This window comes from Trifolium pratense, linkage group LG2 (genome assembly GCF_020283565.1).
Source record: "Trifolium pratense cultivar HEN17-A07 linkage group LG2, ARS_RC_1.1, whole genome shotgun sequence".
In the NCBI taxonomy this organism is placed as follows: Eukaryota; Viridiplantae; Streptophyta; class Magnoliopsida; order Fabales; family Fabaceae; genus Trifolium; species Trifolium pratense.
Genome location: NC_060060.1, coordinates 10,282,567 through 10,349,773, shown reverse-complemented (window position 1 = coordinate 10,349,773; position 67,207 = coordinate 10,282,567). Strand labels below are relative to the sequence as shown.

At 31.1% G+C, this 67,207-nt stretch overlaps 7 protein-coding genes and 1 pseudogene across 8 annotated transcripts; 5 read left to right on the top strand and 3 right to left on the bottom strand.

Moving 5' to 3' along the window:
- Positions 1-12,843: 12,843 nt before the first annotated feature.
- Positions 12,844-13,969, bottom strand: LOC123905866 (transcription factor HEC2-like). The gene has a single exon (XM_045955634.1). It carries the CDS (start codon positions 13,710-13,712, stop codon positions 12,993-12,995), a length of 720 nt encoding a protein of 239 aa, XP_045811590.1. The 5' UTR covers positions 13,713-13,969; the 3' UTR covers positions 12,844-12,992.
- An 8,160-nt stretch (positions 13,970-22,129) lies between these two features.
- On the bottom strand, positions 22,130-27,738 carry LOC123904140 (annotated as a pseudogene).
- Positions 27,739-36,040: 8,302 nt separating this feature from the next.
- Positions 36,041-36,849, top strand: LOC123905865 (protein RALF-like 34). The gene has a single exon (XM_045955633.1). The coding sequence runs from the start codon at positions 36,170-36,172 to the stop codon at positions 36,548-36,550; it is 381 nt and encodes a 126-aa protein (XP_045811589.1). The 5' UTR covers positions 36,041-36,169; the 3' UTR covers positions 36,551-36,849.
- A 1,923-nt stretch (positions 36,850-38,772) lies between these two features.
- On the top strand, positions 38,773-39,723 carry LOC123904139 (mitogen-activated protein kinase kinase kinase 20-like). The gene has a single exon (XM_045953835.1). The coding sequence runs from the start codon at positions 38,773-38,775 to the stop codon at positions 39,721-39,723; it is 951 nt and encodes a 316-aa protein (XP_045809791.1).
- Positions 39,724-47,923: 8,200 nt separating this feature from the next.
- On the top strand, positions 47,924-48,760 carry LOC123904138 (probable CCR4-associated factor 1 homolog 11). The gene has a single exon (XM_045953833.1). The coding sequence runs from the start codon at positions 47,924-47,926 to the stop codon at positions 48,758-48,760; it is 837 nt and encodes a 278-aa protein (XP_045809789.1).
- Positions 48,761-52,654: 3,894 nt separating this feature from the next.
- Positions 52,655-57,352, top strand: LOC123905863 (PI-PLC X domain-containing protein At5g67130-like). Of its 2 annotated transcripts, XM_045955632.1 has the most exons (9): positions 52,655-52,981; positions 53,129-53,212; positions 53,299-53,412; positions 53,560-53,697; positions 55,666-55,764; positions 55,885-56,188; positions 56,392-56,615; positions 56,723-56,809; positions 56,959-57,352. In XM_045955632.1, exons 1-9 carry the CDS (start codon positions 52,976-52,978, stop codon positions 57,154-57,156), a joined length of 1,254 nt encoding a protein of 417 aa, XP_045811588.1. In that variant the 5' UTR covers positions 52,655-52,975; the 3' UTR covers positions 57,157-57,352. The 2 variants fall into 2 exon arrangements, with proteins under 2 accessions (XP_045811588.1, XP_045811587.1); XM_045955631.1 differs by lacking the exon at positions 52,655-52,981 and having other exon boundaries at positions 53,028-53,212.
- Positions 57,353-58,326: 974 nt separating this feature from the next.
- On the bottom strand, positions 58,327-61,761 carry LOC123905862 (probable serine/threonine-protein kinase At1g01540). Its single transcript, XM_045955630.1, has 7 exons — positions 60,671-61,761; positions 60,464-60,568; positions 60,231-60,353; positions 59,954-60,124; positions 59,718-59,847; positions 59,414-59,623; positions 58,327-58,812 (listed from the first exon to the last, which is right to left on the bottom strand). The coding sequence occupies exons 1-7, from the start codon at positions 61,330-61,332 to the stop codon at positions 58,645-58,647; spliced, it is 1,569 nt and encodes a 522-aa protein (XP_045811586.1). The 5' UTR covers positions 61,333-61,761; the 3' UTR covers positions 58,327-58,644.
- A 45-nt stretch (positions 61,762-61,806) lies between these two features.
- On the top strand, positions 61,807-65,430 carry LOC123905861 (protein FAR1-RELATED SEQUENCE 5-like). The gene is made up of 4 exons (XM_045955629.1): positions 61,807-62,285; positions 62,409-64,660; positions 64,747-64,824; positions 64,907-65,430. Exons 2-4 carry the CDS (start codon positions 62,411-62,413, stop codon positions 65,291-65,293), a joined length of 2,715 nt encoding a protein of 904 aa, XP_045811585.1. The 5' UTR covers positions 61,807-62,285; positions 62,409-62,410; the 3' UTR covers positions 65,294-65,430.
- Positions 65,431-67,207: the final 1,777 nt, after the last annotated feature.

The following is a 67,207-nucleotide window of genomic DNA, read 5'->3' as shown; positions in this document are numbered from 1 at the left end:
TAGAGATATCCTGTTTAGTAAGGTTTTGAAGGTGGATTCCACACAACTTGAGAAATCAAGCCCTATGGTCTTTCAATCCTTCTCATCTTCACTCTTTTGTAAGTTTATCATGGCTATTCATAGCTAAATCTCTTTTGTTGGGGTTGGATGTAATTAAATTATGATCATGAATCTAGTTTAACTTTGCTATATGTGTTTTATTTATCAATCAATATTAGTGATAACCTTGTTTTCATGCTTATCTTAAAGGATTTAAATGATATAGACATATGTTATTTGAATCAAAGATTTAGGATAATCACTTGTTAGATTTCAAAGTTTAGACATAGATTTTGGGATTTAATTGTCACCTAAAGTATTAAAGCTTAATGCTATTTTATCGATTAATGATTCGAGATATCGGAAAATTAATAGATTCAATAGATTTCAAGACATATTCCGGACACAGATATGATCGACGAGTAATACGTGACGATAATGATTGGTAAATGAAATATATATATCGATAGTTAACGGATACATGTGAATGATTTGATAAAATCCGATCCCAACAAGTTTTTATATCCAAAGTTTATTACGCACTTTTATATCACGATTTTATGTTACAAAACCAAATCAAAACAAACCCGCACTTAAAATCATGGAATTTGTATATTTACAATTGATATTGCACTAGTCCCTGTGGATATGATATAACGAAAATACTTGCTTTTGTATTTCATCATGGATCGATTACGTGTTGACGGTCGATTCATTCGCCTTGATCATCTTTTAGAGCTTCTATTGGGATTTCAATATCCGTCATTCATGATTTTGGAGTGTTTTGCTTGAAAAAGCATTATTGCTTGCTGCTTGTGGCAGGGAGTTGTGAGTACGTGAGTCGTATCCGTGTTGACGGTCGGTTCATTCACTCGATTTATATTGCACTTTTATTTCTTTCTTTGGGGTAAGGCTTAGTCCCCCTCATGTAATTATTTCTTTTTTCTTTTTTATTTAATAATATAAGATATAGATAGAGGATGGGGAAAGATGGGGATGCCGACATCGTCGGTATGTCTATCTCTACCTTAATATCTAGAGGCTCTTAATTTATCAAAAATAAAAATAACGATATTCATTGATTCAAATAATCGATAGAGTACATCAGATACAAATAAAAACTCAATATCGCTAAAAACAAAAACGATGAATCTGCGAACAAACTCGCAGCATCCAAGTTATCCAAGTTAAAAGCATATAACGACAAAAATGCCTACAAATAATATGATAAAATTAAAATCAATGAAATGTCTATACTTCCGGATCTGCAACGTGATGCCCAAATCATTAATTAATTGAATCTGCAATTGACCGAAAATGATCTTTCAGTATAAACTAAACGAACACCGCAATAAGACGGAAAATTAAACAACGCTGTACCAAGATGACGATCAACACAAACTCCGCACTCGGACAACGAAATCACAAATACAAAAAAAAAAAAAAAGACTCAATTCACGCAAACCAAACAACTAAATAATCATCTCATTTTTCCTTCACTTTCTACTCATATTCATTCCTTCAATATTCTTTCCTCTCACTTTCTTTTCTTATCCAAACAAAGAATTAATTTTTAAAAGTTACTTTCTCTAATCTTTTTATAAGAAATAATTAATTTTTTAATTAATTGATTAATTGATATATCAAATTTAGTTATATTATAAACCAATTACTTTAGTTACTCAATAATCCTAAAAAATGGATTATTTCTTATAAAATATTGTTTTTTTTTAATGTAAAATTACTAGTAGTATTTTTTATGTACTGTACGTTAGTTAGGACGCATGTTTGCAATACTTTTTTTTTATAACAAACCTGCTTTCCTTTTTTGTTTGGGAAACAACATCATTATTAATAGACCGAAAAGAGTAAAATATTATTTTTTAATATAAAATTCCTAGTAGTATTTTTTATGTACTGTACGTTACTTAGACGACGCATGCATGTTTGCAATATTTTTTTTTTAACAAACCTACTTTTCCGTTTTTGTATGGGAAACAAAATCATTATTTATTGTGAAATGAGGTCCAGTTGTCAGAATGCTATGGGACAAAAGATTTCAGCCACGAAAATATTTGATTTCTTCTCCACCATTGATCTATGATTGTTTTTTTATAAGCACCATTGATCTATGTTGTGCATGATGTGATAGTGAAATTATTAATTAATTAATAGCATATTCAGTATCATGTTTGAACTTATCGACACTCTTTCATCTCTAAATTTATATTGATGTTTTGTTGTAATGATTTATTGAGCAAAATAAAATGTGAAATTGTGAAAATAATACATGTGAATGTGAGTCGGTAAAAGACAAATACTTGAACTAAAAAGATAAGTCCGTTATAGGTTATTCATTATAAAAAATGCTCGATATTAAATGACTAAGTAAATAGTAAATAAATAAAAAGTCAATGACTTGAATTAAGAGAAATTTCAAACGATGGTTGAATCTTATGTGTGCTACATGATATTTTTTCACTAAAGTGTGTCTATTAAAGTTAAATACCAGTGGCCAATTATAAATTTATGGGGGCTTAGCTATTTTATTATTTTTTTTGTAATATTTACAAATACCTACATTACTACGTTTTCGTTTAAATTTTGCATATAAAATTATTAAGTTTCACTTCACAGTTCGAAATTAACAACTAATTTAAAATGGCAACACAAGATCCTGTGCGTCACGCACACGCACGGGTTGCCCGACTAATTTGATTTAGAAAATTTAATTGGAAAAATTGATGTTTAATTCTTTCGTCAAATATGTTGTGTGTTTCATTTATTTTTTTGATAAAATATGTTGTGTGTCAAATATGTTGTATGTTAAAAAAAAAAAGTAAAGAATTGAATTTTTTTTTTTTCACCATCGGCTTAAAAAAAATAAAAAATTTGAAAATAAAAAATATTTTTTACAACTTTTTAATCTACGAATGTTATAACTCTTTTAGTTATAAAAAGAATGTTATAACTCTTTTATCCAAAATATTTGCATTTATACATTTAAATAAAAATAAAATTCATCTAGATTAGCTTTTTAATGCATTTGAATAAACATTGAAATTTTTTTTCCCTACCCCAATATTTAACTCTTTACCTCTACAAATAAATCAATATTCTCATTTTACTCCTGTTTGGTTCGGGGTTTCTCGAGGGGAGGGGAGGGGAGGTGAGGAAATATTTTAGATTTTATGTGTTTGGTTCATTTTTTTGGAGGGGAGGGAAGGGGAGGGGAGGTGAGCCAAATCCCTCATAAACTCATTTTTTGCAACCCCCCAAATTGGGGGGATTTGGAGGGGAGGGGAGGGAAGGTAATAAATGTTATTATCATTTTAATTACAATGACAAAATTATCCCTAATTTTATGTTGAAATCCAAAACTATCATTATTAAAATTTTAAAGATTAATTATCTCTATTTTTTGTTTATGGGAATTATTTTGTTTTTTATTACAATGTATATTCTATTTGTTATTAAGTTAACGTTTTGCTTGTATTATTACGTTTTTCTATATTTTGTTTTTTGAAACATTACATATTATTATTTGCGGTTATATTTTACTATTTTTTTTGTACAGTTGTCACTTATGTTAATAATTAGGAATAAATTATTTTCATGTATTTATATAGCCTTTTGTTAGATGTATCATAAAATTTGAGAAATCGTTGTGAATATATGGTTTGATTTGTAGACTCTTTGATGTTGTTTATAAGGATAAATAGGTAAATTAGTTTTAACATACCTCCCCTCCTCTAGTGAACCAAACATGTTTATAATTAAAATCCTCCATCTCCCCTCCCCTTCCCTCTTTTGAACCAAACACACTTGTAATTAAAAGTTTACCCTCCCCTCCCCTTCCCTCCCCTCCCCTCTATAAAAATCCCTCCCCTCCCCTCCCACTCTTTTGAACCAAACAGACCCTAAGCCACGGTTAAACCGTGGCTAATATGAACATTTTTCGGAACACTTTTTTTATGTTTTCCGGTAACAATTGTATATACCGGAACAGTTGGAAAAAGAGTTCTGGTAAGAGTTAGCCATGGTTAAATCGTGGCAAAAACTAGAAACTAGATTCTGCAAGAATATAAGTAGTAAAACCGTAGCTAAACCGTGGCTAAAACACAAAATCTGGGTTTCAAGTGCAGACTGAAGAGAAGCCTACGAGTGTTCAATCTTGACTTTTTCGCATGTGATATTTTCTGCAAATTATTATCAGATAAATAGCAAAGCTTGAAGTTTTTTTTTACTTTTGTTGAAGATCTGTTCTTTTTGTTTTGAGCATTTGGGTTGTTCCAACCTTTTATTTGTTAGTGTGTGATATTGTTGTGTGAAATTGGGTTTTGGAGAAAAAACAATAAATTGGATTTTGGAGAAAGGTTTGAATTTGATTTTAGACTTGTTTTCATTTGAAGGTCTAAATAGGTGGAATTGAAAAAGGAGTTGGAAGATTGATTTGAGAATTGAGATGAGTTTTTACTGTGTTGGTTAGGTGGAAATCATATGGAAATATGTGTGAAATTTGATTGGAGGTTGAATAATGGTTTATTAGTTTGATTTGATTTTTGTTATTGAGTAGAAATGGAAGGATTTCTCTACAAAAAAAAAAATGGAAGGAATTAGCTCACGGAGGTATAATTCAAGGTGGTGGTGGTTCTTTTGGTAGTTTTAATTTGGCAGCATGATGGATACGACTTAATCGGTGCATCATCAATTCATGATGATTTTCCTCTTCCAGAACTCTTTCTTAAAGTATTATGGTAGCATCTCTGCGACTACATTTCAGATCTCTTTTCTGAAGTATTCCGGTAAAAACTTTTATGTACAAGAAAAAATATATAGGGGTGAAGTCAAAGAGGGGTAAAATTGGAAAAAAAATTGTTTGTAGGGGTAAAGGTATAATTGTTTGGGTGGAAAAAAAAAATTCTTAAACATTTAACTATGTCCGGATAGCCGAGTAAATATTAGTCAAATTGAGATCACTTAAATATGAGTGAAGTGAATCTTTTTCAAATGATCTCACAAAAATATAGTGTGGGAGTATATATCAATGTATCATACATATTAGTCAAAAACATGTGAAACTTGAAGAACCTAATAAAATATCTTGTGTTTAAAAAAAATAAAAATTATTTTGTTATATTTTTTATAGTTTCAACCAAAAAAACTACTATTATTTTGGAGCATGATTAGAAACAGTGGGATTGAATACAAAAGCAGATGTTAGAAATAAATATATATATATATATATATATATATATATATATATATATATATATATATATATATATATATATATATATATATATTCAAGATATTAATAATATATACAATTTTCAAAATTATATTACAAGTTTTATTTGCTTAACCCGTTGCCCTAAGTCACCGGAACATGGCCCCTTCTCATTTCCACGGTAGTCACCAAATTGAAAAAAACAAATCTCATTCTCACGTGCTCGTTGTTTTTTTTTTTTTCCATATTTTCCATGAATCTCTTGTTCTCACTCTCCTCATCGTCCAAATATCTCCCCAACAACCATGTGAACTGTACAAATACAATAGTAGTTTTCATGAATAGATCCACTCCGAGTCATAGTTTTCTTTCTTTTTTTGTTGTTGTCCTGTACGATACTATTTCTCGACATAAACAACAAAAATATAGAAAAATGCTTTCAGACGAATCTCAGCTCGAAAACAACCTACATTCTAGACGATAGAGACACCACTATGAGGGTGGTAGTGCTGAAACAACCACAACCAAACACCAACGAAATTGAACATGACCCGAGGAAAATCAAACGACACCGACATAATAAAGGTCAGAGACAAAAAATCCTGCAAATCTCAACAGATTTAGAAATAATATTAGAGAATCAAATATCTGAAAAAACTAATCAAGAGAATTCAAAATTAAACATCCTTAAATTGAATAAGTGGATTATCAAATTTTATTTTATCGCTAATTAGAGCCGTGCTGTCGATCTTCTAGTTATGTGTAGGGTTATGGGAGTAATTAGGTTGCTTGTCGTATTTCATTTCATCATGCCTCGTGTTCCGCGCGGGAAACACAAATACTCCTTATTTTAATATTTCCTCTTGCAACTACTACTAGTTTCCAAGGACCACAGCCACACACACTGTTTCCATTTCGAACATCTTCTTTGTTCATGTCAATTTAAATCACCGTGTATGTATCGTATCTAATCTATATAAAAAAAGTTGATTGTTTTACAAAATCCAAAAATAACCTTACTTAAAAATCTGTCATGTATTCAAAATAAGAATAATTGATGTCCAAAAATTTGATAACTGAATTAAAAATATACAACTAACTAAGTCATCTAAGTCATATTCCATCTTTTTAAATTTTTTAAACTAATTTGTTCGTTTTTTTAAAATTTAAATTAACAAAATATAACTTAAAAAAATATCGGCGTAACGTTACGACCCGTGCGATAACACGATTCTATTACTAATTTTATAAGTACCCCTAAGAATTGAATTCAAATTTTAGACAATTAATATATTTATTTTAAGAGTGAATTTTAATCGCTAAATTAATATAGGCTAAATTGCACTTTTGACCCCCTAAGTTTCAGAAACTTGCAATTTTGGCCCCTTATGTTTCAAAATAGCACTTCTAGCCCCGTAAGTTTAAAAAAGTTGCGATTTTAGCCACCTATGTTTCAAAATTGCACTTTTGACCCCTATCTTTACCCCTTTTGCAAAAGGTCAATTTTGATCGAGTCAAAGTTGATGTGGCAAGTCACTTAAGTGACTCAGCTGCCACGTCAACATTTTTTTGTCATCTTATAATTAAAAAAACTAAAAGAATAAAAAAATAAAAGGAAGTCACATGCTTTAAATTTATTCTTTCACTAACACACATATATAATCTCAAATCCTAAAGAATTAACCAAATACTTCGTGACGTTTATTCAAAAGGATTTTTCACTATACGTAAAAAAAAACCTAATTCCAAATCCAAAAATAGGAAACAATGGAAATTGAAAACTCTTCGTGCGTTTTGTTATGCCTTTTTAATTATGTAATGACTTCATATATGTAATGACTTGATTTGTTATGTCATTTTGATTTAGAAAAATATCTTGAACTTCCATTTAGAAAAGTGTCTTGAACTTCCATTTTGCAAAAGGGGTAAACATAGGGGGTCAAAATTGCTATTTTGAAACATAGGAGGCCAAAATCGCAACTTTTTGAAATTTAGGGGGCCAAAAGTGCTATTTTGAAACATAGGGGGTCAAAATTGCAACTTCCTGAAACTTAGGGGGCCAAAAGTGCTATTTTGAAATATAGGGGACCAAAATCGCAACTTTCTGAAACTTAAGGAGCCAAAAGTGCAATTTAGCCATTAATATATAATTTCAAGAATTTGATCTAACAGTAAACAACAAGTGTTAGATATGAGAGATTTTAAGTTTAAATTTTAATAATATCATATTTATTGAGAAGATAATCATTGCACAGACAAATCAGCCTCTCTAGGTCATGATCTTGTTAATCATTCAATTTTTTGGTGGGATGATCATCCTCATCCTATTACGGTTACGGAGGGTTACATTAGGAATAGGCTAGGCCTTCACAATTTTTGTTTTTGTTAGCTTATCTATTCCCCCCAAAATTTATAAGGTTAAGTACACAGTAATCAATTACTTTATGACTCGTTATTGTTACTCTCTTCGTAATATTTTATATGCAAAAATATATTTTTTAATTTCATTGTATATTTAATGTATCTGATCAAATACATTAAATATACAAGAATCTAAAAAAAAATTTGCTTATAAAATATTATGAATGGAGTAATCAGTAATTACTAAGCAAATTTTGCATGAAAATAGTAAATAAAAAATTTCTGATTTGCGAGTGTGATACGCGACGGAAGCCGCGGTGTACGTTCGCTACTATATATGCTAATGAAATTTTAGATTTGGACAAAAAGAGTTGTAAAATGAGTATTTTGAATATTTTTTTATAGTGAACATGGCAAATGGTATAAAAAAAATCAACAAACATCTACTATGTTAAACCATCGTTTCCTTTAGCAGTACGCAAAATTAATTATGTAAATATTTAGGTTTTGTTCAAATAACAATATAAAGTTTCTCTCAAATTAATTTAGTCAGAGTATCAATTTATTATATTAAAGTAGACAATAAAATTAACGAGTAAAAAACAAATTTATACTCTTATATATATATAAAGAATTTTTATATTATGTGCAAATTTGTACATGTTAAGAAGTTTAAAATATGTTATAAAATACTAATATTTTTTTAGATGGATTAAAATACAAATACCAAATAGATAATCGTATAATTAGTACTGTATTCTATAAATAGAGAGGTCGTGTTCTCTAGGTCACAAATACTTTATATCTATCTTTATTAACATCTCATTATGACAAGGAGAATGAAAGAAAATTAAAACATTTTCTCACAAATAGAGTTGTAAAAATTTGGCTAGGCCGACCCATTAGTCCACATGAAAACTCATTATACGTCAAAAACCTAGTCCAAATGCAATCGGGCCTTTTTAGCCCTAGCTCCTGCAACCCATATGAAAATCGTGTTGGACTGGACTAATCCATTGACCTTTGGGCCGGTACATTATAAAAAATTGTGTTGTTTTTGTAAAAAAAATATCAATAAAACTAGAAAATTATCATCTAATTAAAAAATTATTCTAAAAAAAAAACTCTTGTTAATTTTGTTTTGGGTCTTTCATTGTAGCATTGAAACTAGACGAACTTGACTCACATATAGAGGCTTAGGACATGTAAACTCATTTTAGGAAGTTTGGAATTGGGCCTAAAATCACTGTACTACTTTGCTAGTAAGTTTCGGCCTTTATCAATGAAGTTATCATTTGGGCCAAATCGTAAGCTAATTTATAAGGGTGTTTATTTTTGTGCCTCCTAAAATTTCAAAATTACCCCTTGCTATTGCTATTTAAGTAGCGTTCGTCGGAGGGGGCAAAAAAAAAAAGTTTGCTACTTAAATAGTAAGTTCAAGGGGAGCAAAATTTAGAACAACATAGTTCGCTACTTAAGTAGCAAACTGTGTTTTTCAGATTGTGCACTCTTTAACAATCTCTACTTAAGTAGCGAAAGTAATTATTTTAGAATTTTAGGAACCTACTTGGGTTGGTGCATTGGTATTGACTTGAGAACTAGGAGTGTGCTCCTCTTGAGGTTTGAGGTTCGATTCTCTCTAGCGTCAATTTGGATGGACTAATTTAACTTCTTCAAAAAAAAAAATTAGAATTTTTGGTTGTGCCCGAAAAAGTCAAGGGTTGCGAAAAGAAAAGAACAATTTACAATTACGCTAACTAAAATGTATATGTTGTGAGAGGTTTTTTTTTAAGGATAGCTTGAAAGCTTCTTTTTCTCACCCCATAATGTTAATTTGGAAGCATACTTCAAAAAAAGTCCGGTTGATTTGCAAAAAGTAAGTACTGAAAAAAATAGTGTATGATAGAGTAACACAAGACACTCTTTTTAGATAATATTGAACAACTTGTTTAAACAACTTGTTATTTGAGACAAAAATTGTCATGTGATTTAGTGAGGATAAAATTTTAAAATCTTGTTCCTCAATTTGTCCAACCTCAAAATCAATTTTAAAATCAAACATAATACAACTAAAATTGTCTTGTTCAATTTTTTATTTTTTTTAACAAATAAAGCACACCTCATAGTCTTGATGTTGTGGGTATGTAATGTTGTTATGGGTATATATGTTGTGCGAATCTCTCTCAGTTGTTCTTAATTGAGCTAGAAGAGTATAATAGATAAGATAATTGTTGAATTATGAAACTGAACACATATACGGAACTAGTTCAGTTGTGATGATTTTAACACCATACCACTCTAATATATAAAAATTATGATAATATAGTTTGTTTAATTTGATTTAAATACACTTGCAACGCAAACAAAGTAATTTTATTCATAAATTTAAACATAAGGTGAGTTTCACAATCATCACTGACTACTAATTAAGTTGTTATAAGAATTTCCTCCCTTTGCTACCTTCCATTTCCAACCCCAAAATGAATGCAAGATAGGAATATGATAAGAGGATCAATGTGTCAGAGAGAAGCATTCAATACAATGTACCAAATACTATAGTATAGAAAGAAAGAAAGAAATAGATAACAACGCATATGCAAAGTGCAGAGTCCTCTTAGTTCTTTACCTTTTTTTTTTTTTTTTATTTCACTAAAATTAATAATTAAAAATCCAATCTCATTGGGTATATTGGGACCCTATTTCACATGGGTCAAATTCGTTAAGAACCCTCTCCCTCTATATTATTCATCCCACCTTACCTTTTATTTATTATATATAAATAGTCTTAGATAATATTTGATCATGTACGTACGTACATAGTGTAAGTTAAAAATGGAACATTTGAAAGGTTTGATGGTTGAGACATGAACAACGAAATTATTCGACCTTGCCACGGGAGGCAGCCTATTTCTACCTACCACCCTCAGTCACCGACGCTTTTATGATGATCAGTATGGGAGGGGGGGTGCTACACTGCAAGATAGACGTGAGACATTAATATGGTCAATGTTAATTAGTATTTTATTTTAAATTTTTTAAAATTATGTCAATCTACATTAACGTCTATACTTCAAATTACTTGACTCTCCTGCGCGCTGCATATTATGAGTTATCATTTAAGAGAAAACACAAATTTATCCACAAATTCTAACTCAATCGATAAAAATACTAAAATTATTTGGTAGGACCCATGAAATGAGTTCATACCCTAGTCTCTCCATTTTATGTGTGTATGAATTTTTAATATATAGCTTGTTATTTTAAAAAAACAATAATAATAATAATAATACAAAAATATTATTTATATTTATTTAAAAATAGGCCTAAAAGATATTTTAGTGGTATGTAAAGTATAACCTGATTAAGTCACTAAATTTGGTCCACGGACCGTGAGAGATTTGAGTAGTATCTATTGAAAAAATCAAGTCCCACTTGATTAAAGATAAGACTTGACTATAGTTTATAAATAGTGACAACTCTCGCATTGTATGAGTCAGATTTGTAAGGATGAATTAAGTATATAACAAATCTAATAAAGTATCAGAATTTGTCGTTTCTGGCCACTCATTATTAATTATATTCACGCACTAAGCCCAATAATGCTGAGCGTGAGGGGATGTTTTTGAAAAATCATGAAACATTTGGCAGGGAAACTATACCAAGTTGGCCTGACTGGATGAGATGAGCTACTGCTAGACATGAATCACATGATGGTTTGAGCAATCAAACTAATTTTGAGTAAGATCGAGGTGAGGTAGAGTCATGTACAGTCAAATTATTGCTAATTAAGTAGTATGACTTAAATGTTTGTTTTGCACCAAATGGATCTGTACTGTACAAATTCAGATCAGTCCACCAAAGAGTATGTTAAAATGTAAATATTTGTTCTTCATCATGTTAGGTTTTTTTTTTTTTTGGTGAATTTGATCATGTTAGTTTGTATTGACCATATCACCATTTATTTATTTTTTCAATGATTAGCTAGTGAGCAGATGAGATTTCACTACTAAAATATTATATTAGCTAGAGAGGTTCCATTCCCTGAATTTGGACACAATTGACTTGTCTTTTTCGGTTGGTTTGAGGGTAGTGATCCCCTGCCATTTTTAGATCTAGTAAATCTATTGGCTTGTCTTCAATATACAACATCATATTTTATATTTTTTGACAATTTTTTTTAGATATATGTATAATCATTCTCTTAACTCAGATAATCATTAAAATTTAGACATGATCAGTCACAATTGAATTGTGCGCAATTGTTAAGAGAAAGATTATGCGAGTTAATCGTTTTTTGCTATAATACTGAATATTACTCGTCAGTTGTTATAATTATAAAACTTATTTAAATATTTTAAATGAATTTTTCTATCGTAAATGCTCTAGTGAATTAATGCACTTTGCACAGTGTTGTGAGTTATGAGGATTTTATTTGCAGTATATGAACATAAAAAGCAAGCATAAAGCAAGGCAAATTAAGGGCTCTGCTTCAAATAATGAGCTAAATAAGATCTAGTCAAATTAATATTGACTATGTCTTTACTCTCTAGGTGCACTTGTTGACTAAATATATAATGCTTATAAAAAAGGCATCAAATGTAAAACAACATGCTAGATAGATACGTAGTACATAACCTTAATTAGATCGGTCAAAGTTTTATATAGCAGTGAACTTGTACGAGTGTAGACACTAGAGACTCTGTCATTCAAAAGATTTCTTGTTATTAATTATTCAAACACTCACCTGACATTCTGATTAGATACATCTCATCTCATATAAGTAATAAGACAAATAAAAGTACACCTAAAAATATTGGACAAGAACATATTCATCCATTATTAGCAAAATCTATGGACATTAACAAAATCTATGGATCCTTTGAAATTTTTGTAAAAATTTAATGTCCTTAATGCTAGGCTAGGAATTTTTGTTTTAAATGAGCTGAGAATCAAATTCAGAACCTATATCGTACTCCATCCATACAAAATATAAATAAATATGAGTCAAATATAGATCATATAAAATTATATTAATTGTCTGTATATACTTTCTCATCTAAAAGCTCGGTCGTCACTCTCAATCCACAAGATTGTTGCTACAAAATATATTGATTGTTCATACATAGTTTCTCATGTAGTAGCTTATAAACTTTTGGAAAATTAATTAAAGGAAAAAAATCATAGGAACAATTACAATAATTAATATATATAATGTTTGCTTACAAAATATTATTCCAACATTAACCACAAAACCATATCCAACATATTAATATAAGCATCAAATATGCAATATATTATTAGACATGGAATCAAATTCATTGATTTTAACAATTAATAATTCATATTTTCTTTCTATCCCTTATCAACTAAGCATTTTTTTGGAAGTAGGACCCATAATTTGACAAGGTGATGAACAACCTCTAAGCAAATTAGAAGAATAATAATTAATATTCCCATTAGAAACCATTCCTGAAAACCCAACAAAATTCAAAGGTTTATTTGCTCCAGCTTGTTCCAACGTTTGAACTTGTTTCTTCAAAAACTTCACATAATGTATAGCTTCATCTAACATTGAAGCTGTATCCATTTTAGTTCCACCAGGAACTAATCTTTGTAATATCCTTATTCTCTCACTAATTCTTTCTCTTCTATGTCTTGCTGCTACACTCTGTGGATCCTTTGAAATCTTCACATTCTTTCTCTTTGGTGGTTTTATTGTTTCTGGATCGATATGAATCGGTTGCATAACCGCCATACGGAATATCATCTCCCTCATTGCTGACATTGATGTCTTTTTCTGAGGGTAGGAAAACGACGCGTTGTTAACTGTCTCTGACGGGATTTGAACTCTGTTGGTCGTCGTTTGAAGAGACGGTGTCATTAATGGATAGGATATTGGTGGAGGATTGATCAAAGAGGGTGTGAATGATGAAGTTACATAAGGGAAATTGTTTTCATTGTTGGTATAAAAAGGTTCATTATATGAATCATGAAACTTGTCATCCATTTGCATCATCATTGTCATCATGTCCATGTTGCTTTCAACATTTCCTAAAGTTTTCATTATGTCTTCATTATCCATGAATAATGTTTTCAGAGACAGGGAAGAATGGAAGGAAAGAAGTAGTGCAGAAAGTATGTGAAAAAGTGGAAGTGTTTCAGAGAGTATGGGAAGAGATGAGAGGTTTGAAAGTAGAAGAAGAAGTTGCAGTAGAGAGATAAAGAGAATGAATAAAATAGTACGTAGTAGTGTGTGTGGAGATATTGGAGAGTGCAGAAAGTGCTTTAGGTTTATATTATCCTTGCCAACAACTACAGCAGCAATTTTAGCAGGGTAATGGTATGGAAGGCCTTTTTATAGCAAATTTCTATAAAGCAACAAAAAATTAATTAATTAGAAAGGTAAAATTTCAGTAAAAGAAATTTCAGTAAAATTTCTATAAAGAGAGTTTTCTTCTTCTTGTTTCAAAAAGGGTGGTTTTGGGTCGTTCTTTGATCCGGAATCACCCATGTGCATCTGTTTTTCTATGCTTTAATTTAAATAAGTGATTTTCACACATATTAGAGTTTTCTTGTTTTATTTTGTGATTTCTTTATCTCAGTGTGTTCCGTCTTCGTGCGGTGTTTGTTTGATCCCGTCTTCGTGCGGTGTTTGTTTGTTTTCTTGTTTTTTTACGGTGTTCGTTTGGTTCAGATTAACAGATCTACTTTAATCAACTACAGATTTAATCAATGACAAGGTCATCAACGATGAAGATCCGAAGACATGAATATTTCGATAACTTTTATTTTGTCACATTATTTGTAGACCTGAGTATGTTGTTTTATGCTATTAACTTAAATGCTATGAGTTTGTTCGCAGATTCATCCTTTTCGTTTTTAGCGCTATTGAATTTGTGCTTGTATCTGATGTATCTATCTATTTGAATGAATGTTATGTTTTAGTAATAAAAAACAAAAAAATTTGGGACGAAATAAAAAAATCATATTAAACAAACTTAAGACCTCCAATAAAATTTGGGCTTGTGCTGCCTATAGAGGAACTTTTTTTAAGTTTATCTGTTAGGTATACTCGAAATGACTTTATTTTCTCATCTATGACGCTAATTAAGGTAAGAAATAAAGTCATTTCTAGTAGTTTATATCCTAGTATATATCTTAATTATTTGTTCAGTTGACAAAAATATTGCATTATATATACAGTGAGCTTGAATTCGAACCCGATCATCCCATTTATTTACCTTAAGGATGAAATTTCTAACCGGTATAAACTACTTAAAAAAAATGACATTTATGTAGAACAAAAAAACTTGTATGAGATCATGAGATGATCAACCAATAATGTATTGTATTAGTTCAAGTGATAAAAAACTCAAATCTATTAAAGCAAGTAATTAAAGTTCCATCTTGTTGGTTATATTTGCTACTTTATTGTAAGTAAGTAAATAGAACCAGTGTATACATGAAGTACATTTATTTACGATGGAGATATGTTTTTATTATTATCAGCGAAGGAGACCGCCCATGATGTGTGGGGTTATTCCTAATAGAAAGGGATTTGTTGTTGACCGTTGATTAGAAAGGTCAAAGTTGAAAGCATTTAAAATCAACGGTTGTAAATGATCGGGACCACATGAGATAGCGGTAAGGATTTGGATTGGAAAGATGATAGTTGAATGCTGGACGCGGGTGCATGAACCAGATGATTGTTTTAACTTTTATGCCATCCATCGTTGGTTGGTTCCTTTTTACTCAATCTTGTTTGCTTTTGCCTTCAATTAATCATACCAGTATATTTTTGGTTTTTTTTCATCTTTTGTATCCGATCCATTGAACTCCCTAATCTGATACGACTATACACTCTTGCTTATAAAACAAGTAACAACACTTCAAGTAACTAACTCATCCACAAGTTGTAACTAACTAAGTAACTTTTAAAACTAAGAAACATCAGTTATGAATTACTAAGACTCATTGCATAATCCAGAGTTCTTAAACCAATTCATCATTGACAGACAATATAGTAGTAGTATTTTACTACCACTTTATAATGAGATGGTGATAATAATAATAATAAGGACAAAAGTATATAGTTAGGTCCACAGAGTCACATGACAGTTGTCAGAAGGTAACTGGCAGATAAACTCATTATATTACAGCTTTTGGTTACTTCCCTCAGTCACCGGCGAAAGGTGCAGAGAGATATGAATAGAGATAAGAGTGTCCATTGTCAAAGTGGTCCCAACTACATACTCTATGATATTAATCCAAAATGCATGAGATGAGATGAGAGGGTAACATTGAATAGTGAAGCTTCTAGGTGAATTTTATTTGATCCTATTCCTATCGTATCACTAACTAACTTGGAACACATTTCGAGGTGGCCGGATTGGAAACTATTCTATTCTCTCCAAATGACAATCCAAAAACCAATCAAACTGAAAATTGGAGAAAATTGAATTAGTTTGATTATGAATTATCTACTATATAAGAAAAGATGGTACATATGAAATTCCTAATTTGCCTCTTTTTCATTTTTTGACACATATAATCAACATGAGTTAAGTTAAAAAAAGAAAGGGGAAGTGTTTATTTATTTTTTCTTTTTTATAATAAGAGAGTAAAATTCATTACAAATAAAAGGAGAGATTCAATGAAATTCTTTATTTCAACGTCATAAGTGCATTATACCAAATAAGACAACAAATGTATGGTTTATTTTTTTTACAATATAGAGGTACATGATGTTGTTTCCATTTATTTATGATATTTTATTTGAGTTCAACCCTTCCTTTAGTGTAATTTTATCATTTATTGTTTATGTTTCGTTATTTTAGATTCACTCAACTTGATTTATGGACTTCAATCCAATATTTAATTAAGTTAATTTTCAATTTGTAGTTCAACTCAATAAATTTAATTAATTTAATACAAGAATATGGTGGGAAAAAACTGAAAAACTCCCGTAAAAAAATGGTGAGACAAAAACAATAAAAATTGTCAGTTACCTCAAGAGGATTATTCTCTACAGTTGCGCGTGAATGATACATTTAGTTTTAAACAAACAGTAAAAATTAAATACAAAGTTGAAAATAGTTGAAAAATAAATGACATTTTTTAGAAGTTTTTTTTTTTTAAAGATTTTTTGTTTTTGATATAAGGACTAATATTTTTTTTAACAAACCAAAATGAGATATATTAACATAGAAAACCTCTCCAACACAAGATGTACCGAGGTAGACTACAAAAGTTTACAAAGAGTCAGAGAAACAAAACCATAAATAAATCACACAAGAAAGATATAATAAGAAGGGTAAATGATCATTTACCCCCCTGCAAAATAAGCAAATTTTCGTTTACCCCCCTATGCAGATTTTTTTTCTGTTTACCCCCCTGCAAAAAATAGATTCACTCATTTTGCCCCCTGTGTGTACAGCAGGACATGTGATTGTGCAAATTTGCTGACGTGGCTTGTACACGTGGAAAAAACATTTATATTTATTTTTAACTTCCACGTCAGATAATATTTTTTTCAAAAAAAAACATTTAAATTTTTTTTCCTACAAAATTAATAAAACGAATTTTTTTTCCAAAATAAAAAGAAAATCCTACAAATAAAATTTTTTTCCCTACAAAATTTTAAAAAATTCCTACAAATAGTTTTTTTCGTACAAAATTATAATTTTTTTCCTAAAATAAAAAAATGAATTTTCATATTTTTCTCCCAAATAAAGTTTATTTTTAAGATATTAAAAAATTATTTTCAAATCTTTTTTATTTAAAAAAAACAGAATCTTCGCCGGTTTGCTTCCACCGTCGTGATCATATTCGCCGTCATCTTCTTCAATCACCGGAATCGTCTTCTACTTCGTTATTGTCTTCTGCTTCCTTCTATTTTTCTAGTTCTAGGACAAATGATTTTGGTATAAGAGAAAAATACGAATAAACTTCTTTTTCTATTTTTTTTAATTCAAAGAGATTAACACAAAAATAATGTTTTGTTTTTAAAAAATAAAGATCATGTTTTTTTAATTCAAAAAGATTTGAAAATAAATCTTTAAAATTTTTATTTCGAAAATAAACTTTATTTTGGAGTAAATATTTATTTTGGGAGCAAAATAAGAAAATTCATTTTTTTTTGTTGGAAATTTTTTAAAATTCTTTGTAGGAAAAAAAATTACTTTTTTTGCAGGAAATGTTTTAAAAAATTTTGTAGGAAAAAAAATTTATTTGTAGGATTTTTTTGGGAAAAAAAAAAAGAAAATCCGTTTTTTTATTTTGTAGAAATTTTTTTTAAAAAAAATATATTATCTGACGTGGAATTTAAAAAATAAATATTAATTATTTTTTCCACGTGTACAAGCCATGTCAGCAGATTTGCACATTCACATGTCCTGCTGTACACACAGGGGGCAAAATGAGTGAATCTATTTTTTGCAGGGGGGTAAACAGAAAAAAAATCTGCATAGGGGGGTAAACGAAAATTTGCTTATTTTGCAGGGGGGTAAATGATCATTTACCCTAATAAGAAAGATATGACTTTCGTTCTTATGAGATTTTTCTATGCGGAAGAAAATTATTGGAGAAAAAAAAGGACTAAAATATTATGGTGCCTATTTTTTTTTTTAATAATTTTATGGGTTATATTCAAATTAATACGGGAACCTAATTTTTATGGATATATCTACGGGTCTTATATTTTTACTCATATATTAGTAAAGTTGTTTATTTTTTTTTTATCATTTTACGAGTTATAGTCATATATTAATATGGGGACATAATCTTTCGTGTGAATCCTACGGGACCTATGTTTTTCTTTTTTTTTTTTAGACTAACAACAAACAATATTCATTTATTCAAGTAAGTAGAGTACGTGTGAATCTGCACTGAATCTGAATCGGAGCAAATCTGCAAATCTGAACAAAACAAACATTGTACTACAACGGAATTAAACCGGACACCGTACCAAGACGCGAACTCAAGACAAAAAACCTCTGCACTAAGACGGGATTAAAACAACATCAGACAAGAACAACAAAAGAAAACTCAAATGAAACATAAGAATGTGTGAAAAATCACTTATTTAAATAAAAAAAATATATAAAACAATCAAAAAGGGGTGATTTTAGATCAAAATTGATCCAAAATCACCCCTCTTTAAAAGATGAACAAGAATAAAAAGCAAAAAGTAGGGTTTACTATGTTGTTGTTGTGGGGCGGCTATGAAAAAGCAAAAAGTGACATATGTTTTTCCTCTTATTAATAAGATTTCATGTTCTTTAATAATTTATGTAGGACTATATATTTATACTCATCAATTAATAAGATAACCTTTTTTTTTTTTATTTGTACGAGACTTATAATTTTAATCATATATTAATAAAGTTGTTTATTTTTTTTATAATTTTACGGGTTATACTAGATCAAATATTAATACAAGGACCTAATTATTTTGTTCATTTTTACGAGCCATATATTTTTTTTATTAATATATTAATAAGGTTGCTCATTCTTGACATATATTTATACTCATGCATTAACAGAAGGATATAATCTTTTGTGTGATTTCTGCGGTGCCTGTGTATTTTTTTTTAACAAACTAAAATGAATTTTATTATTAATAATGAGTCCTGATTGGCACAAGGTGTGCCAAACAAAACAACAACAGTTTATATCATACACGTACGCAGGGCCTATGGTTTTACTCTTATTAATAAAATTTACAGTTTTTAATTATTTTTTGTGAACTTATATTTATACTCATATATTAATATACGATAACCTGATCTTCTGTGTGGTTTATGCGGGACCTATGTTTTTTACTCATATTAATACGATTAATACGTTTGTCCATTCTTTTATAACATATACGGAACCTATAAAATACTCATATATTAATATGGAAACTTTTTTTTTGTGATTTCTACGGAGCTTATACTTTTATTTATATATTAATTAAGTTGCCTATTTTGTTTTACAATTTTACGGGTTATACTCATATTTAATACGGTGACCTATTTTTTAATAATTTTAAAAGGATATATTTATACTCATATATTTAATACAAGGACCTAATTTTTTGGTGGTTTTTACAAGGTCTATGTTTTTACTAATATATATTAATAAGGTAACCTATTTTTCCATAATTTCTACATTATCATTTATATTCAAATATTAATACGGAGACATAAGGTTTTTTTGTGATAGTTTTACCATTGTTCTTTTTCTATTTTTTTACCAAATATTATTATATCTTTCTATTTTTTTAATCTTTTAATCTACTTCCCAATAAATTACTATTTTATGTTATCAAGTGAAGTTTTCAATTTTTAACTATTTTTTTTAGTCCTATATTTATAATTATATATTAATACGAGATCCTAATCTTTTGTGTGATTTCTGGGGACCTATGTGTTTTTTTTTTGGTACATGTGGACCTATGTGTTTTACTCATATTAATAAGTTTGCACATTCTTTTATAACATCTGCGGGACCTATATTTAAACTCATATATTAATATGAAAACTTTTTTGTTTGTGTGGTTTCTACGGGACTTATACTTTTAATTATATATTAATTAAGTTGTTTGAAACAAAAATAAAATAAAAATTAAGTTGTTTATTTTTTTTTACAATTTTTCTGGTTATACTCATATTTAATACGATGACCTAATTATTTTGATGACTGTTGCGAGACCTATCCTATATTTTCACTAACATTTTAATATGATTGCCTATTTTTTAACAATTTTTACGGGACTATATTTATACTTATATATTAATACATGAACATAAGTTTTTTTTTTTGTGATTTTTCAACACCTATGTTTTTACTAATATATTAATAAGGTAGCCTATTTTTTTTCTTCATAATTTCTACATTATCTATATTTATATTCCTAAATTAATACGGAGACCTAAAGTTTTTTTGTGATGGTTTTACCATTGTTCTTTTTCTATTTTTTTTTACCAAATATTATATCATTTCATCTTACCAAGTGAGGAGCGGCAACGCCGCGACTCCCGTGCGGACGCACGGGTGTCCTGCTAGTTTAATTAAAAGTACAGCAAGATATTCAAAGATTAAACTATATTATGTGGCTTAGTGATTATTAGTTATGTTAGAGTTTTTTTTTTTTTTACTCTAGAAATCATCGAACCTGGATAAGAATCGACCTTGTTCGGTGGGGCTCTACTTTTGTTCCAATGAATGAGAGGGAGATTTTGTATTTGTAGATGCTCCGACGCTCAAGTAGGAAGAGTGTGAAGCAAAAATTTTAAGAGTAAAAATATTAATGTATCTGACTCCTCTGCATGAGAGAAGTAAGTATATAATATATAGCCTCTGACATTGGGCCAATACCGTCGATAAGCATATTAATGTTATCAATAATTGTCGGAAAATGGCTGGAGAGTCATGATGGACCGTAAATGTCCATCTTTCCGATCTCCAATCATCCCACTTATTCATTTTTAGGGTGAAATTTTTAGTCGTTAAACTCTTTGACATAAAAACACCAAATTTGCATGCTGCTATTCATCATCCTTTAACTGTATCTCTGAAAAATAAAATTATTTAGCTGTATCTTTCCAAATTGCTGAGTAACTATGTCCAAGTTAATAAATTCTTTGTTGACTTCCTCAGCATTAAACACAATATGTCGGTAGTACTAGTAATATAGTCAACGAAATCTGTAGTATACAGTTTGATATTTTTGGTGAATTGTTTGGTAGACTTATTATTTTGATATGTCGGTATATTGATACCGAATTTTGATAAGTTTATAAATAATGTTTATTAATTTTTGAACTGATTAGAAATATATATCTAAATAAGATGTATAGAGAGTGTGTAACTTTTTTCTTAAGAAACAAATATATATACGCATCATGTTTCTCCCTGAATTAGCTATGTACGTGCAGATTAAACAATTTCTCAGGTTAAGCTAGAGAGCGCCCATAGCTTTTATAAGTTTTGAATTATTTCATATAAAAAAGTTATAGATATAGATTCTCTGTTGCAGGGCCCATTCGTGGAAGATAGATATGTTGGAAACCAACTGGAATTTCAATAAACAAAGAGAGGATATAATTTCAGAAAAGCAAAGGTGAAACTAAGCAATAAATGGTATAAGATAAGAATAATTCACATTTGAAAGGTGTGAGAGAGAGGTTAGAGAAGTCAGAAATAAAAGAAAAGATAAACCAAAGATGTAAAAGGAAGGGTGATACATAAAAAACATAGCAGATGAGAAGACAGGATGCATAATTATCATAATAAAAGAAGATAAGTTAACCAAGACGTTAAAAATGATTAATGAGTTTTCTTTAGAACAAATCTTTAGGAAGAACTTGAGTTTAATTTTTTGAAATCACAAATGTTTGATTCAACTTATTGTTTACTATGAGCATCTCATCTAACAATCGCCACTTTGTTAATGTACGACAGGAATTCAGCGAAGACATGTCCATTCTACGTGAACTTTGAAGGACACAATCATTAAGTGGCAAATTCTCATTTACACACTATAATATATAGTTGTAAGTACTGTAAAAAATGAGATTAATAAGTGACTCCATACATATGGTTATCCTTCTATATAATATATCTGCTTACAGGAACAATCGCTCCCTGGTGGTCATGGTCTACCTGCCTGTTATACATACCCTGGCCAAGGGTCTTGACCTTCGGCTGGCTGGGACACAGGTAGATATTAGTTTGAAGTTTTGTTTTGAAAACCATTGTCCTTTTTTGTTGGTTAACTAAACTTATTGGCATTGGCAATACCTATTTCCAGGGTGACGACAAAGATAGTTAGGCAGGCGATATAATGGAAAATGGGAAAACATTTGTTGCCGATGCAGCTATCATTGCCGGTCCAGTGGACCGGTTACTGGTGGTGGAAAAAAAAAAGAACTATATATAATCAGTTAGAGAGAAATGTTTTAAACTTACAGCTACTCCTAAATAAGTTTTAAAGCCAAGAACACATCCAACAGGAAGACCAATGACATAATAACAAACCAAGTTTACATAAGCCACCGAAGCTTGCCATCCACTTCCAACTGCAACACCTGAGTGAGATTTTCCAATCAATAGGAAAGATCAGATTCGAGTATGGAAAAACCAAAACTGGTGTTTGTTTTGATTATAACTTTATTTATTACCTGAATACCTGATAGTATAGGTTGAATGTCATTTAAGAGGACAGGGACAGAGATGGCAAGCAATGGTATCAAGTTAGATACAGCTTCAAGGACAACAGAGTCAGTAGTGAAAAGCTTGCTCAAAGCAACCCCGAATATCATAACAATCGCAGAGAGAACTACACTGATTATCATGCTATTTCCATTCACTACCAAGACAGACAATTTTGTTACTCTTGGATGACCTGCTCCTAATTCATTGCTAACTCGCACGCTGCAATCATAGATAGGACATATATACTTTTAACATGTTTGTGTCGAACTTGTTTAAATTATGAAAAACAACATTGTTTTCGTCAATTGTTCTAACCTGGCCACTGCACCAAGACCCAACACAATTTGCATATCCCAGGTTAAGTATTCATGCTAAAAATGGAATAAGTATCATGGTTAGATAACATGTTGGCAAATAATAAGATAGATTATTCTAAGAGAAATTGTTAACATACATACCAAATTGAAAGAGAATTCAGTGCCACTGTGGGATTGGAGAGCAACCCTGATATGAGTACTAGTCCCTGACTGTACCATATCTCCAAGCTACAATAAGAAACATTTTTTTATTATTATATTATTATCAAAGCAAACTGGTCTGAATTTGAGTTAAAGATTTTGAAAATATTAATAACTTTAATTTTTGGAGTAAATACTCATGTTGGTCTCTAAATGTGTGAGGCCACTGAATATGTATCCAAACGGAAGACAGAATTCAAGACCACTAAAAGAAAACACATTTGAGGACCAAATTGACTGGCAGAAGACACATTTGAGGATGTTTTTGTAATTTTTATTCATTCAGAGGCTATAATATAATGATACCGCCTGACATATTCAAGGATCCAAATGGTTGTTTACTCTTGATTGGGGTTAGGGTTGGAAATAGGTCAGGCCGGCCTAAAAAATAAGCCTATGACAGGCCACAAACCAGGCTCAGGGCCTTCAGTTTTTTGAAGGATCAGGCTCAGGCTTGACAAAGCATAACTCGGACTAGCTTATTCCCAACCCTAACTGGGGTGTATACTTTTACATATCTTTTCTTTGTCTTCACCTACTTGAAGCGAACACGAGCTCAAAATTCGCCTTCTAAGCAATCAAGCACGCATATATGTCAGACAGTGAACATTAGGATGCAGAATCATACCATAACATCATAGCAGAAGCAGCTGTGAGCTTGAAGTAAGGCCAAATTCCTGTGAAGGCTTTCATAGTGAAGCCAGTCCAAGTTTCTTTGCATCTTGGGCTAAGAATGATGTACAATCCATTTAACATGACAAGATTCCACCAAGAAGTCCATAGTCTAAAACGTAGACAACTAGCCAACTAAGAAGCACATGAAGAAGGAAGACTCCAACTGCCATATCTGTGTTGGTATTTTTTTAGAGGTTTGAGGAATACAACTCACACAATTTTATTGATATTATCATCCTTTAAATACATAAAAAACATAACATAAAAAACATAAACATAAATCAGAATTAAACTACCTTAAATTTGTAACACACCAACTAACACTCATAATTCCTATAGTTAAAAACAGTAACAATAGGAATCCTAAGAAACTCAATAAACTCTATTAAACTATAATAATAATAATATTGATTCAAACTTTCAACACTCCTCCTTGAATCAATAGTTATTGACTTCAAATTTCTCTTCTTTGGACTTCTCAACTTCTCTAATGAACTTTGTAGATTTTCTCAGCTTCAAAACTTGCCCCTTCATGACTTGCCACATGAGCAAAATCATTAGAAAAATAAACTTCATGTTCCCGAAAGCCTTTGTCAACCAATTTTTCCTGAAATTTGTTCTTAGAACCATTATGATCAAGTTTAGTTCTATAAACCCACTTAACATTATTCAACTTTTGATCTCTTGGCTTGTCTTCAAATTGCCAAGATTCATTTTTCTCTTTCATATTTTTATCCTCCTGCATGACAACTCTCCAACCATCCATGCTTGCCACATTTGCATCACCCAAAGGATTGACCATAGCAACATTGCACATTTCAAAAATTTCAGCATAAGGTTCACACTTTTTAACAGAAAAATTAGCATTATCATCAAATTTTTCTTCTGCAGTTTTAGAGTTTTGGCCTTGGAGAATTTCTACTCCGTTCTTCTCTTTATTTGAGGCTTCTACTACACTTGGAGATGCATGCATTGTTGTTTGCTTCCACTCTATCGGAAAACTTCTATTTCTCATTTTAATAGACATTAGTTCACCACCAACAGGATCAAATATGGTGCATTTCATGTCATTAAAATGCAAAGTGTAGTGTTTTTCCAGCATTTGTCCAACACTCAACAAATTTTGATTCAACTAAGGCACAAATAAAACATCAGAAATATATTTAGTATCTGAGAGAGTTTCAACAGCAACAACTCCCTTGCCTTTGACATCAACACTTTGTCCATTGCCAATGGTAACTTTTGAAACAATTGTTTTGTCTAACTTCTTGAACAACTCTTCATCATGGGCCATGTGATGTGTGCATCCACTATCAACCAACCAATTTTTCTTATTTTTGTCGGTAGACAAACATGTTGCTGCAAATAAGTATTCCTCCTCCTCATTTTGATCAGCCACTTGTGCCTCAACTTTAGGTTGTACTTCATTTTTGCAAAATTTTGCAATATGACCCGGCTGATTGCATTTGTTGCAACGGAAATTAGGTCTACTCCAGCATCTGAAATGTGGATGATTTGTTTTTTCACAATGCTGACATGGAGGATAATTTGCCTGCTCATCTTCAGCTTTACTACTCAATTTATTAGAACCTTCTCCTTTCTGGTAGTTGTTCCATTGGGCCTTTTTCTTCTCTCCTTTGTGGCCTTGATTGAGCTTCAACTTTGCTTGTAAAGCACCTTCAATCGTGCCTTCCTCCCTCATAAGTCGCCTTTGTTCTTGGGCTTGCAAAGCATACACCAATTTTGACAAAGTAATGGTTGACAAATCTTTGGAGTTTTCTAGAGAAGAAATGGTGGACTCAAATCTCTCAGGAACAGTTACAAGAATTTTTTGGACTATCCTTGTATCAGAAAATTCAGTTCCAAGCAATCTTACATTGTTGACGATGCTTAGAAGTTTGTCAGAATACTCCTTGATTGTTTCTGATTCCTTCATCCGCTGCATCTCAAATTCTCTGATCAAATTCAGCACTTGCATCCCTTTGATTTTCTCATTTCCTTCGTACTCCTGCTTGAGAAAATCCCATATTGCTTTGGCTGACTTCAGAGTCATAATTTTTGTAAAGATTGCTTCAGAAACAGCAGAAAAGAGATAAGACTTTGCCTTTGATTTTCGCTGCTTTTTCGTCTTATGAATTTTAATTTGTGCAACCGTTGAATTGTCCGGTAATGGATCAATCTCATACTCATCCTCAACAGCCTCCCAAAGATCATTAGCTTCAAGATAAGCTTCCATTCTGGTTGCCCATAAGTGATAATTTTTACCCTCAAAAACTGGTAATTTTATGGCTAAGTTTTCTGATTGCATTTTGATCTTCTTTTTTTTTTTTTTTGTGTGTTTGATGGAACTCTCAACCTCACTAGGTCCCTCAAGAAAAAAGCTCTAGATACCACTGTTGGTATTTTTTTAGAGGAAGGAGGAATACAACTCACATAATTTTATTGATATTATCATCCTTTAAATACATGAAAAACATAACATAAAAAACATAAACATAAATCAGAATTAAACTACCTTAAATTTGTAACACACCAACTAATACTCATAATTCCTATAGTTAAAAAGAGTAACAATAGGAATCCTAAGAAACTCAATAAACTCTATTAAACTATAATAATATTATTGATTCAAACTTTCAACAATCTGCAAGAGGATTAATAATGTTCTGTGCTTGGAGAAACCTCTGCATTGGACAGATTAATGCTAATGCATAGAGTTGAGGAATAAGACCGCGAGCGAAAACTTGGCCTTGCTCGGCTATGCTCTCTGTCTGTCCTATGAGTTTTAGAAAATCTCCAGAAAACCAATAGACAAATGTTAGAATCACCGCTGCTCCTAAATGTAAGATTATTGCTCTCTGCAATGTGATGCACATTACTGCATATTTTTTGGCTCCATAAGCTTGTCCACACACAGTTTGCACTGCACTTGCCATTCCTATCTATTTAAGGAAAATAACAAATATGAATATATCAAAAAATCATAGTTAGGTTGAACATTAATATTAAAGATAAAGTTTATAGGTACAATGCTATATATGCTTCTCCCTCTGATTTCATATATAAGCAAAAATTCTTTTTTAAGTTCATTGAATAACTGATGTATCTGATCCATAATATGCACTAGATACATCAGTTATTCGATAAACCTGAAAAATGAATCTTCACTTATATATGAGACCAAAGGGAGTATATAATATAATAATGATAAACATTTTCAAGTCACTAACAACTCTATATTGAAATGAGGATAAAATATATAAGAATCATACCATAATTCCATAAGTAAGACCTTGAATTCCAACACTAGCTATTTAGATGCACCAGCGAGCTTTACAGAACCCAAGTGTCCACTAAATATTAAGGTAGCAAAGCTTAGCATGTAGTTGAAAAGGTAGGCAATAATAGATGCACCAGAAAGGATCCATAGGACCCTTGACTCCCAAGCAACAAGTTTAAGCCACAATCTCAACTGAATAGGCCTACCGCCTATGTTCCAAGATTTCTTCAACAGTATCTGATGATAGATTTGCAATGTGTGAGTGAGTCAAGTCCCAATAGCAATGGTTTGGTTTTCCATAGAGCTCATAGTTATATGCCTCACAACTAGGTTTTTTTTTTTTTTTTTGCATTTTCTTCAATCAAAATATTTATAGTCACAACTATAGTTCACTCACAGCATGGAAAAGAGAGCATACCCCCATGTTTTTCCATTTTTGATTTTAGGCGGGTCATGTTCTGTGTGTTTGGAGCACAAAAGTGCCTCTTATGACAGTTTCTCAATCCATACTCCAAAATTAAATGATTTGTGTTTAGTTAAACTAGTATGCTATCGGTGCTCCAGAACCGGTCGTGCGGTAACCTTTGTTGTGGTGCCTACTGCTGAATATGAGCCCTTCAATTACATAAAGTATGGAATTAAACCTAAGTCGCCATCAAATACAAGAAAGTGGTTAAGCTCTCTCAAATGCAAATACAAGAAGCAACACGACCCTGTAAAGTAATAGCAAAAATGGAGTTACGATGCAGAACAAACGTTCGATTGAAAGAAAACAATCACTCACCCTACCAACAAGGACGGAGCCAGAATTTTAGCTTAAGGGGGCCGAGTTTAAAAACATAAGTTAGTAAAGAAAAATTAAATTTTGAAAGCATAATATATATAAGAAGTTATAAGATAAATTTAAAGCTAATATTGTGAATCACATTTTATAGACAATTTTTTTTAAGTAGAACTTTTTGGCATTTATTTTTATATGTTTGTAATTTTGGTCTTAATTTATGCACTTTGTCTTTAAAATTCAACTTTACCTTACCAAAAGAAGAAAAAAAAAATGAAACTTTTTACATCAAAAAAGGCGAGTTTTAATCTCACAAAAGATTTTTTTTTATTGAACATTATTGGGGAAACAAATCACCTTTTTTTGTAAAAAATACTATTTTTAGTTGGAAAAACATATGTTTTGAGATCAAATATACACCAAGTATGAAAATAGAGCCAAAATTTTGACTAAAAAAGTGACCATTTTTATGAGTTTAATAGAATAGGAGGACCAAAAGTAAAATTATGCCATAGTAGTATAAAAAAATATTCAAAAATATTTAGGGGGACCATGCCTACCAAGACACTGTTTCTTTGTTCTTCTGTGAATAACTTTTTTTGAGGATTTCAGCTTCTTTTATTTTTCAGTATCCATGTGATGGATACGGAGTTGACTATCAGTGATTTGAATTTGAATGCAAAATATTTTCATATCTCTTGTTCAATTATATTCTATCCGTCCCAAAAGATAAGCAAAAATGAGTCAAATAAATTTGATGTTCTGGGTTAAAAATTTGAACTAAATACATTCATTTTTTTGGATCAATTTTTGCTTATATTTTGAGACGGAAGATGTAAAAAATTAAAATTGTGATCTCATCATCAAAAGAATTTTGTGACCGTTTAAGATCATTATCATATAGTAGATAGTAGATTTAGTGAATAAACATAGTAGATTTAGTGAACAGACAATTGAACTTGTTATATTGAGTGCATATTTAAATTCCAACGATGAATTCAAGTTATTTAATGCTTAAGACATTTGTAATCTTAGTGAGAAATTTTACTGATGCAAATTTTTCTTTTTAAGAAAAGACTTAATTGGTATATGAGTTGCAACATTACGAGTTTGATGAATTTTTATATGTTCACTATTGGTGAATTGTGTCAAAAATTAGTTGAGTCCCATAAATCAAATGCTTATTCATCAATTGACAAAATGCTTTTAGTGTCAATAGCAACCACACAACGTGTATTTTTAACAATGAAGAAAAGTTAACTATAAATCCTTCGTCCGAAGTCATTGACAAATTCACAAGACTAAGAGTATCTCCAATAAGGGTATCTAAGAGAGTTTCATAGACTAATAATACAGTACCTTAACATTTTTATCATTGGAGTTTCATGACGTGACACAAAGGGTATCAAAAATGATGATACTGGTACCTTAAATATGGTATATCATCAATTTAATGTTATTATTATTTTTATTTTTGTTATATAAATTCAATTTAATAGCTTCCATATATGTCAAAACATTACTATTTGTCATTAATGTATGATACTCAAATAGTGGTATCACCATTGGAGTAAAATATGTTTGAGTTGCATAAATATTACATGACATTGTAGAGACCACTTGTTAGTAATTATGATACCCAAAGTGGTATCACCATTGGAGATGCTCTAAGAAAAATAGTTTTCGCATTAAATTTATCAATAATATGCATTTTTTTTTTCTTTCAAAATTACCCTTCAATCATTAAGAGAAAATGATGATCTTTTATTTCTCTTCATTTAATTAGGAGTATTTTTGTGAAATATTAATTAATGAATCTTAAACTTTGAAAATAGCCTTATAAAACGGGACAACAAAATCATAGAAAAACGTCTTATATATTGCGACGGAAGTAGTACATCTTTTCATCAAGGACAGTTTAGTAATTATAATATCTAAAAATTACACATTAATTACTGGATCAATTTTTCCTAATATGCATAAAAAAATTCAATAAAGACTTATAATAATGGACGGAGAAAATATAATCTATAAGTCATAATAAACTTAAACTGCAGTGTTGCCAAAGAGAGCTATTGATGGAGAATATTTATGGGCGAAAATTTCTCATCTCACCTACTCACTTTCTCACCTATCCCCTGTTTTTCATTTTTGCCCTTGGTCAAAAAATTCGGAACGCGTTTTCCGAATTTTTTTAGTTCAAATTTGGAAAAAATTCGGAAAACACATTCCGAAGTTGTTTTTAAAGGCAAAAAAAATTCGGAAAATGCGTTACGAATTTTTTGACCAAGGGCAAAAATGGAAAAATATGGGGGTAGGTGAGAAAGTGAGTGGGTGGGATGAGAAATTTTATTTATGGGCTACTCTTGCTTTTTGGCCATATATAGTCTGAAGTGTAGTCTTTATGGACTTTTTTTTAGAAGATCTCAACTCGTCACAACTATAGTTCACTCACAGCATGGAAAAGAGCATTAATATTACAAGTACACCATTTATTGATGAGATTAAAAAAAAACATTTTGTTGTTGGCAATGGTATTGATTTTAGGCGGGTCATGTTCTGTGTGTTTGGAGCACAAAAGTGCCTCTTATGACAGTTTCTCAACCCATGCTCCAAAATTAAATGATTTGTGTTTAGTTTTTTTTTTTTTATAAGCGATTTGTGTTTAGTTAAACTAGTATGCTATCGGTGCTCCAGAACTCAATATATTGTAATTAGAAATTAGAAATGGCATTTATGCAAAAAAAAAAAAAAAAACTGTACTCAAAAAAATAGTTTGTATATTAAAAGGGTTAGAGGGTTTATGAGGGTTAAGGTTTAGGGTTAGAGGTGTTTGGGGTTTGGGTAATTGATTTTTTTAAAAAAAAATTACAGTATTAATCACTATACAGTACAAAATATCAACTTTTAAATAGGCAAATTAAATTAAATGTTTATTTTTAAATTGCCTAATTCGGTTTATAAATGAGATCAGCATATGATTGTAAATATTAATATGCATTTAATTATGAAATCAGTCTACTTTGCATTAATTATTATCGAGTAAAAACGGGTTATCATTGATACCGTATACTCAATAATTATGACTGTAAAAAATAATAATAATAATAATAATAATAATAATAATAATAATAATAATAATAATAATAATAATAATAAGTCTAGTTTTAACTCTTAAAAACCATAAACCCTAACCCTCCCAAACAATCGAGAAAAAAAGGGCGCCATGTTGCTGCCTGCCATGCACAGGGATATTATAGAATATTTTTTTAAAAAAAATGTGAGTCAATTTGGTATTTTTTTATGGTGCAACTGGGACTTTCAGAAAAGAAAAAAAATCAAATTATTTCGTATAAAAAATTTATAGATATAGATTCTCTCTTGTAGGGATCTATTCGTGAGAGGAGATACACCTATTAGCCCTTTAGGCACAATCATTTGAGCACAAGCTTTAGACGCACACACATCACAAAAATAAAAAATAAAATAAAATTATCACATCAGTTTATACCACTTTAACCATTTTCTCTTTATTTATTTTTTGTTCCATGTGAGTGTGTCTAACAAATATTATTTATGTATGTGTCTATAAAAAGACTTTCTCTCATGGGAGATAGATATGTTGGAAACCAACTGGAATTTCAATAAACAAAGAGAGGATCTAATTTCAAAACAGCAAAGGTGAAACTAAGCAACTGGAATAAGATAAGATTAATTCACATTTGAAAGGTGTGAGAGGTTAGAGAAGTAAGCAATAATTGGAATTATTTCATATTTAATTTGATCTCATCATCAAAAAAAATTTGTGACCGTTTAAGATCATTATCATATAGTAGATAGTAGATTTAGTGAACAAACATAGTAGATTTAGTGAACAGACAATTGAACTTGTTATATTGAGTGCATATTTAAATTCCAACGATGAATTCAAGTTATTTAATGCTTAAGACATTTGTAATCTTAGTGAGAAATTTTACAATGCAAATTTTTCTTTTTAAGAAAAGACTTCATTGGTATATGAGTTGCAACATTACGAGTTTGATGCGCTTAAATATGTCAATTTTTAGATGTTCACTATTGGTGAATTGTGTCAAAAATTAGTTGAATCCGATAAATCAAATGCTTATCCATTAATTGACAGAATGCTTTTAGTGTCAATAGCAACCACACAACGTGTATTTTTAACAATGAAGAAAAGTTAACTATAAATACTCCGTCTGAAATCATTGACAAATGCACAAGACTAAGAAAAATAATTTTCGCATTAAATTTATCAATAATATGCATTTTTTTTTTTCAAAATTACCCTTCAATCATTAAGAGAAATGATGATCTTTTATTTCTCTTCATTTAATTAAGAGTATTTTTGTGAAAATTTAATTAATGTATCTTAAACTTTGAAAATAGCCTTGTAAAACGGGACAACAAAATCATAGAAAAACGTCACGGAGGTACTACTCTGTCCCAAAATATAAGGGAAAATTGGTCAAAGAAAGTTGATGTATTTGGTTAAAAATTTGGACTAGATACATCAACTTTAGTTGACCAATTTTCCCTTATATTTTGGGACGGAGGGAGTAGTACATTTTTTCGTTAAGGACAATTTAGTAATTATAATATCTAAAAACTATGCATTAATTACTGTATCAATTTTTCTTAATATACATAAAAAATTTCAATAGTAACTTATAATAATGGACCGATAAAATATAATCTATAAGCCATAATAAACTTAAACTGTGGTGTTCCCAAAGAGAGCTATTGATGGAGAATATTTATGGGCTACTCTTACTTTCTGGCCATATATAGTCTGAGGTGTAGTCTTTATGGGCTTTGACTTGGACAATTTATTGAAAGAGCAACTGCGTTTATATATTTGAAAAGGGAATTGTTAAGGAAAATGCTAAACAGTGCCCTCGGGGCACTAGTTAAGGATGCAAAAATAGTAATTTGGTATTGGAATTTGTGCAGTCAACTTCTCGAAAGTTTAAAAAGTGTTATTTTCTTTTCAAAACTTTTTAATTTTGGTTTTCTTAACCAGTGCCCCGGGGGCACCGGTTAGCATGACCCAATTGTTAAATATACCACCAAACTGTATTGCACACCTACATTAATTCTTCCATTTCGACAAAAAAAATTATTTTTTATTTTTTTCCTCACACCAAAATTTGTGTTTGTTTTTTGAACCTGAAATTTAAAATTTGCTACATATATACATTTTTAAGAAGGTAGCTGTTATCTTAGTCAATAAAAAAAAAAAGAGAAGGAAGCTGTTATCAGGAATAAAAATGTAAGAGGTACACAATGCTATTTTTTTTTTTTACAAAATGACGTGATCAATTTGTTCTTTATTTAATTGAATTATTGATTTTAATTAAAAAAAAGGGGGTTAAAAAGTTATTGTTTTGGAAATAATTATTTTAAGTTATCGCAATTGAAGGCTTTAATTTGTTATTTTTTGAAGCAATAAGATTGTGTAAGTTGGTTTTCAAGTTGAAAATGAAGAAGATTTTAGAATTACTCATTTTTAGTTTGTAGATAAGATTGATTTTTTGGAAGAAAAGTTGGATCAATGTTAGAAAACTTAAAGCTACTCATGTTTTATCTCTAAAATCGAGTCTTTACTTAATTTTTTTTATGGGGTGAAAGAAAGTGAGAAAACTCACAAAATACATTGAGTAAAATGAGATAAGGTATGTCTGTCTAAGACTCTAAATAAAAAGGTAGGCCAAATGTACATAGTATAAAAGTGTTAAATTAGGTTCTATAGAAAAATTGTGTAATGGTTGAGGTGGGAAAAGGAGAGGATGTGGTATAATGAGTTGGTAAATAAGTATGAGACATAAAATGATGGGTGAAATGGGCGTGGGAGGGATGGCTTATTAAAAATTATTATTTTTAGTTTTTTATAGCTTATTTTCTATTTTAATAGCTTAGTAAAAATAACATAGCTGCTTCAACCTTTCATGTCATATAAAAAAAGTGTGGTTAAGTGAGATGACGTGGCGAAAAACATAGTTGTAATTGATTGACGGTAGAATGTGCATATTTTTCACTACAAAAAAAAATGTGCATATTCTTTTTCTTTTTTTAATTTGTGAAAATTGGTATACTACAATACTTATTTGGGAATAGATAGAGCGTTTATCTTATTGGCAAGTTATGAATTAAGTTTTCGTTGGAATTGACTTATTTTTAAGTTTATGCAAAATAATTTATACAAATAAGTAAATTGTTATGTACTATTTATAAGCTTGACAAAATAGTTTATGAAAAAACAACTAATGAAGATACAATTTTCGTCAGTGATAACTTATGAATTAACATAATTATCAATAAAAAAAGTGAACATAAAATTTATTTATTTACCTAAGCTATTTTTCATAAACTCAAAAATAAATTGATCCGAACAGACTACTCCCTCCGTCTCATAATGAGTGAGTCAGTTGACTGCGTTACGCATGCTGATTCATAATTTTGACGATTTATATTTTTAATTGTATAATAGTAAAAATTATAAAAATATGATATTTTGAAAATAGTCATCAAGACGAATCCAACATCTTATATGCTAATATTTGTTTTTATTTATTAGTAGAAAAATAGGATTAAAGTAAGATATGTAAATAGAGTATGTAATTAAAATGGTTCACTCATTTTAGAACTGAGGTATAAAAGAAAAAGAATAATCAAATATTTCATATATTTTAAAAAACGAAAAATAAAAATAATAGAGTGAAAGTGAAAGGGAGGGAAGGTGGGGTTAGGTGCGTGATTAGAGGCAATTAAAACCGTTATGTAGGGTATCACGCAAGAGATTCTACAATGCTATCCATCACAGCCTAATCATTAAGCCATTCCTCTAATCACCGTCCGATGCAATCAACTTCACAACATACTTTAAGGCTTATCAAAAACAAAAAAAAAACTTTGAGGCTCACAGAGTCAGAGTATACAAACACATCACATATGAATTTGTTCAATATTTGTACCAAAAAAAAAAAAGAATTTGTTCAATATAAGATCCGCTGTGAAATTTAAAGCTAAATTTTATAATTAAAAAACTAAGAATCTGAAGTTAATTTGGATGAGTTAATTTAATTTCTTTAAAAAAAATAATATTAAAAGCTAAGAAAAAATTGAAGTTAAAATTTTAACCATTTGACCTTGATTAGACAGCATGGAGTTTGGCTGCGATGAATCCAATTTTATTCAAGTTTGAGTCTAAACTGTTAAAAGGGTCTCAAACTAGATTAGAGATAAAATAGTGATGCTTATAAAAAAAATAAAAAAATAGTGATGCAGTCGAAAACACAAGTGTTAGCAAGTATTAAACTTAGAACGAAAACACAAATTTGAAAGCGATAAACTTATTATGATAAAGATAATCCTTCCTACTACAACCCAAAAATGTTTAAATACTAAAAAGAAACATTAATGTGAGAAAATATCTAAAATAAAACACAGAAAATCGCTAAAAATATTAAATGTTGGTTTTCAGGCTTAAAAGTAACTTAATTGGCTTAAAAAACCCGTATGTCAAGGTGAAGTCGTGTGTTAGACTTGTGAGCTGATTCCTTGTTCAGAAAGGTATAATAATAATCATTCTAACATCGGACGCTAAATTTGTATACATCCAATCAAATCTTTCTGATGTGCAATTATTTCTTCGATATGCGCAGACAGTCTTACTACATCAAATAAGTTTATAAATAGAATAATTTTTCCCTTAAAAAAAGTAGATTTTATTATAGAATTAAGACTTAATCCAAAGCTCTACTACATAGTCTACTACTTCACTAAATTATCATTCTCACTTAACTAATCAGTAATCACTTCTGATCCATAAACAAGGACAAAGCTTAGCAGAGGTGGGGGCGCACGAGAATAGTGTAGACTCACAGGTTGATAGAAACATTTATGAATAACAGCTGTAAAAATAATTAATCGCTTACACCATGTGACTACCTCTGTTCTTGTCTGTCCTCTCTTCTCACTTTTCCCTCACAACAAAACAAAATCAAATCTTATTATCATTATAACCTCACTCTTCATTCTTCACTCTTCATCTTCTTCTTCTTCTCATGGCTTTCTCTACTCTTCTAAACCTCACTCTCACCCTTCTACTTTGTCTTTTCCTTATACTCAACACTCATGTTCATGCACAGATCGAAGAAACAACCTTGAATCTCATGTCAGATGCACTAGAATGGCCAACAACAATGTCACATTACAATGAACTAGAACCAGACAATGAAGAAGACATAGACAGTGATTTGAGTAGAAGATCTTTGTTCTGGAGCAGAGTGAAATATTATATATCTTATGGTGCTCTTTCTGCTAACAGAATTCCATGTCCACCTCGTTCTGGTAGATCTTACTACACTCATAAGTGTTATGAAGCTAGAGGTCCTGTTCATCCTTATTCTAGAGGTTGTTCTGCTATCACACGTTGCAGAAGATGAAATAATCATGAGTTGGATTTGTTTGTTTGTTTAATTCTATTCTCAGATCGAGAATTGATTTAAGTTAAAAAGTTAGGTAAGTTTGTGTTAGCTTTATTATTACTATTAAGTTGTGCTAATGCATTATTAGTTGTGTTTTTTATTTATGATTAATGTATCATTAGTTGTGCTAAATTTGGATTAGCACTAATGGCAGCATGTTGTGTATGTGTTTGATTAATGACTGGACTTAAGCTAAGATTTTTATGGATTTAATTAGTAGTACTATGAAGAAATGGATGTGTTTGCATTTTGTGTTACTTTATGTTTATTGGTTTGTATGTACCACAAAAGTAATACATTAATTATTGCATTTCAAATTAAAATTAGAACAATCGATCTGATATTTTTTGTATATAGTTATAGTATACTCAAATATAAGCAAAAATACATTTTTTAGATTAATTGAATAATTGATGTATCTATCCGTCACGTAAGAGTGTAAGACATTAGAATGAGAAAGAAAGCTGATCTTAAGCAATCTTAAACCAATGCTCTTTGGCAAAGATCCAGTCCCTGAAAACATGGATGAATGTTTCTTCATGAGTGTTGCATCTTTTGCAAACATTAGATTTAGAAATATCTCTATGTAGGAGCAAGGATAGAGTTGGCATATTTGAATCACTGGTACGTCAAAATGGCTTCCGGATTGCATTCGATACACTAATATGCCGCCAATATGATCAGTTTATCTCATGACCTCAAATATTAGAATTGCATTCGATTGTCCAAACCCAACTCCAAGAAGTTGTAGGAATATAACCCCTCATATTAAGCAACCACTAAAAATTATTTCATTGAACTCTATGCCATATTTGAGGTCCTACATGAAGAGAGGTTGGAGTTTTGTGATCAACTCGCTATTAATCCATCAAAAGCCTCCGATTTACTCTTACCTTTTAACCAATTTGCAGTAACTCCAATTGTGGACTGCATAATTATGCAGATGCCAAAGCACATTCCTGCCTGTTCAAAATAACAGTGTGCTGTGCAAACATATGATAGCAGCATACCTCCTCCTTTAATCTAATCCTCACCAAACCTTCTTCTCCTCCACCTCTTTGCAGCAGTAGAATCTCAAGAAGTAGTTTGAAAACAATCCATTGTTAATTGTCCGGGTGTACGAAGGACATGTTAGGCTGAACTGTGTATTATCTATGCAGGGAGCCGGGGTTTGAACCTCTTTCATACCACTTATTCACCTTATGAGGTGAAATTTATATCAAGTAGGCTACTTGACAAAAAAGAAAAATTAAACCAAAAGTATTAACTTTTTATTGAAAAGGAATAATTATTATTTATTAAAAAGTTATAAATTTAATATAAAATACACGAGTTCCAATACAAACTTACTATTTTGAACTTCTGGAAATTTGCACATGATAAAAAAAACCTTATTTTTATAAGCTATCTTAGAGAACTTATAATTAGCTGAAAAAACTTAAGAAAATTGACTTAAGTTGTTTTTATAAATTATGTCAAATAGTCTTACTAAACTTATGTATAAAATTTGCTCAAATAAGTCAATTTAAATAAACCCTAATCAAGGTGGTTAATTTTTTATTTTTTTGTAAGAGGTGGATAATTTTTGCTCAAACAAATTCTTCAAATGTTTATACTAGTTTGAACCAATTTATCCGTTAAAATTGATTCAAAGATTATATTAGGATAATTTTATATTTTAACTAGAATTAGGATTAGGATTAATTTAGATTTTATCCGTTAAAATTGATTCAAAGATTATATTAGATTGAATTAAAAATGTAAATTAAGATAAAACAGAATTTTCGTTCAAAAAAGATAAAACAGAATTTCCAATCATTTATCAATTAATACTTCGTAACTACTTAGTAACAAGATCTCTATAAAAAAGAAAAATTTAAGTAAGTGCTCTATATATCAGTTTGTTACTCTTTTTTTTTTTTCCTGTCTCCTTAGAAATCAAGGACATTTATCATTCTTTTTAAATATCATTCTTTTTTTTTTTTTGGATAATTTTTAAATATCATTCTTTATCAACAAAAAAAATCTAAATTATCCAAAAATATAGATTTCCGTGAAAGTAGCACCGGCAAATATAGATTAGCCAAATATATAGGTTTCGCTGTTCAAAGTGTTAGTCATACTATTACCATTTAATTTCTTTCTCAAAAAAACCATAGTTTAACAAAGGAAACACAAACATGAGTTGGGTTCGTGGTCACTCCTTAGGCAGCGGAAGCTTTGCTACTGTTCATTTAGCCAGACACACAAAAGACTCTCATAAATTTCCATCTCTCACTGCCGTCAAAACATGTGTTCTTGACAATTGTTTTACTCTACAAAACGAAAAGCATGTACTTGATCAGTTAGATTCATCTCCACATATTATTAAGTGTTTTGGTCACGATCAAACATTTGAAAACGGCCAAGAATATTATAATCTTTTTCTCGAATACGCCACCGGTGGAACTCTTAATGATCAACTCTATAATTATGGTGGTAAGTTCCCGGAGAAACTTGTTCGTCGTTACACTAGGTCTATTGTTGAAGGACTCAAGTACATCCACGAAAAAGGTTTTGTTCACTGTGACTTGAAGTTACCAAACATTCTCGTGTTTGACAATGACAACGTTAAGATTTCAGATTTTGGTCTTGCGAAAGAGAAAGGGGTTGTTGATAAGCGGCAATGTAGGGGAACTCCAATGTTTATGTCGCCAGAAGCGATAAATGACAATGTGCATGAGTCGCCAGCAGATATATGGGCTCTTGGTTGTGCCGTCGTGGAGATGATTACTGGAGAACCAGTTTGGAAAAATGAAACAGATATGTGGATGTTGTTCACTCGTATTGTGATAAGAGAAGAAAAACCGTTGATTCCAGATGAATTATCACGCGAAGGGAAAGATTTTCTTGACAAGTGTTTTGCTATGGATCCTTTGAAAAGATGGAGTGCAGATATGCTTTTGAAACACCCTTTTATCTCTGAAGATGAAAATGTTTCTCCAATGAAAGTGTTTACTAACGAGTTGTCCTTTTCATCATCGTCTCCAAGAACTCACTTCGATTATTCTCGTTGGGCTTCCTCTAATTCAGAAGAATGGATTGACATGAAATTCGAGCATTGTTATTGTTCGCAGGAGAAGACGTTTTAACAATTATTCATAGATTAGATACTGTTAAATTGGTCAATTGCAATTTTGACGCCACTTGTGGCAAGTGTATTGTATTGTAACAAATTATATTTGTTTTTATCAATCATACTTGCTTGGTTTTTGTTCATTGAGGTTTCCACACAATGATTATAATTAATTCTTGGGAGTCTTATTTGGCACCAGCACCATTCTAAAAAGTAAAAACAATGAAGATTGAAAAGTGTTCCATGAAGAAGAGTTTTTATGTATAAGTTTTTACTCAAAATTCATGCTTTTATTTGATTATTTGAAGATTGCTCCTTGAAGATGAGATTTTAACCAAAGTGGATAGATATATTGTTGAATGTGAGATAAAATCTTATTTATTATTTTAGTTGTTTCATCAGCTGGTTGTTATCTTTTCTTTTTTCACGGAAATATTTTGGTGATCATTGTGAAGAAATTCTTCTTATTTTGATTATAGTGTATATTTTGAATTTAATTTTAAATTTTTAGATTATGGAAATTATTTTTAGATTATAGTGTAGTCTTATTAGTTTTCTTAAAAAATGTCTGATTTTATTATTGGTTGTGCTAAATTTGGGTTAGCACTTGGCAGCATATTGTGTATATGTATTTGATTAATGAGTGGACTTGAGCTAAGACTTTGCTTACAGTTTATAACCAATTTGCAGTAACTCCAATTATGGACTGCATAATTATGCATATGCCAAAGCACATTCCTGCCTGTTCAAAATAACAGTGTGCTGTGCAAGTCCAACATATGATCACAGCAGCATACCTGTTGTCACAGACGACCTTCGGAAATGGAATGAGACTGCTTACACGCCAAAAGTTGTTTCCATCGTTCCCCTATATAGGGGAGGGGAAGGAGGGAGCTGTGTTTCACGTCTATTCTTAGTCGAACGTTTAATGAGTTAGAGGCAGCTGTTCGCGCAAGATACATAGATGAAATCACACTAGACAGGAGGTATGCTATCGCCACAACCATGGTATTTGACGGGTGTTTCTGTTGGAACTTATCGTTTGTGAATCGAAGTTGGATTTAGATTTACCAATACCATTTAATAGCATTAGTCCCGGAAAAGAAGTTAAAAAGATGGAGTATGTCACAAGCAATCTGATGCTACTGAAGAATCATATACCAATTTTTATTCTCGAAACATTGTTCAAAAATGTTCTTGGTTCCTTTTACGAAATTAAATACTAGTTCGTCTTCTGTTGCTGACGGCGTAGTATATGTGCTTCCGCTTCCTCTGCTCAAAGACAACGAAGTTATAGTAGACCATTGGACAAGAGCAACCGAGATCTATCGGCTTTTTTCCATTCAATCGCGAGTGAGGTTGACCGTGGCATTGTTGACCCCATGCTTCATGCCTTGAACACATTTTCCTCAGCAAATTAAGCAACCAAAATCTCCTAAACTCCATATTGTTTTCTCAATATTTTGAGTCCATTATTATTTTGTCTCTCTGTCTTAGTTATGCTCTGTCATTATTTGTCTCAATTTCCTTAAATTCTCAAGTTGATCATAAAAATATTAGGATAAATTATATATTTGGTCCTAAGTTTATTTAAAGTTTCACTTTAATCTCGTGAGTATTGTTTGTTTCATTTTGATCCTTTAAATTACAAACACTAGATTATTTGCTCTTTTAAGTTTTATTTTATTTTGTTCTTTTAAGTTATGATTTTTATGCATTTTGGTTCCTTAAATTATAAATATTAATATATTTAAGTCTCTTTTAACAGACTAAATTGTCTAAAGTTGATAATTTAAAGGATTAAATTGTCCAAAATTCATAACTTAAAAGACTAAGATGAAATGAAAAACACTTAAAGAACTAAATTGAATATAATAGTTATAACTTAGGGCATTAAGGTACTAAAATGAAACAAAAAAAAAATTGAGGAACCAGAATAAAATCTAAAATTTATTGTTCACATAAGTTTATCTCAGTTGGTAGGGACATCGCATTATATATGCAACACTGGAGTCGGAGTTCGAACCCCGAACATTCTACTTAGTAAATTTTCTAGCCATAGGCTACTTGACAAAAAAAAAATCTATAATTAATTTAAAGGACTATTTAGGAATTAAACCGCATGATAACTAACTAATCTCTCACTTAACTACTATTTACGAATTACGAGTAATATAGTACCAATTTATCAAGACAAGATGTTTCAAAAAAATAATAATATCAAGACAAGAGAAACTAACATGCGACAATTAAGATTTAACGAGATAGAACGAAATTTGCGGTAACAGTTATAAATAGATTTATACAGACCATAAAAAAAAAGATTTATACAGAATCTTTTGTAAAAGATTTGTATCTTTTTTTGACAGAAATAAAAGATTTGTATCTAAGATTTATATATCCTAAAATTTAGTAAAAAAGATATACTCCTCTAAACTAAAGTCGGTTAAGATAAATAATTAATGAGAAACTTGTTGAACAAGTTTTTCATAACTCTATATAAATTGCGAATCATTCACTCTTTCTTCATAATAACTCTTTCATTCATTCCACTTCACTCTCCAAACATACTACATTAATTCTTTCTTTTTTTCAAGTTCTTTGTTATCTTTTTTCACGGGAGAGCAACAACAACACCATACAACAATGTTAACATATGAGAAGGTCACATTAGTACCATGCAATAACATCAAAGAGTGTGTTTCAAGCAAGGCTCTTCAAGAAAAAGAGGAAACAATCACTAGTGATGACGAGGGTGCAATTTCTCTTTGGGAGTATTTAGCAAGAGCCGAGGGTTCTTATCCAAAAAAGAGGAAGTTTGATCGTGGGGACATCGTAAAACTGAGGCCTCCTAATTTGTTTAACCAAAGTTCCAAGCGGAGAAGGAAGTGGTATGGCCCTTTTGAGATTTCAAGGAGGTGTAAGGGCAAGAAATGGCTTATTTGGGATGATAAACTTGGGTTAGCCAAAGTCAACGAATCGCAACTAGAGCTTATGGAGGAAGGAGATTTAATGGAAGAAAACAAGTTCAAAAAGGATGAAGTTTCACCTTAAAGAAGCCAAGCAACTCAAGATTTATTTCATATGATTTCTTACATGTTTTTGTTTTGATTGTTACATGTTTTTATTTCTTCTATTAGTTGGTGAATTAATATAAAGTCTCTTTATCTTATATTTGAGTTTTTTATTTTGTTATTTGTCTCTCTGTTTTTTTTTTTTTTTGGTCTGCTATATTAGTTAGAATCACCTAAATCAATTTGGAGTCTCATTCAAATGTTAAAAATAGACACTTAATTAAAAAAGGACAAAAAATTCAAAAAGACTCGTATTCTATTTTATTTGCAATATGTTAAGTTGAATGTGAAATTGTTTATGATTGACTGCGATTCACTTAAGCGTGAGTTATTCAATAGAGTGTAAAAATTACACTTGGAACAAATTTAGCTTCACAGTATAATCCACTCTAGAGGTAAAATCAACTTAACAGACGCAACCTGCATGATGCAATGGGTTACATGTTTTTCCTCTGTTGCCCTTTTCAAATTCTTCCTTCCTCCTCCCAAGGCCACACAAAATCTTATATTCTTGTTGCTAAGATTTATCACAATCACAAAACTCTGCATATCACAAATATCAGCAACAAAATCTAACCCTTATCAGAGAAGAAAAAATGTATGCTGTTCAAAAAAAAGAAGAAAAATGTACAGAATGATACTGCTAACTAAATTTCTATAACAGATTCACCAAATGGATTATATCAACAGTTCAAGTCATTGAATCATGTAAAAAAAATAAAAAATATTAATTTGTAATTAGGTTTGGTTCATAAATGCCAATGTATCCGTCTCCATTCTTAAGTCCAAACATAAACTCTTAACTCATTCAAAAGTGAACTAGTAACTATAACAATATCAAGAGAACCTTCAACTATAAATGCATTTAATAAACATACACTCCATGGATTCATCTTAAGCCTTCAGGTTGCTTTGCCAAACAAATAAATCTAAAACCAACACAATGTAAATGTTTTTACCATATTGGAATAATAATATCAGTAGAACAGTGGACATAATTTAGTGTATTTTCTCTACTCAGCATAATCTAATTCCATACCTTTACCATATTGGAATAATATCATAATTCCTCATGTACCATAAACAAATATTGTTGGGAATCAAAGGACAAGGTTTTGACTTGCTAAATATTTGGCAAAACTTGAGAACTCTTCTGATGAGGATTGAAACAGAAAATAAATCAAGGTTCAGAGATCGGTCTCCTACATCCTAACTAAGGTCGATCCTATCACTATGATCAAGCTGAGCGCAACAACATCTTTACATTACTTTCTATGATAGAAAGGAAATTCTCAGCCCCCTCACTTGAACACTCTATATGCTCTCTTGGTAAATAATTCACACAATTTAAGGGAGTTAAGCGAAACCTCCCCTAAAAACTGCCGCTACCCGGTGCATCTTTTGTAGTGAATGTTGAGCTCACAAAATGGGATTATTTACTTTGTATAATTCTAATGCAACATAAACTATAGTTTATCATCATTAAAACAACATGCACCACAATAAATCACTCTTTATAAGTTATTTAAAAAACAAAGGTAAAATTACACTACAGGTCCTTTATCTTATTTTTTTGTAACATTTTGATCCTTTATTTTTTTTTTTTGTAACAATATGATCCTTTTACATTGACGACAAACAATACCACCTAAACTAGTAGAATGTACAACTCAAACAGTAAAACTCTACTACATTCTCACCAGCTCATGCTTTATATAAGGATCATATATAAAATTCCAATATACTACATTACTACTAATACTAATAGATATACATATTAACATACTGCTAGATTGCCTAGATATTTTTCCCTGTATGAATATATTCCTGTTAAAAAAATCAGTATAATAATCTTGATATATATATATAGATTTATCATTCTTTTACTAAGATAAACAAGCATTGAAACTCATGAAGCATAACTTTATGTTGAAGTTACCTGTAAAGCTTGGTCTGTGTGATCATCAAGAAAACTAAAAGTATAATTTAGTAAAAAAAAACTAAAACTTTAAAAGCATAACTTATACAAGAAATTATAAGATAAATCTAAAGTTAATAATATGAATCTGCATTTTATGGATCACTTTATTTAAATCGAACTTTATGCATCCTCTATTTTCACATGTATTGTAATTTTGGTCTCAACTAATGGATTTTTCCATGAAAATTGCAACGTTTTGCCTAAAAAATTGTGAACTTTAGTCTCAAAATTGATATTTTGACATTAAATAAATTATTTCAGCAATAAATCACCTTTTTTGTATTAAAAAAATATTATTTTTAAGGGAAAAAAATTCACCGAGATTAAATTTACATCAAAAGTATAAATAGAGCCCATAAAGTTGAATTAAAAAAGGGGATAAGTTCCGTGAGTTTAATAAAATAGGGAGATCAAAAGTGAAATTAAACCAATAATATAATAAGATATTAGTATAAACAAATTTTAAAAAATTTAGGGGGGACCGTAGCCTCTGCTGGTCCCCTACTAGCTCCGTCCGTGCTTATATAGCTATGGTTTCAGGGATTTGGATTCTCTACATTCAAAAATCCTACATTCATCTACGTTCACTTGCATTTAGTGTAAAAATACTAGGAGAAAGATAGCATGGTATGTGATAATGACAAATTTAACCTTAAAAATAAATTAAATGTAGGTGAATCTATTAATCCATCTATTACTATATTATTTGAGAGCCTTTTCTCAAATGATATTGTACATAATACACTTTTATTGCACTTTATATTAATAAGATAATTCAACCGTTAATTTAACTACATAATACAAATTGAATTATCTAGCTTATCGGCTATAAGCTACCTTATAATTTATACGACAAAAGTTTGTTTATCAACTATCACTATTTTTTTATCCAACAAATTCATAATAGTTCGGACAGTCCCTAAGGTTTCAAAAAGTACAAAAATAATAATGAATAAAAATAAGGTATATTCTTTGATACAAAACCTGTATTATTGGTTACCACCATTTCATACGTAAAATTCTTTGAAATATGATAAGACATTTACTTAATAGGTATTCGACAATGTATTGATCATCGAAGTGTTCACATAAAAATAATTGAAACAAAGAAATTAAAAACAAAAGAGAGAGCTTAGTTGGAGAAATAAAAAATATGAGCAATTAGAAGAAAAAAAAATTAATAAAGTTCACAACACATTTTTTTATAACTCATTTTTTTCCTTTCCTTATTTATAGAGATTTTGTTTTAATTATTTATCTACTAATTATTTGTAATTATTTAATATAATAATAGTTGTAATTATATGATTGGTTGTGCTTAATCATTAATGTTTAGGTGATGACTCACCTAAGAATTTCTCAGTCTGAAGTTTGGTAATTTAAAGGATGAAATTTTTCAAGATTCATAACTTAAGGACTAAAATAAAACGTAAAAAAAAAAAATGAAGGATCAAATTATATACTAACATTTATAATTTTACAGACTAAAATAAAATATAAAAAATTAGAGATCAAAATAAAACCTAAAATTAACCTTTTTTTTCTTACTGAAAACCTAAAATTAACTTAAGAACCAATTTTTTTTTTTTTTTGGTACAAAAGAGAGACATATCTAAGAACCAAAATTCTAATTTAGGAGTAAAAAAATTAAGCCTCGTTGTAACTAGCTAATCTCTCGGTTATCAAATCAACTCCATCATCATAAAAGAAATCAAGACAAGATATAGAGAGAGAACAACACGGGATGAGATTTAGAGAGAGAACAAATTTATTGCAACATAATATAAATATGATAATGAATAGATTTTTACTGAATCTAACTAATAAATACAAAAGATTTGTATCTAGCACTTATCATAAAATTTAGTAAAAAAGATTTACTCCCCTAAACTAAATCGGTTAGAATAAATAATTGATAAGAAACTTGGTTAACAAGTTGTTCATATATATATATATATATATATATATATATAGAGTCAGGATCCGTTGACACCAGGTGTCAAAATTTAGTTTGACACCAAATTTCCACCCTTCATTTCATTTAATCTAAAGGCCTAAAACAATCATTAAAATAATTCATAAATTCAAAGATCATGTGATTAGTCTCACAATCTTTCCCTAAAATATTTCATATATCTTTCCCAAAATAAAAGATTATGCATTATCATTAATTTTATTTATTTTTTCCAATATCTGTCCCAAAAAGAATCAAGATTATTGTTCTAATATTATAATTCGCCAATCACCGCAAAAATAGTTATTACAAATCTCTCTACAATTTTATCCCAGCACTATATTTTAATACCACTCTCGTGTAACATTTGTTCTATCATCCGATGTGTTAATTTTTTTTATATCTTATATTTGAAACTTAAGACATTCTTGTTAATTAAAAGTTTTTCTACAAGCAATACACAAAGAGATCTCAAGATAGAAACAAAGAGAACCCGCCAGAAAAACAAAAGAGAAAGCAACAACACTAAAACTCATCACCTCCCCAAAACAAGAGCAGCCAAACAAACTAGAGTAGAGAAGCAAAAAAATAGGACGAGAAAGCTCCAAAACAGCAGCGAAACCAACCGCAGCCAGAACCAGAATTTTGCACCGAAAATTCAGCAATCAATTTCCAAAACAAAAAACTGGCAGGCATGAATGGTGATACAAAATTAGAGGAAACAACCAAAGAATAGTGATGATAATGAATTTTGTGCAGGTGATAGATAAAAGAGAGATGGAGCAAATCAAATATGCTATTTAAGGAAAGATTGTGAGACTAATCACATGATCTTTGAATTTATAAATTATTTTAATGATTGTTTTAGGCCTTTAGATTAAATGAAATGAAGGGTGGAGATTTGGTGTCAAACTAAATTTTGACACCTGGTGTCAACGGATCCTGACTCATATATATATATATATATATATATATATATATATATATATATATATATATATATATATATATATATATATATATATATATATATATTAAAAACCTAAACAGAAATATATAAATATGTGGAGAATCATTCACTCTATCTTCGTAACTCATTCATTCATTAAAGTTATCTCTTTCTTATTTCTTCTTCATTAATTCAACATCTCTATCAAAAAAAGAATTGTACTCAACATTACACAATTTGATCATCAAGAAAGTCAAAATGAGCAAGTTGAAAGAAGAATCGTCTAATTCCAAACCGGTCATAATCCGTCGAGTATGGAGACACAACGTAGAATATGAATTCAACCTCATACGCCAAGTAGTTGATCGATATTATTTTGTTTCAATGGACACTGAATTTCCTGGTATCATTTATTCATCCAAAGTTGGTCGCTGTCACCTTCAACCTTACGACTTTTATGATTACTTCAAGGCTAATGTTGATCATCTCAATCTCATTCAGCTGGGTCTCACTTTATCGGATGTAAAGGGCACCCTCCCAGATTTTGGAACTGATGCCTGCTATGTTTGGGAGTTCAATTTTTGTGATTTCGACGTGGAACGCGACCTTCACAACAAAGATTCTATTGATCTTCTCCGACGCCAAGGTATTGATTTCAACTGCAATGTCATTCACGGTGTGCATTCCCTCCACTTTTCTGAGTTGATGTTGAAGTCCGGGCTCAACTTTAATAAAAAAGTGACTTGGGTGACATTTCACGGCACCTACGATTTTGGATATCTTGTGAAGATTCTAACGCGAAATAATCTTCCAAATAGCTTGGAAGAATTTTTACATGCGTTGAGATTCATATTTGGAAGAAGTGTCTATGATATAAAATACATGATCCGTTATTGCAATGGACTATATGGTGGTCTCGAATGTGTTGCTAGTATTCTCAATGTTGGTCGGATTGTCGGAAAGTCCCACCAAGCCGCATCCGACAGTTTGTTAATATGGCATGCGTTTCAAAAGATATTACCCTTATATTTTAGCAACAACGAAGCTAAAAATCATGCTGGGATGATTTTTGGATTAGAAGTTGTGTCTCATTAAATTGTAAAATCGAATATCGTATAATCAAAATATTTTTGTTTTTTTAACAGCCGTACGTTCAAATATTGAAATATATATAAAAATATTTTTTTTTAATTATTCTGTTTGCTAATTGCCATAGTTTTACTCTGTTTTTTCTTTTATCATATGATATTTTTATCTCATGCTATCTCTACTACTATATATAGTTCTGCACTGTTGCTATGGTAAGTAACTACTGTTTTTTCAATGTGTTTTCTGTAGCCAAGTTATTGTGTTTTAAATATGTTCTTTTGTTATCCTCCTTTCAATTGATAATTTTAGGTGGTTTTTTTTAGTAATCCTCCGATTCTTAAGGAAAATGAGCCCTAATAATTTAGAATTCGATCGCGAAATAAGTAAATTATGACAAAAAAATTGTTTCACGAATAATCCGTCGTTTAGTGAAGCTCATTAACCACTTGAATTTAATGACTTAATTTTTATGTGTATCCTAAGTCGGTCACAAGATTACCAGCATTTATAAATACTTCGTACTATTTTTATTATCTTTAGATGAAAGTTTTCAATTCATTTACAATCATCTAATAATTTATCCAAACACTCGTTTTTTTTTTCCGGCTCAAACACTCAATCTTTTACTCCCTCCGGTCCTTTTTATAAGGAACACTTTGAAAAAATCACACAGACCAAGGAAACACATTTAACATAGTTATTTTCATTTAATACTCTTATAAATTTAAATTTATTCCATATTTACCCTTATTTAATTACTTTTTATTCAACTAACTTACTTATTTTTAAATTCTCTTTCATAATAAATAAGGGCATAAGTGAAATTGAACATTTAGAACATTTGAAAATTGGTCAAAGTTTCTTATAAAAAGGACCAAATTTTTTTCCCAAAGTGTTTCTTATAATAAGGACCGGAGGGAGTATTAAATAAAAACTGCGTAGATTTTATTACTTTATGCGTGACTCATGTAATTTTTAGAAGAATTTAATTGATATGCACCGACGGTGTAAAATAATTTTACACTGTCAACCAATACCAACCATGTTTTCCGCCACATCACCCAACTTCACCCCACTTTCTTGACATGACATGGCAAAATGATAGTTATTTATTGGACGATCTTGTAAAATTATTTTACACTGTCAGTACATATCAATTAAACTCTTTTTAGAATGTAATACCTACCTAAGTCATTAAATTTTATCTAATAATATATAAGCGTTTCAATGAAAGCAGCAATTGATAGAGAGTTTAAGTTCTATCAAACTACAACTACGCTAAACCTAGAAAAACAATAAAGAAATACAAATAAATAAAGATAAATAAAAAACTTCATTTTCATTCATTAGCTTAAAATATGAAAGAACACTACATATATAGGAATCCTAATGGGCCTAAGGGCATAAAGCTCATTTAACAACCCAATAACATAAATATCAAACTAATAATATAAATAATATATCTCATTAATATCTATTACTTAATTAAATACTACTTAATAATTAATGGGTAAATAACTTTATACCCCCTGCAAAATATGAGAGTTTTGCGTTACCCCCTGCAAATTTTTTTTTTTAGATTACCCCCTGTGAAGAATCTTTGTCTTTACCCCCTAGATGCACAACAAGCAGGTGACATGGACATGATCTTGATGTGGCAGATATAAGTGGAATTTATTTATTTTATTATTTATTTTTTATGCCACATCAATTAATAGGTGTAAATTTTATTTTTTTAAAATAAATCTGAAGATGAAAGAAACAAAATCGGAAGATGAAAGAACAAAAACACCAACCCAGAAACCTTCTTCTCTCTATGGTAATTGGTAAATCTGTCTTCTTCTACCTTCTTCATGTCCCTCACAACAACATCACCTTAAAACCCAAAAACCTCAATTTTTCATCAGTTCCCCTTTTCAATTTCTCAGAAAAGCAACAGTCCACTCATCAAATCCCTTTTCAATTTTGCCTTCAAGTTTTCTTTGTCTTAAATCTTTTTTATTTTGATTCTTAAATCCCTTGAGTTGGATGAATTTTCGAATTGTAAATCCCTTGAGTCGAATTCAGATTCATGAACTTTTACTCTGTTTCAGATTCGAAACTGTGATTTGATGGATGTTGATGAACTTTTTATGGATGCTGCTGTTCTTGTGTTGTTGTTCTTGTTTCTGTGAATCTGTGTTATGGACAAATTTAAAAGTAGACAAAACTTGTTGTTCTCGTGTTGTTGTTTGATGAATCCATCAAGTTTATGGATTTTGTTGATTCCCCTTAAAACTTGTTAAGTCCCTCTAAAAAATTGTTAAACATGTTTCTTAAATAATTTTGTGATAATTTTTTTTTTGAGTTTCAGCCTTATGGAATTCTTTGTTCTTGTTGTTCTTGTTGAAGAAGATGAATGAATTTGACTGACTTTTCAGAATTTAAAAAAAAAAATTAAAAAAGAATTACACCTATTAATTGATGTGGCATAAAAAATAAATAAGAAAATAAATAAATTCTATATGTACTTGCCACATCAAGATTATATCCATGTCACCTGCTTGTTGTGCATCTAGGGGGTAAAGACAAAGATTATTCACATTGCAGGGGGTAATCTCAAAAAACAAATTTGCAGGGGGATAACGCAAAATTCTCATATTTTGCAGGGGGTATAAAGCTATTTACCCATAATTAATTAATTAACCGCTAACTAGTCTTCTCTCAATTTTTAATACTATTCTTTGTCAGAATATTCATATAATGTGACATACCCTCGTAAATTATTGTTGAACATTCATGATTCATACTTATTTGGAGTTTTTAAAAATTATAAACTATGTCATTTCGTGTCAATTAAGCATATGAGGTGGCTGAAAACGGTTATTTTATATTTTTAAAAATAGGCCAAAATTGATATAATAACTTTCAAGTAGTAAAAAACCCGCTATGTGCCTTTGGCTTCATTTGACAAGTAATGTCCTTTTGCCCAGTTGCAATTGGCACGGTGTCTTACTCATATATTTTCTTTAGTGTTATATTTAAGTAAATATAGTCTCTCGACGTTCATTTAAAATTATCATTTTGGTCTTTCAACGCTCATCTTTCTTTTTATTTATTTTTACTTTCAATATGGTCTCTACCTACATGACATCAAATTTTAAAAAGAAATAACATGTATTGGTCAACAAAGTCAACAAAACGTCCATGTCATCACTATCAAACGGTTCTTTGACGAAAACTAATGTCAAAGATTATTTTGACTAACGAAAGTCACTTTCTTGCTTGAGTTGTTGAAGATTATTTTGACTAACGAAAGTCACTTTCTTGCTTGAGTTGTTTGATCCTTAAACAGAACCAGAGAGAATATAGTATTTTTTTTCATAACATCAAAAACATAAATTCAATGAACTTAATGAATATTAATTTTTTTAGCAAACTTAACCAAATTATTTTAAAGGTTAATAGCACTTCTATCTATGTCATTTGAGCGAGTTTTAGTTTTCTTCATGTACTTTTATTTTTTGCAATTACATTTCATAATTTAACGATTTCTTATTTTTAGTTTTTCCGAAGTACTTAGTGGCATTTTACGTGAAATCAAAACTCGTTTGGATGACATAATGACATGACACAAAAGTGCTATTAATTTTTATTTTATTTTTTCGTTTTCACCACCAGTATCCGGTTCACCAGACCGTCTAATCTAGTTCGAGTATTAGCTCTGACATCAAGCATTTTTAGTCTCCTCCCAATCGCAGTTGTGGTAAATCAAAATATGGTCATTCTTACCAAGTTCAGCGTCAATTAACATTCAATCAACTAATGATCGGTATTCGGTGCTATTAACTCTTATTTTAATTAATGTATTTATAATAATTATTTTTAATTGATATTTAAGGCAAGGTTGTACCTAACGAAGGGAGGGGGAGTTGTTGTGTGACGTTAATATAACGCGCATTTGCTCCCTAATCTTTTTCTTCCTTAACTTGAATCAATCAATGAATCATTGAATTCTTCATTATTATTATTATAGTTCCCTAAATCTATCTTAGGGAACTAAACTCTCTATGCTTTTCCCTCCCCTTCCTTAATTCACCCAAAATCTACCTCAATTTTTTACCTTCACAAAACAAAAATCTCACTTCAAAAAACTTAACATCAACCACATAGATAGATAGATAGAACGCAATTAGCAACACCTCTCTTTACCAGAAAAAATTAAAAAAAAAAAAAATTAGAATGAAGGCAAGAAAATAATTCTATGTTATGCCTCTTCATATCCGCATTCAATATTTATCATGTTTTTCTTATTTCTTTTACATTTTTTTTCATACATTAATCATTTTCTCTGTGTTTGTCGTTTGATTATATACGATGTTTCATTTTCTGCAGAGGTTACATAGTCTCCATAATTTACAAGCTCAAATCTTTGTGTTAATCGTTATTTGTCTCTTCAATTATTCATCCAGTGCCAAGGTAATTAATTAATTTTTCATTTTTAATAATTTGGTTTTAATTTTCATTATTTGTTTGTGTTTTTCTGACCGTGTACGAGGTAGCAGATCGGAGAAAACTGTGGTTCATGTGATCCTGGTCTTACATGTCAAACATGTCCTGCAAATGGAAATACAAGACCCAGATGTAGCAGGATTCAAACTTCAAACCCCATTAAAAAAGTTTGTTTTTTTTCTTAAATTGAAACTTCTTCAATGGTGTTCTGTTCTGCTCTGTTTTTGTTCTGTTTTGTTCTGTTTTTTTTTTAATAATTTTTGGTGTTTTTATTTATTTATTTATTTATGATGATAATGTGAATGTTGGTTCAGGTGAAAGGTTTAGCGTTTAACCGGTATTCATGGTTAACGACACATAACTCATTTGCTTTGGCTGGAGCAAGATCAGCCACAGGGTCTATTGTTATTGCACCTATGAATCAGGAAGACACAATTGTTGATCAACTCAAAGTAAGATTCGATTTTCCTTTTTCATATTTCTTTATTATTATTATTATTATTATTATTATTATTATTATTATTATTATTATTAGATTATAATATTGTAGCAGTTGAATGTGAACAGTCTGTTGGAATTTGTAGTTTAGGATTATAAAATCATCATAGGATAAAGATTTTTAGATTTTAGTATGTGTTGTCAACAAAGAACAAAGATTGAATTTTGAAACATAGGTTCCACCTCGGAAATGATTAAGTGAATTTGGTTTTAGTGAAGTCATGATCTGTCATCCGTCTGATTAAAATCAGACAGTTCAGAATTTACTACAACCCTGATTTTTTTAAATATAATAATTTTGATACTAAAATATTAACTGTCTGATTTTGATCAGACGATCATGATCTAACTAACTGCATGCAGTCATAGGTACTGATTGTACCCAATCCAGGTCCGTTCCACCTCTTCTACTTTTAATTTATTGCAAAAAAACATTTGGGGTATCCTATATGACAACAAGAACATCTCATAGGAGAGACTTAACTTCATATTTTTTAGTCGTGTACTTGAATAAATAGGGTTTTTTTTCCAAGTATTTTAGTTATTAGATTAGATTAGATTCACACATTTTAAGAGTTGAGAAATAAAAAAAATTGAAATTTAAACCCTGAATTTTGCAAATAATACTTTTAGTAGCTACCAACTGATACACTGATAGGACAATAAATATCCCGAATTTCAATTTCAATAGTATTATAGAATACTCCGACTCCTATGTATAACGTGATGTTCCTGCCAAATAAGCTAAATTTATAATTATAAGTACTTATAAAATACTTTTTTTTTTGGTAGGGTATACAATACCTTTTTACTTTGTAAAAAAATGAATTTTATACAAATATATAATCTTATTTTATTATCTTGTCATGCCATGTTACACTAGTGTGTGTTTCTCCAAATGTGACGAGGCAATGAAATTTAAGGGAAATGCATGTAAAATTTATGAATTTGATTTCTCCTGTCAATGTAAAAATATTTAGTTATATATGAAAATTTCAAAATATTTAGTTATATATGAAAATGTCAATGTAAAAATATTTAGTTATATATGCATGTAAAATTTAAGGGAAATGTCAAAATTTATTTACATTTTTTGTTTTTCACCACTAGTTGAATCTGGTTCGAGGGTCAATTTTGACATCAAGTGGTTCTAGCCCCCTCCCGATCGTTGTTGCGGGGATCGGACCGCGATCCTCCCTAAAATTTATTTACATTAATATATACTTATTAAATTAATGTAAATTTATTTAGTCAAAATCTATTATACTAGTAACTTATTCACTTTGCCGATCTGAATAAACTTACTTAAAGGGGTCAATATTGACCTAGTTGGCATACAAGTTATAAAGCACTATAGACATAGAATAATTTTATTTTGGATAAAAGAATGATTATGATGTAATTTTTTTTTTTTTGGTTACATTATGATGTAAATTTTGAAAGCATAAAGCTTACTCTTTACGGAAAATATGCTTTTTCAGTGGGAATCATGTGCTAACTACACAATAATTCATGTGTGCATTAGTTGTCTCTTTATTTCATTTAGAAAAAAGGGTAAACAATCATTATAAAAATAAATACTATGTATTACTTAAAAAAGCAAAATATTCACATGCCTTTTCAATTTTCTTTTGTTAATAAAACAACCATATTTTCCTTTAAAAAAAAAAATTCATATTTAAAGTTTAGATGCTGATTTGATGAATGAAATAATCACATTATTTTATAGAATGTATTAGTCATATTTACTATATGACACTCCATTTTCATAATTCACACATTAGATTAGAACTCTATGCGAGTCCATGTAAAAATAAAGAAATAACAAGAATAACTAACTTTTAACTAACATTATCTCTAATAATCTCTTTGCCTTATGGTTTAATTTTTTTCACTTACCTATCTATTGTGTAACTTGACAGAACGGTGTTCGAGGATTTATGTTGGATATGTACGATTTTAACCACGATGTATGGCTGTGTCATTCTACTCGAGGCCAGTGTTTCAACTTCACTTCATTCGTAAGTGCGTGGCTCTACTATTTCCTTACTATTACATCATTCATTAACATAAACTTTGATGTATTTGGTTCATTTTGTAACATCCATTTGTGTATGTCTATGTCTATCTATGATCTGCAGCAACCAGCGTTAACTGCACTTACCAACATGCGTACATTTCTAGACGCAAATCCGTCTGAAATAATCACTATCTTCATTGAGGATTATGTAAAAGCTCCTTCAGGAATAAGTAAGGTCATCCAAGCTTCGGGGCTTCACAAGTACATGTTCCCAGTCTCTCGGCTGCCTAAGAACGGTGAAGATTGGCCCACTGTCGATGACATGATTCAGAAAAATCAACGATTTATTGCATTCGGCTCCAAACAGGCCAAGGAAGCATCTGAAGGCATTCCTTACACGTGGAAATACGTCGTAGAAAACCAATGTGAGTAATCAATGCTTACCTCAAAAACAAGTTTTAATTGCTTGTACTTGTTTTTGTCACGGGACACAATGTAAATAAAAGATGGATGAAGACATTGTCCCGTAATAATGCAGTGTAAATAAGTAAATTGTGTTTTATTAATAGTATGATACGATTCTGGAAGCTAATGAACCATGATTGTATATGTGTTGAGACTTTTTTAGATGGAGATGAAGGTATGCAAGATGGTGTTTGTCCGAAGCGAGCAGAATCGCCACCAATGGACACAAAAACTAGGTCGCTGGTTCTGGTCAACTTTTTTCATAATACACCGAATCGTTCTCAAGCCTGTGCTGACAATTCGGCTCGATTACTTAATATGTTGAAGACTTGTCATGAAGCATCTGGAAACAGATGGCCAAATTTCATAGCTGTTGATTATTACCTGGTAGCTATTTTTCTGTCTAAATTTCGATAAGTTATCAATAAAAAAAAAAAAAAAAAAACTTAGCCAAATAGTTTATAATAATGTCAATGATGATAATGGTGTTATAGAGGAGTGATGGTGGAGGAGCAGCAGAAGCTGTTGATACAGCAAACGGTCATCTCACTTGTGGATGTGATAACATTGCTTATTGCAAGGTTTGGTTTCTACATCCTATTTCATAGTTACTATATGTTTAGAATCATAGAATGATTAAACTATATAGAATATTCATTGGAAAAATTATAGTACTTACCAGAAAACTTTACCTTATTGTATATTTAACTGTGTATTAATATATGTTCAGCCAAATGGTACTTTTGGTTCATGTGATGTCCCTCCAATTTCTCCACCTCCACCTGCTGCAGAAGCTACACCAACTGGAAACCAGCAATCCCCCGATAAGAATGATAAGAAAAACAATGCATATATTGGTAGAACAGCCAACTTGATGCAATCTGTTGTGTTAATTTTAGTTTCCACAACTTTCTTGGCATGGTTATAAAATGCATGCTACTAGTTAAGCAGTGTTTTTAATCATGTGAAAATGTATCTTTGTATGTATATGTATGTATGTTGTAAACGTCGAATCATTTGATTCCGAGTACTGTATTTTGTATGGAATCTGAGTTATTTTTCATTACTCGGCACTTTATGGTTGTATTTTGGGATTTGGATTCTCTTCAATTTTTTCTCTCGAATTGGTCATATTGTAGTAAACGTAGCCATTATAATTCAACTTTTGACTTGGTTTGTTTAATGAGTAATAACCGTTAAGAGTCTCACATCGGTTGAGAGATGGCATGACTAAGTGTTTATATACTAGAGGCAATCATCACCTTACAAGCCGGTTTTGTAAGGATGAGTTAGGCCCAATACCAATTTCTAAGATGGTATCAGAGCCTCTCCACGATTCGTTGGGCCACCTATTATCAGGTTTTCGCTATCGGGTCACCCACTGTTTATATCCACGCACCAAACCCAATAGTGCTGGGCGTGAGGGGGTGTGTTAAGAGTCTCACATCGGTTGAGAAATGACTTAACTAAGTGTTTATATACTAGAGGCAATCATCACCTTACAAGCTGGTTTTGTAAGGATGAGTTAGGCTCAATACTCATTTCTAAGAGTAACATCTATTGGTTGCATGGTTCAATTTATTGCCGACAAGTATTGAGTGAACTTCCAAATAAATTTGAGCTGGAGCAAGCCATGCCAAAAATCTGTTTTCAGGTTATGCAGGTGAGATCTAGTGAAGATTTGTGAAATGAGGTATGCATGATGCATCAATTGTGGGGCTTTATATTTTCTCATAGGACAAAAGTTGAATTATAGTGGCCACATATGAGATGCCTCATAAAAATTTAATTCATTTATGGAACTCTCATTACACAGCTGTAAGGTTCTCCTCTTTGTCTCAAAAAAGATAAATGCTGTCATGGTCTTTCTAAATCACAACATAAACTCCCCACTTACTGACACATGGAGCAATGTACCACTGTATTGAAGGGAAGATAGTTTGTCATCAAATGCCAACTATTTAACATGAAAGTGTTGTTGTGTGTCTCACTTGTATACAATGCATCATAGTAGTAATGGTCAACCAAGAAGAAGAAAATATAAAATGTATGTCACTAGCTTTTGTATGTTTTAATGATACAATACAATGTTCAAGAATCCAAGGAGATCAAAACAGTCATTTATTGAATGAATTGAAAATTTGAAACATATGGCTATAATTTACATGACAAGCTCTAGCTATAATACAATCAAACCCTTAAAAATGAGGCACGGTACATATAAAGTGAAGAAATCTCAATGCAGGGTTATGCCAGTATACGTCGTGGTATAGTAAGGTCCCAACGATCTAAAGCAAAAAGTACGTTAAGGCCCCAATGGATGAAAATTGTGTTTGCATTTTGCAATGACAGGTTGTAAAGGGAGGACGAGTAACACAACTTTTTTTGTCGTCATTAAAGAGACAGCTACACAAATTTATTGCTTCTCTATTTCATGATTTGATCTTGTCTCATCACTACTCTTCTCGTTTTCAAGCATACCATCATCAATAGATACAGCGGCCTCCGCCTCCTCTTTTGATCTATCCTCTATTCTGGCGGTAGGTGAATTTGCTACGCCTGCATCCCTTCTAATTCTGCGCTCCTATATCAATAAGTTAAAATCAAAACCTTTGTCAGTGGGAGCATGAAAAAATCAGGGATGCAAAATAATACTAGTATTTCTTTGTCATGTGGCAGGTGGTCCTTTGTTTTAAGTGTGGTTTCATTTATTAAACTTTGATAGAGGGACCGGTCGGTTGGTGTGCGGAGGAGAAAACTTGAATTTTTTAGTTTTGGTTCATGATCAAACACGAGGCTTGTAGATAATCTAAAGAACCAAACATGGAAAATAAGTTACTATTTGCTATTAGCAGAAACAAATATTCGCATTCATAACAAGAATTCACACAAACTGTGATTCACACTAGTAACTTAAACTGAGACAGAAAATTAGAAACTAAACTACATTTATCGTCTACGCAAATTTGATAAATTGGTAAAATTTTATTTAGAGGGCAATGGATAGCTTGTTATCTAGTATTCGTTGAAAATTAATGATATGCTACCTTTGTAACTGTCATAACTGTCACATCTAAGATTAACATATCAGTTGATAAAAGGAACAAGCCACATGCTATGCTTTCCTTATGCATTAACTATTTTCATACTGAGGTTGAATTAATTGAAGCAGAAATGATAGGTACCTCTTTGTAAGGTGAATCTTCAGCTTCAAGCATGTGTATTACATGCCCCATTTTAGGCCGCTTTTGTGCATTAGGGTCGGTGCAGCGTAAGGCTACAAGAAGAGCTCGTTTTAGTGCCCTCGAAGTTGGTTTCTCGGGAAGCTTTGGATCCAACACTCCCTCTGGATTTCTGTTACCAACCATCTTCTTGAGCCACTCAACTAAATTCACCTGAAAATTTGAAGTTTTCAAATTCAAGAGTAATAAACAATCAATAACAGAAAAGTTCACAATAGTGAAATAAATAAACCAAAACAAACAAAACCTCTTCTGCAGGTCGACTATATTCAACTGGATTTCTGCCTGTAATCACTTCCATAATAAGAATTCCAAAACTATATACATCACTTCGTTCGTTCAACATTCCAGTACTTGCATATTCAGGAGCTACATATCTACCAAAATAAAAATATGCACAAATTATTCACAGCTCATACTTTATATATATAACCCTGCTACGAGGGAATAGTACAAAAGCTAGACAGAAGAGAGTGTACGAACCCGAATGTACCCATGACTCGGGTTGTAATATAGCTGCTCTCAGGGCTAAGAAGTTTTGCAAGGCCAAAATCAGAAACCTTTGAATTCCATTGCTTATTAAGTAAAATGTTGCTTGATTTAATATCGCGATGAACAACTTTTGGTTCTAGCCCCTCATGAAGATAAGTCAAACTGTTGAAAAATAATATCAGCAAAATCATTTTTTTCCAATAAACTTACGAATTCAATACATAATGACAAAAAATAAATTAAATGCTGTTGTTGTTTAGTGTTTTACCCTTTAGCCGTTCCGAGAATAATGTTCATTCGAATTTCCCATGTTAGTGGACTAATAGGCCCAACATCACCATGTAACCATTGCTCCAAGTTTCCATTGTCAACAAACTCATACACTAGCATTCTGTTAGAAGTGAAAAACATAATCAGTAGTTTATACTTATAATTAATTATGACCTATGTAGCATAATGATAGAAACATTAAATTAATTAAATAGAAGAATTAGTACTAACCTATGAGCTCCTTCAGCACAATAACCAAGCAACCTTACTAAATTCTTATGTCGAACTCTTCCGATAGCTTCGACTTCAACCTTGAATTCTCTTTCAGCTTGTCCTCTGATTAAATTACAAAACAAATCATTAATGTTAGTTAATTAAACAACTTAAAATGTAAATAAAATATCAATGAAAAAAGAGAAAAAAATGTAAGAAAAGAACCTATTATTAAGCAAATTCTTAATTGCAATATTAGTATTATCCTTCAAAATACCATGATAAACAATTCCATAACCACCTTCACCAATAACATTTTCAGGAGCAAATGCATTAGTAGCATCTTCCAATTCTCTAAGAGTATACCAATGACCCCAACCGAGATGAGAAACTTGAGGAATGACCGTAGAAACTTGATCCAACGGTCGAGATTCTCCACTATGTTCACGAGAATTAGAAGACCTTATAACAGAACCACGTTGTTCAGGATAAGATATCCTATGATTTTTACCTATCTCAAACTGAATTCTTTTATAACTTAACGGAGTACTTTCTTCTTCTGGGTGTAGTTGATGATGTTGTTGTTCGGATGATGATAATGGGTCGGGTTCAAGAAACGGGTCGGGTTGAGGTGGAACAAGGTCAAGTCTAATTTCTTGAATTTCTTTAGAGTCATCTGGGATGGAAGGTTTTATGGTTTTTGAATTGTGGTTGTTATTGTTGTTGTTGTTGTTACGTTTGAATGCTAGCCAAACGGAGATGAGGAAGAGGAGGAGGACGATGACGACACCGACGGAGACACCTAAGACAACCCATAAACGGAGACCGAAGATTGATGTTTGGTTTGAAAGTTGGTCGTTCATTGTGTCGGTGGAATGATCGTGCATTGCGCTATGACAGAGTTATAGTTATAGAGAGAGTAACAGTAACAGAGTTGAGTATAGAGAGAGAGAAGCGTGTGAATGGATGAGAGAAGAAGAAGAGAAGGTGGAGAAGAAGGAGGCAATGGCAGCTGGCATGGTGGGACCTGGTGGTGGTGCCATCAATAGCAGTGAGTGTGTTTTGCTGTCTTGACTGTGAGTGAGTGAGTGGGAACTACTGTTGTAGTTGTAGTTTAATTACAACAACTGGATTCTATGTTTGGAAAATACTATATGATATTGTATTTATTACTAATAAATAATTAGTGAAGTTTATGGTTGCTTCTAATGAGTCATAAGTGTATGATTAGTCAAACAAAATGATGTACTAGTGCTTAAGTGCAACTTTGGACTGGACCCAAATTCCATTTTGGAGGAGTTAACTAAGTTACTAAACTCAAGATTATTACACCGACATAGTGTTATTATAGGATAAGAAAATGGGTGCTTCTATGGTGAGGCCAGTAAAATGACCTCTTTGGTGAGATCGCCACTGTGGCCAATAGAAAAGTAAGTGGACTTATTCAACTGCCACATAGGATAATACAATGCATGTCACTTACCATGCATCTCCACATCTATTAAAATTGCAAATAAGTCCCTACCATTAAAATTGTTACATAAATTATCTCAACATTTATGTAAATTACATCAACATTAATATTGTTTTATTAATTATAATGATGTTGTAAAAATCAAATTATCAAAACGCAAATTATAAAGAAAATATTCATCTTCTTCATTCTTCTGTTCATCAACATCGTAATATCTCACCTCACCACCCAACCTTCGTCCGCCATTGTTGAATCAACTGAACTTTTCTATTCTTAACAACACTGCATACGAGCTAGCCATTGATGTTATCGCATTGAATCTCCGACCATAAATATACAATCGAGGGCGACAAGTGCGACATTCAGGTAATTTGGGAATTAGGGTTTACAATTCAAAAAATAATAAAATTTGGGAATTAGGGATATAGATGTGGAATACTTCGATGAATATTTATGTTGTTTGACATATTGTGTTAATTCATGATATAGATATGGAACACACCGACGAATCTGTTGACGTTGAGTCCAGAGACCTTCATTCCACTAAAGGTACTGATACGTATGATTTAGAATCGAATGCCGACGAGGATGACAGTTATTCAGGATCCAGTGGGGATGAAAGGTCAGAGACTGAAAGTTCAGAGACTGGCGAAGATGCATCTGATAATATTGGAGCTGCAGTTCATAGTGAGGTAAATTTTGATTCAATTACTTCTGATGAGATTCGAGCCATGGAATTTGCTACTGTTAGTGAAGCTTATGAATTTTATTACCGGTATGGTAAATGTAAGGGTTTTGCTATTAGGAAAGCTTCTAGTAGGATAAAAGAGTTAGATGGTAATAAAGTAACACAAATGAAGCAGTTTGTTTGCAACAGACATGGTTTAAGAGAGAAGAAACATTTAACCAGGTTAGATAGGAAAGTAGAACATAGACGTTTGAGCCGTACAAATTGTGAAGCTAGGTTTCGTGTGCAATACAGAAAACAAAAGGATAGATATGTAGTTACTGCTTTCGTAGAGTGTCATAACCATGAATTAACCCCAGCTAGGTTTGTTCACCTGCACCCTGTTTATCGTAAAATATCTGAAGCAGATAAGGCTCAGATTGATGGTCTTCAAACACGTGGAATTAGAACTTGTCATATAATGGGGTACATGATTGCCCAGAAGGGTGGATATGCTAGTGTTGGATTTACAAAGAAAGATTTGTACAATTATTTTGATAAAAAAATGCGTGAGTGTATTAAAGATGGTGATGTTGTCGCTTCTTTAAATTATCTTAATGTAAAGTCGTCTACTGATCCCATGCTATATGCTGAGTATGCCGTCGACAATAGTAATGGACGAATGAGGTCTCTATTTTGGGCTGATGGCAGTAGCAGATCAGACTACTTTTGTTTTGGTGATGTGCTTGCCTTTGACACGACTTACCGGAAGAATAAATACAACTATCCATTGGTTGTATTTTCAGGGTGTAACCACCATTCTCAGACAGTAATTTTTGGTGCTGCATTGGTAGCAGATGAAACGACGGAGACGTACAAGTGGGTGTTGAATTGTTTTTTAGAGTGCATGGAAGGTAAACAACCAAAAGCAGTGGTAACAGATGGAGATGGGGCAATGAGGGAGGCCATAAAACAGATTTTTCCCGATGCCACCCACAGGTTATGTGCTTGGCATTTGAATAAGAATGCAGTTGAGAATGTGAAAGACAATCCAGAATTTTTGGACGGTTTTCAAAAAGCCATGTACTCAAATTTCACAAAGGATGAATTTGAAGAGTATTGGTCAGAGCTAATTAAAGAAACTGAAGTGGAACAACATCCATGGGTTGTCAAAACTTATGAGAATAGGTCACTATGGGCAACTGGATATCTACGTGATCAGTTTTTTGGACGTATAAGGACTACGTCTCAATGTGAAGCTGTTAATGCAATAATAAAGACTTATGTCAGGACGAAAGGCTGCATTTTTGAATTCATGCATAATTTTGATCAGGTTTTGAGAGATTACAGAAATAATGAATTGGAAGCTGATTTTAAGTCAAAGTTTACGGTACCTGTGTTGACAACTCAACTGCGTGTGATTGAGAGTAATGCCGCCAATACTTATACTGCGGAGATTTTCAAAGAAGTTAAAGAGCAAATTCTGAAGGCTGGTGCATTGATAGTTAAGCATAAAAGTGATCACGGGGATACAAAGATTTATACATTAACAAAATTTTGTAACGATACATATGAAAGGAAAGTTGTATTTGATGGTACCACATTGCAATGTTCGTGTAAGTTGTTTGATTCTCGCGGTGTTCCATGTTCTCATATATTTTATGTCATGAAGGATGAACATGTTGATCATATTCCTAGGCCCTTGGTATTGTCGCGATGGACCAAGGATGCCAAAATTGAGTATTTGAACAACATGGAATGTAATGGTGATGTTGATTCGAACGTAGTTGAGGAAGCTCGTTTTGGTGCATATTGTTCGGCCTTTACAAGTTTTTGCAAAGAAGCTGCAAAAAAGAATGGTGTGTATGGCCAAATTTTGGATGACATTATGAAATTACAAAAAAAGTACTGCATTAATGATGATCCTATTATTGGGACACAAAATCCAGCAGTCGGTGATCCGGTGGCGGTTAAGAGTAAAGGTGCTCCAAAGAAAAAAAAGAAAGAACCAAAATCTGTCAGGCGATGTGGAAAATGCAACGCTACAACTCATAATGCGAGGACATGTTCCGAGGTTATTTCAATAACTCGTGATTACTTAGTTATAGTTACTGTTTGATTTGTTATTAAACATTATAGTTGATATGTTTAAACTTGCAGGGTACACAAAAAGCGACAGAACCAATAGTTGATTTGCAGTCGGTGTCGATATCTGATGCTATAAGCCAAATGGATGAGGTATAATATGTTTTATTAAATATTTTGTGTTATTATGTGAAATTTAATAATAATTATTTTGTCATTATTTTTTTATAATCAGAAAAAGAAAAGAAAAGCAACCTGCAATGTTGACAGAAGTGTGCAAAAGAAGGGTTCACGTCCACCGATACACCGTGGCGCTAAGGCCACAGTGACAACACAAGCAGACACAAATGGATGTTACAATCAAATGCATTTCCAAGCACAGATGGATGTTACAGGCACAAGCAGACATTTAAATGCAATGTGTGGAGTTCAACCTGTTATGCCGATGGTACCTCATATGTTTCAACCAATGCATTTGCAACCCGTATACCCAATGTATGGAATGAGTGTTGGGCAAACTGCAAGTTCGTGCTACGGTATGCTACAACAGAGTGTCGGGCAATCTTCACGTTCGTGCTACAGTCTGCTACAACAAGTTGAAAAGGCTGCTACTAATGATTGAGTATTTTAGTAGTAGTATAATTGAATGCATTTTGATAATGTTGATGTACAATTCTGGTTTAATTATGTTTGTGGATAAATTGTTTGGGATTTCATGTTTGTTTTGATTTACTTGGAGAAATTGGTACAATAGTGATTCATGACTGTTATTTATGCTTTAATATGAGTTACATGTTTAGAAAACTTATAAAATTGGCTTTTATACCAGTATAACGCAGGTTTGAGTCATGTTTGCAACATTCGGTTATTTAATGTTATTTTGTAAAGAAAAAAAATAACAAAAATGGCACCAACCAGTTTCGAACTCGAGATCTACATGAATTGAACGGTAAACACTACCACTAGGCTGTCATTAATTCTTTTGTAAAGTTTTCATTTGTGTTGATATAATTATGTTTATTTGACGCATGCTCTGCACCCAGACATAGTTTCAAATACGGCTATAAAGACCTCTCATTCATTAATGTTTCGAAAACCCTAGTTTCCCAATACTCATCTCTTCTCTCCATCCAATTCGAAATACAGATTTATTGTTTCCCAAAAATCCCTAATTTCGCAATTTGTCCCAACAATGTCTTCTTCATCTGTTGCAAATTCAATGGCAGTCGAAATCCCAGAATGTGGTTGCAAAAATCCAATGAGGTTGTACATATCCAATTCAGGCGAAAATCCTAAGCGTAGATATTGGAAATGTCGAACTCATGGGGTAGGTTTGCTAACAGATCGTTTTATACTTGGTAGATCTATTTCGATCATGATTTAATTTGGTGAGTATAACATTTTGATGATTGAAATATAATTTGCAGGGAGCTCGAAGTTGTAATCTTTTCATATGGGATGATGAAATTGAAGGCCACCCTCCCTATGTGCGTCCAACTGCTAGTCCAAATGTTCGTGAATCACAAACTCAACCCAGTCGTGGTTGCACATGCTCAGAGTTGTTCAAAGATGTGGTTTCAATTGTTAAAGAAATTCAATTCAATAAGGGAGAGAAGATGAAGATGAAACTACAAAACGAGAGATCGACAGCAAAGATGTTTAGGAATTTGTTGATTTGTTCTTGGATTATTTTCTTTTTTTATGTTAAAATGTTTACCTAATTAATGTAATTTTTTTTTTTAATAACGATTCTAATCTCAGAAAAATATTGATGGATTGTTGTTTTTTCTCTTTTTTCTGTTTTGTTCCAACCGTGATAAGTGATAAGGAATAGGATTAGTTAGAGTGATTATAGGGTTGTGAATTGATTATTGTGTGTTTCAACTTCCAAAACTGATAGGAATAGGATTGGTTAGAGTGATTATATGGTTGTGAATTGATTATTGTGTGTTTCAACTTCCAAAACTGAAAAACTAGTAATTATAGGGATAAGACATAGGATTGGTTAGCGTGATTATAGGATTGGTTAGCTGGATTATAGGATTTATGGAGTGCTTATAGGGCTGCTGTGGAGTAATTATTGCGTGTTTCAACTTCTAAACATGAGTAAATTTGAAAAAAGCAAACCTATTTAACAAGCTTTATCTGGACATAAAGTTTTTCGATGGAATTCATTCATTATGGGTATCAAGTAATTATAGCTCTTAAACTTCCAAAACTGAATGAAATTCCAGTTTATTTAGTGTTTCATTAAATCAAATGTTTAACTCTTTGAAAACTAGTGGAACAAATGCCTCAACCACACAAAGGGTAAGCAAGCTAAATAATAACGACTTACGCCAAATAATAACGAATCACGCCATATGTATCGTAACTTAAACGATAATAATAAAACGAAACTTTTTAAAATAGAATTGAAATTGCATATGTCGACGAACACGTATGTGATCGTCAACTGATGTCTGGCTACTGATAAAAGTAGCATTTTTACAATTAAAAAGTTCAACAACTACTTAAAACAAACATAAGTACTTAA

What these genes read in the sequence shown, in the direction of transcription:
- LOC123905866 (XM_045955634.1), bottom strand. Translation starts at nt 13,712, where the DNA reads ATGGATAATGAAGACATAATGAAAACTTTAGGAAATGTTGAAAGCAAC.
- LOC123905865 (XM_045955633.1), top strand. Translation starts at nt 36,170, where the DNA reads ATGGCTTTCTCTACTCTTCTAAACCTCACTCTCACCCTTCTACTTTGT.
- LOC123904139 (XM_045953835.1), top strand. Translation starts at nt 38,773, where the DNA reads ATGAGTTGGGTTCGTGGTCACTCCTTAGGCAGCGGAAGCTTTGCTACT.
- LOC123904138 (XM_045953833.1), top strand. Translation starts at nt 47,924, where the DNA reads ATGAGCAAGTTGAAAGAAGAATCGTCTAATTCCAAACCGGTCATAATC.
- LOC123905863 (XM_045955631.1), top strand. Translation starts at nt 53,111, where the DNA reads ATGTTTCATTTTCTGCAGAGGTTACATAGTCTCCATAATTTACAAGCT. An exon ending in CAATTGTTGATCAACTCAAA is followed by an intron (nt 53,698 to 55,665) that starts GTAAGATTCGAT and finishes GTAACTTGACAG; the next exon opens with AACGGTGTTCGAGGATTTAT. An exon ending in TAGCTGTTGATTATTACCTG is followed by an intron (nt 56,616 to 56,722) that starts GTAGCTATTTTT and finishes ATGGTGTTATAG; the next exon opens with AGGAGTGATGGTGGAGGAGC.
- LOC123905862 (XM_045955630.1), bottom strand. Translation starts at nt 61,332, where the DNA reads ATGCACGATCATTCCACCGACACAATGAACGACCAACTTTCAAACCAA. An exon ending in ATTCTCGGAACGGCTAAAGG is followed by an intron (nt 60,125 to 60,230) that starts GTAAAACACTAA and finishes ATTTTTCAACAG; the next exon opens with TTTGACTTATCTTCATGAGG. An exon ending in AAGATTCACCTTACAAAGAG is followed by an intron (nt 58,813 to 59,413) that starts GTACCTATCATT and finishes TTATTGATATAG; the next exon opens with GAGCGCAGAATTAGAAGGGA.
- LOC123905861 (XM_045955629.1), top strand. Translation starts at nt 62,411, where the DNA reads ATGGAACACACCGACGAATCTGTTGACGTTGAGTCCAGAGACCTTCAT. An exon ending in ATGCGAGGACATGTTCCGAG is followed by an intron (nt 64,661 to 64,746) that starts GTTATTTCAATA and finishes TTAAACTTGCAG; the next exon opens with GGTACACAAAAAGCGACAGA. An exon ending in CTATAAGCCAAATGGATGAG is followed by an intron (nt 64,825 to 64,906) that starts GTATAATATGTT and finishes TTTTATAATCAG; the next exon opens with AAAAAGAAAAGAAAAGCAAC.